Consider the following 62,922-nt stretch of genomic DNA (forward strand, 5'->3'; position numbering starts at 1 on the left):
ATAGAACTGCTCAGTTTCCCTGGGCTCAGATTTCAGAACATACTTCTGAGTTTCAAGCCACTCCCTGAGGTCTCAGGCCACCTCCTCTAGGCCCTCCCATAGAAGAAAGTTACTGTTGCTAGTTAGACCTATTCTTGGCAGCGACACAGGGAAAATGAGACCACAAGGGGCTGACTTATGCAAATCTAGTGGCTGGGCATGCTCACTAGAAAGGAGTTATGTAACCCTAACAGCCAGGAATGCTCAGTAAAGTGGCGCTTATCCTCTGAATGGCCTTTCTCTAGAGGTGCTAGAGAGCACAGAATATTCTTGAATATGCCTGGTGCCTGTGATAGTATTTGACCAATGTACATGCTCCAAAAGGAGACCAACTGAGCCTGTGCAAGACTATGTTGCATAACGGGGAACCACGTCCTTAACTGACCATGCATTAGACAGCAAAACTATAAAAGCCAAATCCCAGCAGAAGGCAGGGCTGTTGTTAACTCTCACTGGAACCAGTCTGCACTGTGCCTGTGGAGTGTGTATTTCTTTCTTTTTGTATCAAGCTTACTTTCAGCAAGCAGCAGCTCACACTCTTGAGCCAACCTGCACTCTGTACTGAACTTTAAGTATGCATTTCTTACTTTTTTATTAAACTTGATGTGGGCCCTGATTAGTCTCTTGAGCTATGCCACACTCTGTGAAGTTTGTATCTCTTATTCATTATATTAAACCTGTGCTCATTTACTACTGTGACTTTGCTCTTGAATTCTTTCCTGTGTTGGAGCCAAGAACCTGGTAAGAGGACAGGGTGGGTTGAGGCTGACTACAGGCCCCCCCCCCAGACCCTTTCTTCAACATCACATAGCAGATGTTCATAAATGCTGATTGCAAATTTTGCTAAAGCTTTCTATTGAGAATCTGCACATTTTCTGACTTTTTGAAAGAGAGAGATGGAGAGAAGATGATAGTTGGGGAAGAGACTGATTTTGGAAAAGTAGTTCTTTTTTCAAAACCTCAAATCTGTTGTATTAGCTCTCTCTTTTAGCAACAGTCATCAGCTTTAGCAGTCTTAGTTTTCTATGAACTGACCTTACCTCAGTCTTCTAAGGGATCTGCCTTCTCTCCCTGTTGGTAAAAAATTCTGAAATGGTTGTGAGAGAGTGGATGAAATGTGTAGCCCACTCTACTAAAAAAAAGTATTACCTGACAAACAGTGTAGGACTGTTGTTTCAGAAAGCTGGTCTGGGAATTTCCAGGTTGAGAGATCTCTGAAATTCTTTGAGTAGTTCTAGTTAGAGTACCCATTTCAGAAATCCTCTGTATTACAGCCCTAATATTTACTGGGAGCTTTAACTACCTGAACTGAAGTGCACTATTCTAAGCACTTTACATGTGATAACCAATTTAATCCTCACAAAATCTGATGTGGTAAGTGTTGCTACTATTCTTATTTTTACAGATGAAGATGCTATGGCACAGAGAGGTCAGATAACTCTCCTGAGGTTGTACAGCTAGTAAATAGGGGGGCCAGTAGTCAAATCTAGGCAATCTACTGCCAACATTCATGCTCTTACCACTCTTTATAAGCTCTGACACCAAAAACGAAGTGAAATAAGTGGTTTGAATCATGTATAGATCTGAAGTGATTTAGTGAGATTAAATACAATTTTATTTATTTATTTATTTGTTTGTTTGTTTGTTTGTTTATTTATTTATTTTTAATTAGTTGTCCCAAACCAACAAAACTTGTCAGCCTGCCTGTTTAGGTTTAAGTTGTGGAGTATATTTACATTTATAAAGCAAATATATTTCACAGAGTCTAGTTCCCTGTAGTTTCAGGTTTAGCCTAACTTCTTAAAAGTACATATAAATGTTAACCTTGCAAAAGACAGGAAATTTTCCCCAGGCTAAAAGTTTCTGTTGTAAGATAAAGAATCGTAACACAGCAAGGTTGCTGGCTCAAGGACAGACAACTTACTGATTGATATGTAAAGATACTGGGAAATTGCTGTAGGGAAATAAAATGTTTACTAAGATCAAGCTTTTGTTGGTGGATTGACTTAACCTTCTGCAAATCGCATTTTGGAATGTCACTTTGCTTGTTACCAGCCTCTATTGTTAAACTATTACCCCACCTATGTTCTTTTTCTGTAACTTCCTGGTCTGGAAAATAAATGTGGGGAGAGAACCCCAGTTCATGGTGAATTTCCCAAAGAAGGAATATCTCGCTCTTGCGGGTTCTGGGAGATTAACTCCTTCGGGGTCTCTCACTGCTCAGAAGAGATGGGCTTTGCGTAATCCTTTTGTGGCCCTATCACCAGAGGAAGGGAGGTGATAAATCCATGTGAGGCAAAGCAACATTAAGTCACTTTATAATTATCACGATAATTTTAAAGGACAATAATAAAAACAAACAGACATTAAATGATTCACTCCAGTTTAAGCACAATTATCTAGATTACTTTATTTCTGGAGTGATTGAAATGTCTTTTGACTTTGACCAAGTCCAGAAATTTTTCATATTATATTTATTTTATGTAATAAGATGATCAAAGGTGATGTATAAAAAACAGATTAGAAACTTCAGTAACTGGGTAGAGCTCACATTTAGGTAAAAGTTGGCATAAGATGGTATGAAAAACAGTGGAGGTATGTATGACTCTGGGTTAATTTTAGTCCTTTAGATGTCTGTCTGTGCCAGTCCTGATCCATCTATTGTCAGTATCAGAGGAGGTAAAGTCCAATTATTCTAAGGACAAACCCAGGAGTTTGGGCCCATGGATGAGTTTGGTGTGGGCCCCCCAAGTCCAAAGAAACTGAATATAAATTCAAACAACCTTTGTAGAGCTCCTTGCAAGTTACCATGTGCTATAGTCTAAATGTTCTTATCCCCCCAAAATTCATATGTTGAAAACCTAACCCCCAAGTTGATGGTATTAGGAGGTAAGGCCTTTGGAGGTGATTAGGTCATGGAGGTGAAGCCCTCATGAATAGGATTAGCCATTATAGAAGAGACTTGAAAGAAACCTCTCAGTCTTTCTACCATATGAAGACACAGCAGAAAGCACCTTTCATGAGCCACCAGACATGGACTTTCCAGCTTCTAGAATAGTGAGAAATTTCTGTTGTTTATAAGCTACCCAGTTTATAATATTTTGCTCTAGCGGCCCAAACAAACTAAGACACCATGGGAGGAGCTAGGAAGGATGGTAAATAATTTCTTGTCTTCCATGGCCAACTTCATTTTTTGTACGTGGATATCCAATTTTCCCAGCGCCATTTATTGAAAAGATTGTCTTTTCCCCATTGAATGGTCTTGGAACCCTTGACAAAAACCATTTGACCATATAGATGAGGGCTTATTTTTGGACTCTTTTTTCTATTCCATTGGTCTATATGTCTGTCTTTATGCCAGTACTACATTGTTTTCATCACTGTAGTTTTGTAGTAAGTTTTCAAACAAGAAAGTATAAATTCTTCAGCTTTGTTCTTTTTTCAGGATTGTTCGGTAGTCTTTTGAGATTCAATATGAATTTTAGGGTGAATTTTTCTATTTCTGCAAAGAATACCCTTGGGACTTTTATAGGGACTATAATAAATTTGTTCACTGCTTTGGATAGTATCGATATCTTAACAATATAAACCTTCTGACCCATAAATAAGGGATATCTTTCCAAATGTCTTCTTTAATTACAATGTTTTATAAATTCCATTGTGTATATCTTTCACCTTCTTGGTTAAGTGAATTCCTAAATATTTTATTCTTTATGATGCTGTTGGGAAAATAGAATAATTTAATCACGCACCCTCTCCTTGGGGCCAGTTGGGGGTGGTGCTACACATTCTTTGTAAGCAAGTTGTATGTGGGTGGAGTTAGTGCACATGAGCAGTGCCGCCAACTTAGCCGACATCTACTGCCTCGGGCATCTGCCCCGTGCAGCCATGGCTCTCAAACGTATGGCTCCAAGGATCTTTTGGCCAGTTAACTAGTTCAGAGGCCTGCATGTGAGGGGTCTGGTGACCCAGCCTAGCATGTGAAACGTTTGTGACTCAGTCTGGACAACAGGCTTGAAGGGTCTGTGAGCTCCAGACCCAGCCCTAGCTCAACACATGCTATTGAGTTTTTTCATTTGTTTGTTTGTTTTTAGTTGTTGGCCAGAATGGGGATCCAAACCCTTGACTTTGGTATTATCAACACTATGCTCTAACCAACTGAGCTAACTGACTGGCCCTCTCTTTTTGATGCTATTGTAAATGGAATTATTTTCTTAATTTCCTTTTCAGATTATTTGTTGTTAGAGTATAGTAACACAACTAATTTTTGGATGTTGATTTTCTATCCTGCAATTTTACTGAATGAATCTGTTTATTAGTCCTTAATAGTCTGTATGTGTGTGTGTGTGTGTGTGTGTAATATATAGGGTTTTCCACATATAAGATCATGCCATCTGTAAAACAGAGAAAATTTTACTTCTTCCTTTCCAATTTGGATACCTTTTATTTCAGTTTCTTGAGTAATTGTGCTGGCTAGGCCTTCCAGTACTATGTTGAATAGAGAGGCAAAAGTGAGCATCCTTGCCTTGTTCCTGATCTTAGAGAAAAAGCTTTCAGTCTTTCACCACTGAGTATAATATTAGTTTGGGGTTTTTTACTTATCACTTTTATTATATTGAGGTAGATTCCTTCTATGCCTAGTTTGTTGAGTGCTTTTACCATGAAATGATATTGAATTTTGTCAAATGTTTTTTCTGCATCAAGTGAGAAAATCATATTTTTTCCCCCTTCATTCTGTTAATTCAATGTATTACAATTGATTGACTTTTGTATGTTGATCCATCTTTGCATTCCGGGAATAACTCTCACTTATTCTTGGAGTATAACCCTTTTAACATGCTGCTAAATTTGATTGGCTAGTATTTTGTTGAGGATTTTTGCATCAATGTTTATAAGGGATATTGGTCTGTAGTTTTCTGGGTGTGTGTGTGTGTGTGTGTGTGTTTTTCTAGCTTTGGTACCAGGGTAAAGTTGGCCTCATAGAATGAGTTAGGAATTGTTTTTTCCTCTTCAGTTTTTTGGAATAGTTTGAGAAAAATTGCTGTTAGTTTTTCCTTAAATATTTGACAAAATTCAACAGAGAGCCATCAGTTCAAGGGTATTTCTTTGTCAGGAGATCTTAGTTTACTGATTTCACTTCCTTATGAGTTATAGGTCTATTTATATTTTCTATTTCTTTGTGAAATCAAAGGTTTTGTGTTTCTAGGAATTTGTTCATTTCATCTAGGTTGTCTAATTTGTTGGCGTATGATTGCTCATAGTAGTCACGCCCGACACAATGATGTTTCAGTCAACAACAGACCACATATATAGTGGTGATCCCAGAAGATTATAATGGCTGTATGCCATAGAGTCCAGCTGTGTAGCAGGGTACACTATTTAGGTTTGTTTAAATACACTCTACGATGCTTGCACAATGACAAAAGCACCTAATGATGCATTTCTCAGAACGTATCTCTGTTGTTAAATCACACATGAGTATACTGTTATAATTCTTTTTGTTTCTGTAGAACTGGTAGTCATGTCTCCGCTTTTACATCTGATTTTAGTAATTTCAGTCTTCCCTCTTTTTTCATTGTCCATCCAGGTAAAGGTTCATCAATTTTGTTGATCTTTTCGACAATCCAACTTTTGGTTTCATTGATATCCACTATTACTTTTCTATTCTGTATTTCATTTATTTCTGCATTAATCTTTATGATTTTCTTTCTTCTGCTAGAGTTGGGTTTAGTTTGATCTCTTTTTAGCTTCTTAACTCGTAAGTTTTGATTCTCGATTTGAGATCTTTCTTGTTTTTAAATGTAAGCATTTATAGCTGTAATTTCCCCCTGCTAATTATTTATAGTGTAATTTAGCACTGCTTTCACTGTGTTCCACAAGTTTTTGCATGTTGTGTTTTCATTCTCATTAACCTCTAAGTATTTTCTTTCTCTTGTGATTTCTTGGTTGTATAAGAGTGTGTTGTTTAATTTGAACAATTTGGTTTTTTTAAATATTTATTTATTTATTTATTTATTATTTATATTTTAACTTCTCAATATACATTGCAGTTGATTTTCATGTCTCATTACCCATTCCTCTCCCCCCTCTATCCCCTCCCCCCAATCATATCTGTTCACTTGTCTTAACAAGTTCAAGGAATTGCTGTGATTGTTGTGTCTTCTTACCCCCCCCCACCCTTTATTTGTGTATTTATTTATTTTTAGCTCCTACATATGAGTGAGAATATGTGGTATTTCTCTCTCTGTGCCTGACTTGTTTCACTTAATATAATTTTCTCTAAGTCCATCCATGTTGTTGCAAATGGTAGTATTTCATTCTTTTTTATAGCAGAGTAGTTCTCCATTGTGTAGATATACCACTGTTTCCTTATCCACTCATCTGATGATGGACATTTGGGCTGGTTCCAACTCTTGGCTATTGTAAATAGTGCTGCAATAAACATTGGAGTACAGGTATCCCTTTGGCATGATGATCTCTGGGTATATTCCCAACAGTGGAACAGCTGGGTCATATGGCAGATCTATCTGTAGTTGTTTGAGGAACATCCATACCATTTTCCATAAAGGCTGCACCATTTACAGTCCTACCAACAGTGTATGAGAGTTCCTTTTTCTCTGCAACCTCTCCAGCACTTATCGTTCTCAGTCTTTTGGATATTAGCCATCCTGACTGGAGTGAGATGATTTCTCAAAGTGGTCTTGATTTGCATTTTCCAGATGCTGAGTGATATTGAGCATTTTTTCATGTGTCTGTTGGCCATTTGTATGTCTTCCTTTGCAAAATGCCTATTCAGCTCCTTTGCCCATTTTTTAATTGGGTTACTTGATTTTTTGCTGTAAAGTTGTTTGAGTTCCTTGTATATTCTGGATATTAATCCTTTGTCAGATGTATATTTTGCAAATATTTTCTTGCACCCTATTGGTTGTCTTTTCACTCTGTTGATTGTTTCTTTTGCTGTGCAGAAGCTTTTTAGTTTGATATAATCCCATTTGTTTATTTTTCCTTTAGTTGCCTCTGCTTTTGGGGTCACATTCATGAAGTCTGTACCCACTCCTACTTTCTAGAGTGTTTCCCCTATGTTTTCTTTAAGGAGTTTTATTGTTTCAGGAGGTATATTAATTCTTTAATCCATTTTGAGTTGATTTTGGTATATGGTGAGAACTGTGGGTCTAGTTTCATTCTCCTACATATGTATATCCAGTTTTCCCAGCACCATTTGTTGAAGAGGCAGTCTCTTCCCCAGTGTATAGACTTGCTGCCTTTGTCAAAGATCAGGTGGCTGTAGGTGTATGGGTTGTTTTCTGGGTTCTCTATTCCATTCCATTGATCTGTGTGTCTTTTTAATGCCAGCACCATGCTGTTTTGGTTATTATAGCTTTGTAATATAGTTTAAAGTCAGGTAATGTTATGCTTCCAGCTTTATTTTTTTTTCAGGATTGCTTTGGCTATGTGTGGTCTTTGTTATTCCATATAAATGTCTGGATAATTTTTTCCATTTCTGAGAAAAATGTCATTGGAATTTTGATGGGGATTGCATTGAATGTGTAGATCACTTTGGGTAATATGGACATTTTCACAATGTTAATTCTTCCAATCCAAGAGCATGGGATATCTTTCCATCTTCTCATCTCCTCTTTAATTTCTCTCAACAGTGGTTTGTAGTTCTCTTCACAGAGATTTTTCACATCCTTTGTTAGCTTTATTCCTAGTGTTTTATTTTTATGGTGGCTATTGTAAATGGGCTAGCTTTCTTGATTTCTTTTTCTGCATGTTCACTGTTGGAGTATACAAATACTACTGATTTTTGTGTGTTGATTTTGTATTCTGCAAATTGGCTGAAATCATTTATCAACTCTAGGAGTTTTTTAATAGAGGCTTTAGTGTTGCTTTGCCTCCCACGAATTTGTCACCCCTCTTCCCCTGGATGATGGAGCTGCAAAGGATTTCTCAAAGCCCATCTCTTCTGAGCAGTGAGAACCCCCGAAGTGGTTAATCTCCCAGAACCCTCAAGAGAGAGGCATTCCTTTCATTTGGGAAATTAACCATGAATTGGGGTTCTCTTCCTGCATTTATTCTCCAGACCAGGAAGTTACAGGAAGAGAACATAGATGGGGTTATAGTTTAACAATATAGGCTGGTAACTTTCAGTGAAACAAGTCAGATGACATTCCCCAAGGCAATTTAAGTGATCCACCAGCAAAAGCTTGATCTTAGCAAACATTCCTTCTCTGTACACAGCATCCCAGTATCTTTACATATCAATCAGTAACTTGTCTGTGTTTGAACCAGCACCCTTGCTGTGTTATAATTCTTTATCTTACAACAGAGACTATATAGCCTGGGGAAATTTTTCTGTTTTTTGCAAGGCCCACATTTTATATGTACTTTTAAGAAGTTAGACTAAACCTGAAAGTACAAGAAACTAGGCCCTGTGAAATATATTTGCTTTATAGTATACTCCACACTTTAGGCTGTTTAATATATAGGATCATATCATCCACGAACAGGGACAGTTTGACTTCATCTTTTCCAATCTGGATGCCCTTTATTTCCTTCTCTTCTCTGATTGCTCTGGCTAGTACTTCCAATACTATGTTGAGTAGGAGTGGTGACAGTGGGCATCCTTGTCTAGTTCCTGTTCTTAAGGGAAAAGGATAATATTGGCAATGGGCTTATCGTATATGGCTTTAATGTGCTGAGATACTTTCCATCTATACCTAACTTGTAGAGAGTCTTTACCATGAAAAGATGTTGAATTTTGTCAGATGCTTTTTCAGAATCTATAGTGATGATCATATGGTTTTGTCTTTGTTTTTATTGATGTGTTGTATTTGTGAATTTTTGTTTTCTTTCTATTATTGATTATCTGACCACATGATCCTCTTGTGGTCAGAGAAGATACTTTGTATCTTTCATATCTAATAAGATTTGATTTGTGGCTTAACATATGTTCTATCCTGGCTAAGGGGCCATATGTACTTGAGAAGAAAGTGTATCTTCTTGCTGTTTGGTACAGTGTTCTTGCATATGTCTGTTAGACTTAGTTCATTCACTGTGTTGGTCAAGTCTTCTGTTTCCTTACTTATCCTCTATCTGGCTGTTATCCATTATTGAGAGGGGCATTGAAGTTTCCAACTATTATTGTAAAACTGTTCTTTCTCCCTTCAATTCTGTTAATTTTTGTTTCATGTATTTTGGTGATCTGTTATTCATTATGTAAATGTTTATAATTGTTATATCTTCTTGCTGTATTGAACTTTTATTAATTATGTCCTTTGTATCTTTAAACTTTTCTTGATTTAAAGTCTATTTTGTCTAATATTAGTATAAGCACCCCCACTCTCTTTTGGTTACTATTTGCATGGATTATCCTTTTTATCCTTTTACTTTCAACCTATTTTTGTCTTTGGATCTAAAGTGAGACTCCTGTAGACAGCACATAGTTGGATCTTTTTTTTTTTTTTATCCATTCTGCCAATCTCTGTCTTTTGATTGGAGACTTTAATCCATTTATGTTTAAAGTAATTACTGATAATGAGGAATTACATCTTTCATTTTGCTATTTGTGTTTTATATGCCTTGTAACTTTCTTGTCCCTCATTTCCTACGTTACTGTCTTCTCTTGTGTTTAGTTGTTTTTGGTAGTGAAATGTTTAAATTCTTCTTTCATTTCTTTTTGTATTTTCTTTAGCTATTTTCTTTCTCGTTTTTATGGAGATTACATTTAACATCCTAAATTTATAACACTCAAATTTGAATTTCTACCAGCTTAACTTCAATGACATACCAAAACCCTGCTCTTTCAACAGCTCTATTCCCACCCCTTTCAGTTGTTGATGTCACAAAATTACAACTTTATAAACTGTGTTTAAAAATGTAAGCTAATAATTTTTTAACACAACAGTCTCTTAAATCACCTAGAAAACAAAAAGTGGAGTTACACACTATTGTCACAATAATACTAGCTTTTATAATTGCCTATATATTTATCTTTACTAAGATCTTTATTTCTCTATATGACTTCTGGCCACTGTCTAGTGTCCTTTCATTTCAACCTTCAGGACTCTCTTTAGCATTTCTTGCAACGAAGGTCTAGTGGTAATGAACTTCCTCAGATTTTGTTTACCTGGGAATGTCTTAATTTCTCCCTTACTTTTGAAAAACTGATTGACTGGATATAGGATTCATAGTTGACAGTTTTTTCTTCTAGCACTTTAGATATATCAGCCCAGTGCCTTCTGGCCTTCAATGTTTGTAATGAAAAATCTGATAATTTTGTTGAAGATTCTTTTTATGTAATGAGTCACTTCTCTCTTGCTGCTTTCAAAATTCTGTCTTTGTCTTTTGACAGTTTGATCATAAAGTATCTTGGTGTGGATCTCTTTGAGTTCATCCTACCTGAAGTTTGTTGAGCTTCTTGGATATTTATATTCATGTCTTTCATAAAATTTGAGAAATTTTGGCTATTTTTTAAAAATTAATCTCTCTGCCCTTTTCTCTCTCTCTCTTCTCCTTCAACGATTTCTACAATGTATATGTTGGTCTGCTTGATAATTTCCTACAGGTACCTTAGGTTCTGCTGACTTTTCCTCAAATTTTTTTCTTTCTGTTCCTTAGAATCAATAATTTCCATTGTGCTATCTTCAAGTTTGCTGATTCTTTCTTTTGCCTGTTCAAGTATACCTTTGATTCCCTCAAGTAAAATTTTTCTTTCAGTTTTTGTACTTTTTGCTTCCAGAAAATTTCTGGAAACCAATTTCTTTTTGGTTTCTTTTTAGGTTTTCTGTATCTTTATTGATATTTCCACTTTGTTCATATGTCATTTTCTTGAACTTTTTCATGTCTTCCTTTAGTTCTTAGAGCATCTTTAAGACACTTGTTTTAGTTTTTGTATAATAGATCATCAGGTCTTTTTCAGGGACAGTTTCTGTTGGTTTATTTTTTCCTTAGAATGGGGGATATTTTCCTGTTTCTTTGTATGCCTTGTGATTTTTTTTTTTTTTTTGCTGGAAACTATAGATTTGAATCTAATAATGTGGTAACTCTGAAATGAGATTCTCCCCCTGAAGGATTTACTGGCTTTTTGTTTGTTTTGCTTTGTTTTATTGTTATAGGCTGTCTCTGTGCTGAGGATTAGCCTGAGGTATAAAATTAACATCTTCTCAGGTCTTTTCTGAGCATGCACCTTCCCCTGAGTATGCACAGTGACTTTCTAATGTTTCCCTTATATTATATAGTTGCTTTAGAATGGTCTAGTCTTCAATGTCTGGCTTCCAGAAAGGAGAAAAACAGAAAAGTGAAGGGGGGTGGGGAAAGGCTCTGGTCCTTTAATCTCGTCCTAAATCTCCTGGAATTCACTTCAGCCAGAGTGGAAGGTACAGTAACAATGACTGCTACCTCTTCCTTTGCACCTTTGTGATCAGAAGCAGCCATCAGTAATCAGGGCACAGATCCCCAGTATTTGGAGGACAAGGTCCTTTTTGTCCACCATGATTCTAGCAAGTTGTGTGCAGACTGCTCCAGGAACACGTGCACAGCTTCCTGCTGTGGGGCTTAGGTGTGAGGGATGGGTAGCTGCTACAGTGCTAAAAGCTGAAATTAGTTTACTGCCCAAGACTTCCCCTGGAATTGCAAGCTTTCAACAGACTCAAAAGTTCTGAAAGAGTTACATCAGACAGATTCTGCCATGGCAATTGTTGTTTTAGTGGGGAGACAGATTGCTGGTGCTTTCTACTCTGCCATCTTCTCAGAATCCTCTCTCTAGTTTTAAAGACATAACAATTTATAATATACCTTTGACTCAAGCAATACTATGTATTACTCAAGTGGTTATAAGAGCACATTAAATATCTACCCAGCCAAACACATTTTGTTCACTGGGACAATAATCCTGTGAAATCCTTGTGGAGGTTATGCTCTTCATCTTGGTTCTCAGGGAAATTCCCTCATCTGCACAGCTGGAGGATTAACAACCTCTACTTACATCAGAAGGAAAAAAGGGCAACATCTTATTCCCTGGAATAAACAGGACAAGAATAACTGAAATGTAGAAAGTGTGTGACCTGTACATGACCTCAAGCTTGTGCTGCTAACAAATATTTTCCAGGCTTATAACAGAGTAAGGAATACAAACAAACCTATAGATAAACCCAGGGAATGTTTCTGAGCCAATATTTCTTGAGTACTTCGTTTGTGCTAGGCACTTAGCTAAATACTTAATATTTGTGTTGTTCGATATTGTCTCCACCAGCCACAGGTGGCTAATGAACACTTGAAATGTGGCTAGTCCAAATTGAGATGTGCTGAAAGTAAAATATACACCCAATTTCAAAGACTTCATTAAAAAAAAAATGCAAAATATCTCATTAATATTTTACATTGATTACATGTTCAAATCTTAATATTTTTGATATATTGGGTTAAATAAGATATATTATTAAATTAATTTTATCTGTTTCTTTTTACTTTTTCAAATGATGACTAGAAAGTTTGCAGTTTCATATGTGGCTCACATTGTGGCCTGCATTATATTTCTACTAGAGAGTGTAGCTTTTGATTGTCTCCATACTGTATCCCATAACAACCTTAGAACATAGACTAGTATTAGGTCTACTTTATTAAAGAAGAAACTGCTGAGGTGTAGACTGCAGGTGACTTTCCCAGCATTATTAAATAGTGGGCTGTGATTCAAACTCAGGTTGGTCTTAGACACTGTATTTTATTGCCTATTTAGATTGGTTTATAAGTCAGCATTTTTCTAAGTTAATCAAGTATGGAGCTCTGAGTTAAGACGTGGTTCCCCCACTAATTGTTTTCATGAGCTTGGGTGATTATCTTAATCTCCTCATGCTATTAGACATAAGCCTAATAAGTCAATAATGCATTATTATTTTATTTGAATCACTTCTTTGGCATCACAACCTATGGAAACAAAGATTCAGTTCAACTTAAATTTTTCTTTAGAGTTATTATGTACAATTGTGAAAAAGCCTGAATAAATACCATCAAATATGTTAAACAATTCCTCAGAGTTAATTGTGTTTAGAGTAACACCAGAATTAATGAACAAAACACATTTTAACATCTCTACTTGTAAAATGAGAATAGCAACACTCACTTAAAGCTTAATGGATAATAGATACAATATAATTTTTAATCAATATTTATTGTATTGGGTGCTCTACATATGATTATGAAGTATTTTTACAAAGGATTTTTACAACCTCTTACACAAAGAATCTTCCAGAATTTGAATGATTTTTGATCAAGAAAAGTATACCAACTCTAGAAATAAAAGCAAAGGAAAGTAAAACCTGATGCCATGGTTAAGTATTTCTTTTCTATTGTTGTCATATTTTAATTTACTTACACTGGTGAGAATTCAAGTTCCCTCTAAGAAACTCCAAATGCTCCTCGTTTTGAAATCTTTTAGTGCACATATTGATCGTAATCTGAGCCCCACTTGAAAAAGCAGTTCACTATTTGAGGCCATAGGTGACCCTTGAAAGCCTGAAGCAGGATTTTTTGGTATCACTTGTTGCAATGGAATAAATGTTTATGTCCCCTCCAAATTCATATGTTGAAATCCTAACCTCTAATGTGATGGTATTAGGAAGAGGGGTCTTTGGCAGGTAATTCAGTCATGAGGGCGGAACCCTCATGAATGATATTAGTGCCTTTATAAAGGGACCTCAGAGAGCTCTCCCCTCTTTTCTGCCATGTTAAGAAGTCAGCAGTCTGCAACCAAGAAGAAGGCCCTCACCAGAACCCAACTATGCTGGCACCCTGATCTCAGACCTTCTGCCTATAGAACTTTGAGAAACGCATTCCTGTTGTTTACAAGCCATTCAGTCTGTGGTATTTTGTTAAGGAAGCCTAGACTGCCAAGACACATATGCAGACATGAGACTCCAAATCATTATCTCTGCTCATGTCTGAGTGCAGCTGACAAGAAAATCACAAGACCTAGAACCCTCTTCAAGGTGGGTTCACATAGAATTGTCATGTAATTTTTACAACATCTCCCACTTTACCCAGTACTTGTCAGTAGCTCTGGATCCTTGCTTCACCATCGTCCTGTGTTTTTGTTCTTATAACTGCAAACTAACTTGGTTTGGTGCAGGTATTGTTTCAACATTCCACAGCCCTCAATGTGTTCTTTGAATCATGTCTCTGTGCCACCTAGGAACTATTCTTCTGGCAACTTTTTTGTTTTTTTCAACTTCAGGTTCAGATCTTTGATTAATCTTATTCTTTGATTCGTGGCACTCCACTACCAATTGGGTATGCAAGCCGCGCTCTCATTAATTAATTAATTAATTAATTACATCCCCATTCTCCCCAGGCAATCATTCTTTTTTTTATATATATATTCAAAATGTTTTAACATTCACTTGTACTTATTTGTAGGATACAATAGACAATCATTCATAAGTGTTTGAAATATATCCTTCTTTGTGTGTGAATTCTTATAAAATGTATATTTTTGTTTAGTATGCATACATTTTTAATTTATGTAAACCATATTGTAGTAAAAATCTCATTTTGTTTCTTTCCTCATTCAGCAATACATTTAAAAAAGTCTAACCATGTTGCTGGGTATATATCTAGATTGTTGCTTCTAATTATCCATCCATTTTATTTACCTGCAGAAATGGGCATGGACATTGCCCTGAACTCATCAATCCTCAGGAGTAATGCTGTTACAACATCCTTGCATATCTTCCCTTATAGGTGAGAATTCCTCCAGATTCCAAACCTAGCAGTGGAAATACTGGGTCATAAGTAATATATGCATCAGTCCAAGTCTAACCAGGAAAACAGAAGCCACTCTAAACCTGAAAACCTGAGAGATTTAATGCAGGGAATAGTTACAGAGGTGATGGAAGAGCTGAGAGCCGAATGGGGGACATGAGGTAACCGAGAGATTGGCAAAAGTAGGCAACCCCTACCACACCTAAACTCGGGAATTACTTGGGACCAGGAGCTTAGGTTATTTGATGGAAGCTGAAATCATAGCGGGTCCTAGTGGGAGCTAAAAGAAGGAAGAAGTATAGGCACTCCCTATAAATAGGACAGGGAGAGAGAAAAAAACTGTGACTTTTCCCTTCCCCCATCCCCAATCTCTTATCAGTGACTTTCTCTAGCTGAACCCAGCCCCAAATGTAGCCTATAGGTGCCAGGGCAGAGCAGGGGCAGGTGAAGATCAAATTGGAGGGCAGATGGTTGTAGGTACACCATATACTTGATTTGACTAAGTCCTGCCAGATTGCTCTCCGTGATAACTGCACTAGCCACACTCCCACCAGCAGTGTGTCCCGTCCCCACATCCTACCCACTCTTCATAGTCCACCATTCTACAAAAAGTAGCGGTAAAGATCTCTGCCATCTTCCTTGCAATGTGTCTATCCTATCGACGATGCCTCAGGCACCTCCTCAAATCTAGCAGCCTGATGCATCTCAGGGGCCCATCGATCCACTGAACCCTAACCTCCTGCGGGCAGGGACCTTGCAGATTTTGTTCGTAATCCCCTACCTGGCATCACGCTCACTGCTACTCACCAAGAGATAAATGTTCTTGTTGATTATTGGTGTCCTGCCTTACCCCCATCATCAAGTTGTTATTTTGGCTTGCAGACTACACTGATGGCAGTTTTCCAGCAGCCATTGTGGCACTGTGGAGGAAATCCTGAGGGTGAGGGAGAGAATTGATAATCAGCTGGTTTATAACCATAATGGTTGTGAAAAGACTGTGTTGGTTGGCAAATAGCCATTGATCTGAGCAATTCTGAGTGACAGCTGTGCCCCGACTGTCCCAGCTGCTCCTCGGACCCACCTTCCCTCCAAGATCAGAAACTAAAGAGGTATTCCTGGCATGGCCAGAGGCCTCCAGGACCAGGCTGCTGCAATCTGGCTGGCCATTTTCCTGATGGGTCAGTGCATATGCTTTACTGGTTGTTAAACATTTTAAATATCCTTCCCCTAGGGAGGTATCACAAGAGAAGTATGGGAGAGAGTATGCAGACTTTTGGGCAGCTCATGGCTCCCAGGACCTTGTTTCTTTGTGTGATGATGGGGGAGAGAATTCTGTAGAAATATTTTTCTAATGAAAAATGCTCTTTTTTTTTTTTTTTTTTGCTTTCCTATTACTGCATAGCTTACACAGTAAAATGCACAAATCTGAAGTGTCATTGAATTTTTACATATGTACACTCACGTATCCACCACCCAGATCAGGATATTGTACAGAACACTTCCATCTTCTTAGCAAGTTCCCTCAAGCCTTCTCTCTGTCAATTACCCCCAAGTAACCACAATTCTGACATCACTATAAATTAATTTTGCCAGTTTTAAAACTTCATGTAAATAGAAACACAGATTATACTCTTAAGCCTGGCTTCATGTAAATAGAAACACATATTATACTCTTAACATTAAAAATATCCTTTTTGGGAGATTTGACTGTTTTTCCAATTTGTTAAGTTGGATTCTTAGCTCATTAGTTTTCAACCTTTCTCCTTTCTCTTTCTACAACTTTAAAAAACTGTCAAAATATATTTCACATAAAATTTGCAATTTTAGCCATTTTTAAATAGTCATATAACTCAATGGCATTAATTACATTTACAATGTTGTGCCATCATCACCACTATTTACACTTTTTTCATCACCCAAATGGAAACTGACTCCTCATTTCCCAGTCCCTAGTAATCTCTAATTTACTTCTTCTCAATAAGTTGATCTAGTCTAGATATTTCATATAAGTGGAGTCATACAATATTTGTCTTTTTCCATCTGACTCTTTTCACTTAACATTATGTTTCAAGATTCATCCATGTTGTAACATGTACCAGAATTTCATTTCTTTTCTGGCTGAATAATATTCCATTGTATGTATAGAACACATTTTGTTTATCCATTCATCTGTTGGCTATTGTGAATAATGCTGCTGTGAACGTTGGTGTTCAAGTACCTGAGACCCTGTTTTCAATTCTTTTAGATATATATTTAAAAGTGCAGTTACTGGGTCATATAGTAAACCTATGTTTAGCTTTTTGAGGATTGCCAAACTTTTTTCCACAACAACTACACCATTTTACATTCCCACCAGCAATGCATGAGGATTCTAATTTCCCCACATCCTCACCAACACATTATTTTCTGTTTGCTTTTATTATTATAGCCATCCTAGTTGGTGTGAACTAGTATCTCACTGTGGTTTTCATTTGCATTTTCCTAATGATTAATGACATTGAACATCTTTTAATGTGCTCACTGGCCTTTGGAAACCTGCTTTAGAGAACTGTCTGTTCAAGTCTTTTACAAGTCATTTTAAATTGAGTTGTCTTTTTGTTGTTGAGTAGTAGGAGGGTTTTTTTTTATGTTCTATATATTAAACTCTTGTCAGATATGTGACTTGCAAACAGTTCCTCCCATACTGTGCTGTCTTTTCAGTCTCCCGATAGTGTCTTTTGATACACAAAAGTTTTTAATTTTGATAAAGTCCAGGTTATCTATTTTTTCTTTTGTTGCCCCTGCTTTTGATGTTATATCTAAGAAAACATTGCCAAATTCAAGATTATTCAGATTCACCCCTATGTTTCTTCTAAGAGTTTGATAGCGTTAGCGCTTAAATTTAGGTCTTTAATCTGTTTTGAGTTGATTTTTGTATATGGTATAAGGTGAGGGAGGGATCAACTTTGTTCTTTTGCATGTGGCTATTCAGTTTTCCCAGCACCATTTATCGTGACTGTTCTTTTCTCATTGAATGGCTTTGGCACACTTGTGGAAGGAAATTCAATTGATCATAGACATGACGGTTGGCTTCTGGGCTCTCAATTCTATTCCGTTGGTTGATATAGAATGTTTTGATCATTGTAGCCTTGCAGTAAGTTTTGAAATAAGGAAGTGTGAGTCCTCCAACTTTGTTCTCATTTTTCAAGATTGTTTTGGCTGTTGTTGGTCCTTTGAGATTCCATTAGAATTTTAAGATGGGTTCTTCCATTTCTGTAAAAAACATCATTAGGATTTTGATAGAAATTGCATTGAATCAGTGCATTGCTTTGGGCAGTACTGTCATCATAATAATATTAACTCTTCCAATCCATGAGCATAGGATGTCTTTCCATTTGTTTTGGTCTTAATCTTTCTTCTTTTTTAGTTTCATAATTTAAGATGATTTCATTCTAAGTATCATTTTAGCTGCATCCCACAATTTTTATATTTTTAAGTTTATTTTTAATTTTTCACTTTGATATCTTCATCGACCCATGAATTATTTGCTTTGTTTTATTTTCAAATAAATGCTTTGAAATACGATATAATTGATATTTAACTTAATTGCATTGTCATCAGAGAATATGGGTTAAATGATACCAACTCAGAGAGGTGTTGAAGCTTGCTTTATGAACTTGCAAATATAATGTTGTACAGCCATGCATTCCTTAATGATGGGATACATTCTGAGAAATGCATTGTTAGGTGATTTTTGTCATGTGAACATCATAGAACGTACTTATACAAACCTAAATGGTATAGCCTGCTACACACCTAGTCCATTGCTCTGACCACTGTTGTATATGTGGTCCTTCATTTTACAGCACATGACTGTATATATTCTTGAGAAGAATGTGTTTTCTGTGATTGTTGGACGCAAGACTCTATGTACATACATTAAATCAAGCTTTAAATTCTTCGTCTTCACTGATGTTTTTTGTCTCTCTGATTTATGCTAAAATCAGTAATAAATCAGATTTTATTAAAATCTTCCCTCTAGATTAGTGTATTTGTTACTATCTCTTTGTATGTCTATAAATTTTTCTTTTCATGTGCTGGCAGCACAAGGATCCAAACCCTTGCTTGACCTTGGTGTTATCAGCACCACGCTCTAACCAGGTAAGGTAACCAGCCTGCCCATCTTCTCATGTTTTTAACCTATATTATTAGGGGCATACACGTTTAGAATTGTGTATCTCTATCTGGTGTGTGTGTGAATTGAACCTTTTATCTTTATGCACCATGATATCTCTAATCTTTTTTTTTTTATTGGTTGTTGGCCGGTGCAGTAACATATTAATAATCTTAATATCTCTTTAATTATCTTTTTTGCCTTCAGGTCTACTGTCTGATATTAATATAGATTTCTTTTGGTTAATATCTGTCTGGTATATTTTTCTTTATACTTCTTTAATCAATATATTTGTCCTCTCCTCAATTAAAGAATTCAATATTTCACATAAATCCTTTTTGTTAACTTCCACTAATTAGGCTTCATTATTATTATTATTACTATTTTATACAATCCATTTAAAAATAACAACTACATATTTATTATCTTCTTTGTTCAACATTCTATTTTACTTCTTAATATTCATTTTGGGATCATTTCCCTTTTATCTGAAGTACAACCTTTTAGAATTTTCTTTAGTCATAGTCTGTGGTGATAAATTATGCCAGTTTTTGTTTGTTCGAAAATGTTTTCAAGCCCTATTATTGATAGTTTTGCTGAGTATAGTTCTAAACTGGTAGTTGTTTTCACTCATACCTTGATTACTTTATTGTGTTTGGCTTCTATTATTACTTTAGAAGTTAGCTGGTAGCCCAATTTTTGTTCCTTTGTAAGTAATCTATTTTTTTTTTTTTTTGTCTGTGTACTTTTAATCTCAGCTATTCGTCTTTTGTATTCATACTGAAATGGTAAGTGAGATTTTATTCTTATTTTTCTTATTTGGGATCCACTGTATGTACTTCCTGAAACTGAGGATTTGTATGTTTCACCAAATCTGGAAAATCCTCAGCCATTATGTTTTTTAACATTGCCTCTTTCCCATTCTCTCTGTCATCTTCTTGTGGAAATCTGATTAGAAGTATGTTGGACCTCACTCTTTCTTCCATATCTTTACGTCTCTTCTCTTCCATATTTCCCGTTTCTTAACCATTTTATGCTGTAATACAGGATTTTGTTCAGAGCTATCTCTGGTTTACTAATTCTCTTTTGAACTAGGTCTAATCTATTGTTTAACCGGCACACAGGGTTTTTAATTGCAATGATTATATTTTTCATTTGTATAAGTTCTATTTGGTTCCTTTTCAGATCTATCTCGAGAAAATAGTTTCAGGTACTTTGCTCATATTTCCAATTCCCTCTCTGTTTCTTAAACATTAAATGTGCTTACTTTATGTATGTAAACATATATTTTTATATATAACTATTCATATTTATATTCTGTATCCGAACATACCAGTATATAAAGTCTCTGTAAATCTGATTCTGGATTTTGTTATTTTTACTGGTGAGCTCACGTCTACTGTGAATTTATGTATAGAAATTCTGTGAAAAGTAGGCTAAGTGTGTAGTTGTCTAGGCTCAATGTAGTCCTACAGGAATGATTTGTAACACTTTGTACAGACACCTAGGGTGTCTACCAATCTGGGACTGCTTTCTAATTTCTCAGTTTAAGTTGTTTTTTTTTTTTTTTTGTTGTTGTTCAAATGCTTTTTTTCTGGAAAGTATCATGAACTAAGTATTGCTGAGTAAATGCTAGTAGTAAAATGCTACAGTGATAGTAATTAGTCCTTGAGTGAGAAAGATGCAGTCGTAGTGTTTGGAAACCCTATTATATATTTGAATAATCCTTTTTGGAAATGAAATGTCAACCCTACCTGGAAAAAAGGCTAGAAAAAACCCCACATAGACACCTAGACACCTAGAACATCACTAGCCTCATTCTTAAATAACATATACTCATTAGATTACTATACATAACACATTTTACCTTTGGGTTGAGAGAAAGAGAGAGAGACTGAGAGATTCCCTAAGTAATGATTATAATTATGGTATGGAATGTTTTGGGGGAAAAAAAAGAGAATGGTAATTTTCTCCTATCAGATATGGAGTCAAGATTACTATATGGAGCAAATATCAATATGTGAGGATGCAGAAATCATGAAAATAGGTGGTTTCTCATTTATTTATTAGAAACTAAGTGCCAGGTGACAAAGACCAAGTCTGTTTTATTCTCCATTGCATCCTCAATGCCTAGCATGATTCATAATAGACAGTATTTGTTGAATGGGTACCTACTGTGTGCCAGGCACAGTACTAGGAGCAAGAGTGACATGATCCCTCCCCTCAGTCTTATGGAGAAATCCTACCTCTTCAAAGTAAGAAAAGCTTGAATCTGCAATCACACTAATATCAAAGATAATAAAAATAACAAATTGGGGCTAGTTGTAATGATTACGTACATAGCTTTCTCCATGAACTGACTCATCACAACTCTGTGAAGTAGGCAGGACAAACACTACTACCCCCATTTCACAGCTGGAATAATAATAACACTCAGTTCTTGAGGGATTCTTAGTTACTGCCACTGTGTTAAGTTCTGTACATTCATTACCTCATTGAATCCTCCCAGAAACCCTACAGTTAGATACTATTATTTCCCCCATTTTCAAAATAGGTAACATATGAAGTTCAAGTTTAAGTAACCTGCCCTGCAGTGCATAATTATAAAGTGGCAGAACCAAGATGCGGCTCAGGCAGTGGGATTCCAGGGCTCTCTACTGTGCACAGAAAAGGCAGCTGAATGCACACAGCAAATAAAGAGGGAGGAAATAGTTCTGGCCAGGGGACCTTTGACAATATCCAGATATTTAATAGATTCCCAAAGGTGAAGTTAATTTATTCTCAGAGAGTTTGAAGGTAAGAAGATTCTAGCTAAATGACTACAAATATAATCCCACCACAAAAGACACAATTTAATTACTGTAATAATTTTGGTACAGAAGAATGCTTTCCTGTTAATTTCCTCTAGAAGCGATGCTTTAAACCAGGAACATTTAAATCAGGAACACTCAGAAATAGCAAGAGAACTTAGCAAAACCAAAGCACACCCTCACGCAATCCGTATTTCCGTGGGGACCTGCCTACCAGGGCTAGCTAGATAGTAACTTCACTGTTGGACCTGGGTTGCAGCAAAGAATCAAATAACACCAGAGCTGGAAGGGACCCTGGAAACCAGCTGGTGACTAGTGCACAGCCCTCGATTTAGAGGCCGTGAGACCAAGGGAAATCAAGACCTCTAGGAAAACATCTCAGGGCTAAAAAAAGATTTTCCCACTGTTCGAAATCCATCTATTCCTTTCCCTTCCTTTCCACTCTCTCTTGCTATCTTCCTCTATCTCGCCTGCTGCCTTCCTTTCTTTCCTTCAGTAAATATTTTTTGAAAAGGTGATGTGTAAAAACGGGCCTGGTCCTGCCTACAGTAAATTTCAGGGGGAAGAAGATGAACGCGTCCTTCCAACAGATTAAAACATGATTACACCAAGGACCGGATCCAGCCCCCAGGCGTCGCAGCAGCCGAAAGCACCGCCGGGCTTGCGCTGCACAGGGGGGCGCGGGAGGTGTCCCGGGTAATCGGGCAAGTCCGGGCAGCGCAGGGCTGAGCGGTCACCTAGCGACGGACGCTAGCGGCCGGCCGGGGACACGCACCACCGAAGGCCCAGCAGTGGCCGGGGAGCCGGGGACACCATGGCGGGCCACAAGCGGCTGTTCCAGCCGGGGATGCTGGCCCCTGTGCCGCAGGGCACGAACTGCGGGCCCTGGTAAGCGCGCCGTGCCGGCCGGGCGGGGGCGCCTGGGTCCGGGGCTGGCTGGGGTTGGGGGATGGTGTTGTGAGGCCCCCTCCCACAAGAAATGCACTTACACGCCACTCGTGCAGAAAAGGGCAGTTTATTCACTCCAGCTGACCAGTGTCTGTCTCCCAAGGAGCCACCAAGGAAGAGCGGCCTCGGGCCTTGGTCTTGTGGGGGGTTTAAAGGCAAAACCTCCATCCCGTTGGCACACGGGTTTGTCCAGGTGCACAAAGCAAGCTAGGGAGCTAGGTTATAGAGGCCAGGAATGAGCCATTAGAGTAATCAAGCATGCAACTTTTCATTGTGTGTGTTCCCATATAATAGTTCACTGTGTCTGGCTCCTGTTTCTCTGCAACAGCTTTTGTTTTTATGAGAAGGTCAACGGTTTCTCATGGGGTGGGGGCGGGTAGTCTGCAGGTCAGCCAGGGGGTAGAATGGAGTTACTTAGGTTAAGCAAGCAATTCTACAGAAGCAGATAGTGTACATTTTGAGGGTGTAGGGAGCTCTATTTCAATGGCCCGTTAGCAGCGGAGGGTTGAGTGCCTGTGTCATTAAAATAAAAAGTAACCAGCGCTTGATGCTCCTCATTTCCTTCTGTTATCCTCACAAACCCCTAGGGGATGTAGATGAATATCCCCATTCCAATGGGAAACGGATGGCCACAGAGTCAGCTGTGGAGGCTGGTTTAGGCTAGGACTTGGAGCTCTCCTGCCTCTGACCCACCTTTCTGGGCTTTGCCAACTGGCTCACCAGATGCCCTGCTGCACCTGGAGCCTTTGGTCATCCAGCTGGTGACTGTGGCCAGGCAGAGCCCATGGTACTGGGGAGGTCTGCTGCCATGTTGAACGGCTGCTGTGACAGCCACAGGGCAGGAACATGAGACATTTTGCCTTTGCTAATTCTTTGAGAATTCAGCTCTTTTGGAGGTAGCTCGATATGGTGAAGATTCCAAAGTCTAGAATCAGAAAGGCTTGAGTTGAAGACCAATTCTTCTCTCGTGTGCCTAGTGATCTTAGGCAACTTAGTTGCTCCTTCTGAGCTCACTTTTTTAAACTATAAAGTAGAGATAATAAAAGGAATCAGCGTCACTGTGTGAATTAATTGAGATAGGACATGTAAACTTATCACTACCATATAGTGTGCATATAGTAGCATATATTATGCAATGTGTATGTGTTAGCAGTTAAAAACTCTTTGAGAATCTTTTTCTCCCATTTGAAAACCTGTTGTTTTGAGAAGTTGCAAAAATAGTACAGAGGTCCTAGGTGCATTTTTCCCAGCTGCTTCCAGTTGTACATAACAATAGTACATTACCAAACCAGGAGATCTACATGGGTGTTACCAAAACCCCAAAAGTCCATTTGCTCGCTGCTCAGTAGACAATAATTGAGAGACAAATGTTGGTGTAAGGAAAGGTAGTGTTTAATCAGGAAGACGACAGGCTGGGGAAATGGTGGACTTATGTCTCAAATACCGTCTCCACCTTTTTCCAGATTTACCAAAGGGTTTTATAGGGACAGGTGGTAGGAGGCTGATTCATGGTGACCTGAGCAGGGACGTGCAGGCATAATCATAAAATTGCAGATAAACATCAAAGAACTTCTCAGGTGGGAGCTGATTGTTGGTGAAGTCAAGTCACAGATTCTGTTTCTGTTAACCTCAAAAAGATCTAGTTAGTAAGCTAATGAAGAATGGCCATCTGGGTTAATAATTTCTTCTATAATTATTCTGTGTACAGTGTGAACAATAGTCATTATGTTCTAGCAATCATGTGAACAAAAATCATTGTGTTCTAATGTCCAGCTGCAAGCTACGCTGTTCGGGTTACAAGAGTAAGGAAAAATAAAAACTTTTAAACTTAGAAGCTTAACAAAATGGAGTCACTTCTGTTCAGGCTGTTATATTCGCACAGTATATTAATTAGACTATAGACCTTACTTGAGTTTCATCAATTCTTATTTGCACTCTTGTGTGTGTGTGTGTATATAGTTCTGTAAAATTTTGTCATCTACATACATCAAGACACAAAACTATTTCACCACTACAAAGGACTTTGTGCTACTCCTTTACCATCACTCTTGTTCCCACTCTCTAACCCTTAGCTATCATTAATTTGTTCTCCATTTCTATAATTTTGTTCTTTTGAGAATGTTAGGTAAATAGAATAATAGAGTATATAACCTTTTGAGATTGGCTCTTTTCCCCGCACCATAAAGCTCTTGACATCCATCCACGTTGTGTGTATCAGTAGTTTGTTCATTTTTATTGCTGAGTAGTGTTCCGGTGTATGGATGCATCACAGTTCATCAATTCACCTGTTGAAGGACATTCAGGTTGTTTCCAGTTTGGGGCTATTATATATAAAGCTGCTATAAACATTTGAGTACAGGTTTTTGTGAGAACATAAGTTTTCATTTCTTTATGATAAATGTCTGGTACTCCTTTGCAATTCTTAAAGAGGGAAATATCTGTATATCATATACTAGTGTCTGTGAAAATAGTAAACATTTAGAGAAAATGCTTTCAGTTTTATTTTATGAATTAAGTGAGATTTTTCATGAACTTAACAAAATGCGGAGAGGTGAGCTTATTAGCTCTAAGCTGCAATGTGGGGTAGGAGAGAGCCCTCCCTCTGGACTGGCTGCCTCCCTGTCCTCTCGGAACTCAGTTTCCTCACTGCAAGTGAGGAAGGCAGACTAGATTCCTTTCAGGGTTTCTGCCACTTCTGACATTCTATGAGGCTTGAGCTAGCTGCCACACGTTCCCCATTTTGAGTTGTATGGCTGTGCTTAAACAAAAAGATTGATTATCAGATTCGATTCTTTGAAGTGCTTAGATGTTTGAGTTAGTTGTAAACATGTGGAAAATAAACTGTGTGAAGATATTTAATAATATAGAGGTTTCTTACTAATAGATCATGCTGCATGGATCATCAATCTCAAGATTAGATGTAATTTCAACACTTCTGCCATTTACTTATTTAAGAACGATTTATTAAATGCAAAGAGCAACTTTCTATAAATTCATCTTTTTGGGACCTTTTATCTAAATGTTCACAGTAGAGCTAAGTTAAGCCCTTAAAACACGCACATATACGTACACACAGCAAGCAAGACGTTTCTAGGACTCACTAGAAAATAATAGGGATCAGGCTGGAATCTCTTAAAAATACTTTGTGGCTATGGCTGCATCAGGATTAGAATTGATGTAAAGAGCTATTAGAGATGAAACGTAGAAGAGGCTTCAGGGAAAGACACCAGGATTCTAGAAACATCTGAGGATGGCACTGTGATATGTTAGGATAATGAGATGCTCAGGTTCCCAGCCCTGGCTTTGGCATTGGCTGATTGTATCAGGTCATTCAGGAGCTGGTTTCATTTTTCTTCCTGTTTATCCATCTTTCTCTTCCATTTCATCATTGTACCCTAACTGCTCAATGCAAACAGGGGCCTGGTGAGTGAGGCAGGCTGCATAGAAGGTGGTAAGGAGAGGTGGAGGCTGAATGAGAGAGCATTTGATTTGTCTAAAGTGGATGGCCATTACACCAAGTGTGGTTTCGTGGGAAGGTGGACTCAGTGTTCCCAGATCTTGAAAAATCTGATTTTACAAGAGGAGCTGATATTCCAGATTATTTATGTGAACTTTTTTATATATCAGAAGCTGTAGTGTAGAGGTTAAGCACCTTTCTCTAGAGCACACTGCCTGGGTTAAAATCCCAGTTCTACCGATTATTAGCTGTGTGACCTTTGACAGGAGTTTGTTCTGTTCTTTAACATCTTTGTGCCATAGTTTTCTTATCTGTATATGGGAATAATACTAGTACCTACCTTATAGGGTTGTTATGAGATTTAGATACGCTAATATGTGTAAAGCACTTAGCATAGTGCCTGTTATGCACTTAGAATAGTTCAATTTATGAGAACTTACGATTAGCCAGTATGATTCTTATTAAAACACAAAGAGGACCAAATGACAGGTTTGTGGGCCTGATGTAGCCCATGGACTGCCATTTTGCAGCCCTTTGATCCCCTGAGGTTAGGGGGAAAACCAAGGCCCACAGAGGTTTTATGAAGAGGTTATATTCAGCTAGTTAGAGGCTGAGTTGTCACTGGGATCCAGGTTCTTCCCACTCCACTGCACTGCGTCCCTTTTAGTGAAAAGAGAGGGTCCCCAGCAGGGGCAGCAACTTGAGTTGAGAATGGATGGATGAACTGTGGTGGCAGCAGTTGGAATAAGGGATTAGATTTACACATCGTGGCATGGATGGGTCTTTAAAGTATTGTGCTTGGTAAACGTGTAAGAAATGGAATTTTCCATTTACATAAAGTAAGAATACATGCACACAAAAGGACAATTCAGATGTTTCGAGGAATCTGCAAAGAAAGGATACATTTCAAATCCATCAGAGTGGTTTTGCCTATGCAAGAAAGAGGAAGGAGAGTGGATGTGGCGATGAAATCGAATAAAGAAAAGAGAAGTGGGGCCTGGCACAGACCAGTGATGTGCTATGAACTAGGAATGGGATTAACTCAACCTCCACCTGAATCCCTCTTCCCCCACTTTTCTCCCCCCAAAAGGCAGAACAGCCTCCTTCCCACCTCTTTCTCCCACTCCAGTCCTGTGGTCCATATGACCGGGCATGTTGTCTCCTAGGTACAAAGAGAATCTGCCGTCCAAGTGTTTGACCAAGCACAAGGACTGGCTGAAGTCCCCCACCTCCCTGAACGGCCGGCGCTGGGTATTTGTGAGAAAGGGGCTGGACGACTTCAGGAAAGGCTGCCCCCCGCCCTGCAAAGGTCTCATCACTCGGGGCCCTGAGGAAGGCTTTCTGCCCCGGATTTATCACAGAGCCCCACGACCTGCCCCAAAGAAGAGGCAGAACAAGTTGCCCAAGGAAGCATCCCTGTCGTCCAAGCTCTCTCCAGCCCAGCGGGCCCAGGAGGCGTTCCTCGAGGAGGTGGCAGCCCGCCTGACCCCGCACCCCTTGGCTCTCTACCCGAATCTGCAAGAAGCTATGCCTGAAGAGGTGATCTGTCCTCGGGCTTGTGGGAGGGCCTTCACTGGGGCCCTGAAATACTTCTCTCTAGATGCCTATGGAGTCCCCTTGAGGGGGTGACATGCTTATAAGGAGGAGAGAAGCTTGTCTTCCCCAGGGTGAGGATCTCATGGGTCTTAGAGCAGCCTTCCCCTCTCTGCCCCCAGGAGACATGAAGGGCAGCAACATACAAGCTGCTCCTTCTGCCTCCCAGGAAGCTATTCATTGTGTGAAGGTACCGCAGACCAGAACCATGTGACTTCTCTCCCCTCGAGTTCTACCACTCCACTCTGCGTTGTGACTTTTTTGGGGGGAGAAAACAGTGAGAGGTAATTGTTTGGTCTTATACTTCTGTCTGTTTGGCCTGGCGTTAGGAGGTGTCCTGGAATACTTACTAACACATGGCGAGAATGAGTGTGGGGACTGGAAAGGTGGGGACAATCCACCACATCGTCCAGGCTAGGCTTGGGCAGCGGCTCTGTAATGGCACCAATGGCCCAGGCTGCTTCTGACTTTCAGCTGCATAATCCTAAGCATATGTCTCTTGTCCTTGGATCTCAAAATATCTCCACACCTCCAGGCATCGAGTGTGTCTTTCAGCCAAGAAAGGGGGAGGCAAAAGTGAAGGAGTCCTTGGCAGCTGACTCTGTCTTTTGATTAGGCTTTCCCAGTAAACATCTCATTCGTCTGCCCACACCTAGCTGCTGGGGAGTTTAGAAAATTGTTTCTTAGTTGGGCATTACAGCCTTGAACAAAAGCCAGGTTCTGTTAGATTTAAGAGGAAAGGGCAAAATGGATATTGGGCAGGAAACTAGGAGTGCCTGCCGCTCCACCCCCACCCCTGCAGCCCGTTCCCTACACAGTGAGCCAGACGGTGGTTCAGAAAGGTAGATTGATTATGTCACTCCTCTGCCGAAAGCCCTCCACTGGCCCCTTTTCATGCAGATAAAGCCAAAGTCCTTGTCGAGATCTGAGAGGCCCTGCACGTTCTGCTCCACACCCACCCCAGCAAGAATGTTACAAATATGTCCAGTTCCAGTCTCTGTGCTTGTGCCTGGAACACTTGCCCCCAGGTGTCTGCTTGGTTTCCTCCTTCACTTCCTGCAGACCTTTGCTCAAATGTCCCCTTATTGGAGAAGCCTGTATAAAGTAGCCCTTCCCTTCACCCTCATTCTCTGTCCCTCACCGTGCTCTGCTTTTCATCTCAGTGCTTGTCACCACTGGGCTCCTCACTAGAATAAAAGCTCTACACGGGCAAGGACTTTATCTCTGTCTTTCTCCATGTATCATCAATACCTGGCAGATGGTAGACACGCAACAAATATTTTTGAATGAATGAATAAGGGATCAGTGGCAGAGAAGTCTGTAGAAAGGACAGCTGGAATTGCTGATTAGTTATTTTCTCCCCGGGGCTTTGCTTCACTGCCTCCTGCAGGCCAGAACTTCTGAGTCCATGACAAAGAGATTGTTTGCAGACACCTCAAGTGGACATTGACATGGCTTGGGATTGTGGCTCTTACTTCCTTTTCCTGTCTGACCTCCCCAGGTAGTGCGTACTGTTGGCTTCTTTCTGAGGCAAGATCACTTATTGGGCTGAGATGGCCACCAGCAGCTCCAGATTTAAATTCTATGCACTTAGCAACCCGGCAGAAAAAGAACACCAATTTTTTGCATGATCCCAGCAAAATTCCACTGCCTAATTCCCATGGGTCTGATTTGGGTCATGTGCCTATTCCTAAGCCTGTCACTGTGGTTCTGATTGGCCTGGCCAGCCTGTGGCATGAGGATGGGGTCGGGCCAGTTTAGACCATGTGGGTTGACAGTGGAGGGAGAAGTGACTCTCCAAAGGGAAGTCTAGTTTCTTTTATTTGTGGGAGGAAGGACGGATGCCGGACAGTCAAAACCCACAGAAATCCTTTAGAGGCACTTTACTCAGTGGGGCATTTAGGGACTGGGGCAGGCCCAAAGCCGTGTTCCATCCAGAGGAGGTGGGACTTGAGCACAAAGGCTGTATCCCTAATATCTAGGTGATGGGGGGTTCATCCACGGCACCCGGCACAGTACTTGGCACAGAAATTGGTGAACAGCATTGATCGACTGAAAGGGAAAAGCAAAAGGACAAGTTGGTGGGTTATGTTTTAGAATAGGGGCCCCCTTTTTCAGCACATTTTTCTCCCCCTCTCAGGCTATTTTCTGTTTGTAGCTCCTATTAAAGGTGCTGGAAGTACTTGATCCTGGCAGGAAGCTGGAGGACATGTGGGCTTATTGTCAGGACACCAGGAAAAGAATGAAGGAGCAAAAAAAGCTTTTAAAGAAACGTTCTACCCAAGTCTACTTGGGACCGTGAGTATTGTTCTCAGCCCCTCACTCAGGGCTGTCAGCTGATGAAACACCCTAAGAATGACCTTCTCAAAGATTTTCATCTTTTTTTTTTTTAAAAAAGCAAAAGTAACTCATTTCCCAAGGAGGAAGAAAAGAAGTCCTGGGTCCCATTCTGAATATCTGAATACTGCTTATTTCTTAATTGGATGCAATTTATCCAGCAATGGCGGTAACACAGGTGTCTTCATGACTCTTCTGGACAGGAGGAAAACTGCCAAAAACATGGTTAATTGGCCTGTAGTGGCTCTTTGAATTATCTATGGCAGAAGCCCTTTTATTCAACATGATTGAGGCCAGTTGTTGGTTGAATAACCAAAAAGAAAACAAACAAACAAACAAACAAACAAAAAAGGGTATTGGGGATTGTAAAAAATGATATTAAAGTACTTGAAACATTTTATTTTATCCTAAAGCATAATTGTACATTCATTTGTTAGTCTTTTAATGCAGAGCCTTTTTTGGGTATGACTCTCCTGCTTGTATAAACCACACCAATAACACCACCTTCACGGAGCCTTTCCGAAGCAGTAAGCTTAATAGAAACATCTGGGCTGGCCGCTTAGCTCAGTTGGTTAGAGCATGGGGCTGATGACACCAAAGTGCAGGGTTCAATCCCTGTACTGGCTCAGCAGCCAAAAGAAAAAAAGAAACATCTCTCTTTTGTATCATGTTCTTGTTTCCCCAATTTATATATCATATAATTAAATAATGTAAATGCAATGATTAGTACACCTAACATAAACACATTTGACTTCTGAAACGTAGTGACGTCACAGGTGGGTGCTGAAGGCTGGGGTGAGCTGCAGCAGCCCATTCACGGCCCACGGGGACATTGACAGGGGTGTGGACGGGCCAGTGTGATTGGTAGGGCATGTGCAGAGCTTTGCTGGTCAACGAGTTACCTACGTGGAGCTGGATGAAGAGGGAATCCGTGGTGTGAAATTATATGTGTTTCTTAGGTGAGACCAAGGGGAGGGAACTACACTATTGTGACATTTCTGGCCCCTCAGTCTACCCCTGGTAAATTTGGGGAGAGCAACTGGGCATGCTCATCTCAGCCCTGCCCTCCGTTCAGCTGGGAGCAAGATGGCCCGTGGGAAGCACAAGTTCTCCTTGTTCCTCCATTCTAGAGGGGAGGCGCACTCCAGCCTTGGTCCAGCCCTGCTGGGGACTGGGTGGGAGAGGCTGCCAGTTGCTGGATTTCAGTGAGCAAGTCCTCTTGGTCCTGAAGCCATGTTCTCCATCATTGCTGCTATTAGTCCTAAAGGTGATATTTTGGATGTCGTCTTTGTTCTTTGTATTATTTTTGAACTTGCTCAGAAAGTGGGTAGGGAAAAGAGATGAGAAATATATATATGTCTTCCCACCCCCATCCACCACACCCAGTATAGTTACTTCAATGAGCTTGGGCTTCTGTACAATACAGGATCTACCTTTCACTTTTGGCAGTTTCCTTGGTCAACGCTGCAGAAATCTCCAAGGCCAGGATTACAAATGAATGCGTAATCCATTTGAAAGAGGAAGAGGTAAAAGTACAGAGGGAATGAACAATATTGACATCTTAATTATCATTTCATCTCACAGAATAAATGTATAATTATATAATGATGAGTTTTTCTGTCAATATACGTATTAGTTTCTTGTGGTTGCTGTAACAATTTAACACAAATTTGGTGGATTAAAACAACAGAAATTTATTATTTCACAAGTTCTGGAGGCCAGAAGTCTGAAATCAGTACCACTGTGCTGAAATCAAAGAGTCAGCAAGATCCCGTTCCTCCCAGAGGCTCCAGGGGAGAATCCAGTCCTGCCTCTTCCAGTTTCTGGTGGCTGCTGGCATTTCTTGGCTTGTGGCCATATCACTCTGTCTTCAAGGTTACAAATCTCTCTCTGCTCTGTCTTCACATCACCTTTTCCTCTGTGTGTGTGTGTGTGTGTGTGTGTGTGATCTCCCTCTGCCTCTCTCTTATAAAAATACTTGTGTGGCATTTAAGTCTCACCCAGATAATCCAGGATAATCTCCCCATCTCAGATTTCTTAACTTAATCATATCTGCCAAGACTCTTTCCAAATAAAGCAACACTCACAGATTCCAGGTATTAGCGCCTGATCTCTCTGGGGGCCATTGTCAACCTACCACTGCATGAGGTATTATCTCCCGTCTTTAAAACAACTCCCCTTGACCAGATTGTCTCTCCTTTCCTTTAGTACAAAACTCCTTCAAAAAGGCACTCCTACTCACTTTGTCTTCTTTTTTTCTCTCTTGAACTCATAGCAATCAGGCCATCTCCAGCTTTTCACTGAACCTGCCCTTAGTCAAAGTCACCATTGACCTCCATGTTACTAAGTCAGTTCTCAGTGATTACCGTACTCGATATATCAGTAGCAATTGACACAAGTAATAATGTCCTTTTTTTCATAACACTTTCTTCATTTGGCTTCTGGAACGTTCCTCTTTCTTGGACCCCCTCCTCCTTCATGGGCTTCTCCTTAGTCTTCTTTTACTGGTCCCTGTTCACCTTCCTTTTAACCTTGAAGCGCATCAGTTTCTGACATCTTTTTTGTACATTTACTCACATGAAGTGACCTAATTCAGTCAATCCATATATGGATAATTTAATATCTCCCCTTGGATGTATAATTGGCATCTCAGACTGGACAAGTCCAAAACTACACTCTTGATTTCTCCCCTAAATCTGTTTCTCCTCTGTCTTTCCCAGCTTAGGAAATAACAATCCCTTTCTTCCAGTTGCTTCTGGAAGAATAGTTGCAATCTTCCAACAAATCTTAATGACTTTACCTTGGAAATATATCCAGAATCTCACCTTCTAATATTCTACCAGTCTTTCTATATATATTCTTAATATCGTATCAGTCTATTCCAAGTTACCATCACCTCTTGCCTGGATTATTGCAACAGCTTCTTAACTGGTCTCATGGCCTCCATTCGTGTTCCCTTCTCTCAAGTCTGTTTGTCACACAATAGCTAAAATTATTCTTTTAAAAACTTAACTCAGGCAGTGTCATTCGTGTGCTCAAAATTCTTCAATTACTTACTTTTCAGAGTAAAATCCAAAGTCCTTACATTTGTCTCTAAGGTCCCATATGCTCAGGTCCTTGTTACCTCCCAGGTGTCACCCTATACTTCATACTGTTTAGTCAGTCCTCTCCAGTCACACTGGCCTCTTTGCTGTTCCTTGAACATGCTCAGCACAGTCCCCATGCCAGGGCCTCTGCACATGCTATCCTTTTCTGCATGATATCTGCATGGTTTGATATTCGCACGGTTTGATCCCTTTCTTCTTTTGAGTCTGTGCTCAAATATCACTTTAGTAGAGAGATCTTCTCTATAAATAAAATGCCCCCTGCTGTCACTCTCCATCCTTCCTGCCATATTTTTTCTTTATCTCCCTTTAATTACCTGCATATTTTTGTTTACCTCTTTTCTGTCTGTCTCTCTTACTAAATTGTAGGACAGCTCTATGAGGAAAGGGACTTAACTTTATATACAGCTGAATCCTAATACCTAATGCCTGGCACATGGTTGGTACTCAAGAAATATTTGTTGAGTGAATGAGTGGATAAATTAATACATGAGTGCTATAAATTAAAGGTACAGGATGATATGAATAAAAGGTGGGTGTAGGGGAAAGCCTGTGGGAATAGCTCCCTGAGGAAGGGACGTGTATGTTGAGACACGAAGGGGCCTGAGGAAGTGCAAGCACTGCAGTCAGGTAGAACAGCATGTGCAAAGGCCCTGTGGCTGGAAGGAGCATGAGGAATTCATGGGACCAAGAGAAGGCCACTATGGCTGGAGCACAGAGAGTGAGGGATGGTGGTAGTTCCAAAACTTGGAGACACAGGCAGGGGTCAAGCCATGAAGAGCCTTGAAGGCTGTATTAAGATTTAAGCCTTTATTGGAGGAATAGCAAGAAGCTATTGAACACAAGATGTGTACATGAATGCCCATAGCAGCATAATCGCTCATAGCCAAAATATTGCAGCAGCCTAAATGTCCATCAGCTGGTGAATGGATGAACAAAATGTGGTATATCCATACAATGGAATATAATTTAGCCATAAAAAGGAATAAACTACTGATACATGCTACAACATGAAAGCATTATGCCAAGTGAGATAAGCCAGACACAAAAGACCATATATATATATGGTTCCATTCAGATGAAATGTCCAAAAATAGTCAAATCCATAGAGACAGAAAGTAGATTAGTAGTTGCCGGGAGAGGGGAAAGGAGGGATATGGAGAGTGACTGTTAGTGGTTATGAGGTTCCTTTTGGGGTAATGGAAATGTTCCAGAACTAGATACTGGTGATGGTCCCACAACTTTGTAAACAGGATGTGAAAAAGCAAATAAATTATACACTTTTGAAACGGTAAATTTTAATGGTATGTGGATTATATCTCAATTTTTAAAAAGAAGCTAATGAGAAGGCTTAATCAATTGAGGATGGAAAGGTAGCTGCATTTGATATGCCCAGATTTACATTTTGAACTGAGCACTTTGACCACAGTGTAGAGAATGGATTAGGAGTTGAGGTGCCATAATTGAAGACGCAGAGACATTAGCGAGGAACCTTTTGCAACAGAAGGAGAGTAGGAGACATCTACCAGACTTATTAATGGGATGAATTTTAGGGATAAAAGAGAAAAATAAAGGATGTTTCCTACTTGTGGATTATCCAAAGCTTTGGTAGATTTCAAGCACACTCATTTGGGCTTTTACCTGGTACATGTCTTAATAAATGGTACTCATAATTTTAAAAGTCAACTTATAATGATAAAGTGTAATACAGGTTTTAATTGTTATAACTAATCATGATATACTTGTCTTTATGATATTGATAATGGGAATGCAGTCTTGGAAAAATTGAAATATAATTTATATGAGTTTGCAAGAGAGTGTTAGAAATATATCTATCGATATCTGTGGGGGATCCTGGATCTCCTGCTGATGCTAAAATCCACAGATGCACAAGTTGCTGATATAAAATGGTGTAGTATTCGCATATAACCTAGGCACAGCCTCCTGTACACTTTAAATCATCTATAAATTACTTATAATACTTAATACAATGTAAATGCTATGTAAATAGTTGTTCTAGTATATTGTTTAGGGACTAATGACAAGGAAAATAGTCAGTACATGTTGATTATAGACACAACTTTTTCCTCCCAAACATGTTCAATCTGCAGTTGGTTGAATCCACGGATGCAGAACCCATGGATACAGAGGGCCAACTGTACTTACTTTATGGTCTCCTTTCCCCCACGATACTGTTTGAAATCCACTTTGATTCATTGTGCCTCATATTGTAATTCTTTGATAATCTCATTATCGTTAGTCCCAAGAAGACTCCTGTGTCACATTCAGGCCAATGGCTTTATGAAGAGCTGCCAATTAAAATGGATTTGCTCCATGAAGAGTGTCCTCTTCTTCATGAAAATGTACGCAAAGGAGTTAGTGACTTCTGCAACTGGGTTACTTCTGTGGTAAGTTAGTAGTAATAATTAAACCTACTTTTAAAAGTCAAACTCAAAGTTGCCTTTATTAAAAAACAGTGTTTGGATAAAATCTAAGTCAAATCATCAAAGTCATAAAGGAATCATTCTCTCCCACCATTTGTAATAGAAATGTTTCTGGTAGATGAAATTTCTGGAAAGTTTGCAAGCTTGCAGCTAATTTGAATGTGTATGTTTATATCTTACATCATGGCTGTTATTTTTCATTTCAGTGTCAGAACCTTCTTTCCTCTGTGTCCTTCACTCCTTCAACTCATTTTTTTTCAGTTATACTTTACTTAAGTGTAATGTGTAGCTATGCGTAACTATAATCTTCACCAAAAGCTTTTCTGATATAAAGAGAATTTTGACTCAGTGCCAAGATCTTTCCTTGCCTTCCTTTCAAGAGCCTACTTAGTTACCTATTCCTGTTCCTGAATCTCTGTAGAAGTCCAGATTCCTGATGCTTTTTTTGGATTTAAGACCTCAAGTATTCTCATTCCCTCCACCCCAGTTTTTTTTTTTTTTTTATCATATTAGTCAGTTTTAGTCAGTCTATTTAGTACTATTTCATTTGCAAGTGGCTGAAATATAATTCAGACTGATTTAAGGGAGAAAAGAGAATCATCGAGAAGTATTAGGAGTTCAGGCATAGCTGGATCCAGGTGCTGAAATGTTTTTAGTTTCCCTATCTCTTGCCTGTGCTCCTCTATCTGACTTCATTTTCAAGCAGTCTTTCCCCAAGAGATGCCAAAATAGCCACTAAAATTTCCAAGATTACATCCTACCAGCAAGCAACCTAAGTGGGAAGAGAGCAACCCTTTTTCAACAGGGAGAAGGCCAGGACTTACTTTTGCTGGACTAACTTGAGGAGGAGATGGAATATGCTCATTGGCTAGGCCAGGTCACATGTCTAACCCTGAAGCCATGAGGTGGGGAGTGTCCAGCCCAGCTGCAACTAATGACTGAGGTGGGAGAGGGAGGGTCCCCAGAGGGTGATCGGAGTAGGGATGGTAGATAAGGCAGATGATGTCCACTCCACCTGGTGCCTGAACCACTGCTTGTCCACGATCTGGCTGGACTGGATAGCCTGATTCCCCGTCCTTCCACTTCTGCCATTCCTACTGCTGGAGACTATTCCTCTACCTAGACAGGACATTCAAGGAACCTAAGGAGAGTAGTTTAGCTGCTCTGGGAACTGGCCTCATTTTTAGTCCCTCATCACCTTGGTCCTATCTTTACCTAAATTCTGCATCCCAGGTCCCTGTTGCATCACCCTGTGGTATTTTCTTCACAGTACTAGCTTGTACTTTTCCTTCCATGCTGTTTATTTTTCTCCTCATGGATGCTGCGTGCTCCATTTCTGCTTCGTTATTATTTCAGCCTGGTTTTGACTCTACTCATTCCCTCATCCCCTAGCTCTACTTCATGGCGCCTCTCTTTCAGTTCCACTCCACCTTCAGCTCCAGCTTCTCATAGCCTCATTCTCTCTGTTTCCCAATTTCTATTTTCCAAAGTGGGATTCCACGGAGTCTAATTTATCTTTTAGCATTGAGCCATTTCTTTGGTCAGTGGTCAGCCTGTGCATTAATTACTCTCAGTGCACCCATCTCTGCTACAACCAGCCGTGGCTGGGAGGAGGAAATGGAGAGGGTTGGTTTGTGTGCAAAATATGGTGACAAAACCTGCCTCCTTCAGCAGGAGCTGTGAACAGGACAGCTTCCCTTGTAAGGGGCTGTGGGCAGAACACACAGTGATACGTCTAGACAGGTATGGAAAATGCCTGGGGATGTCACTGCTATAAAGTACTAGAGGAATTTGCTTTTGATCAAACAGATTGAATTTCCCTCGACCCTGTTATTTTCCGCAGGGACTTCCTGCTCCTTGCATGTCCTAAGCTGTCTCTTAATGTACTGGTGACGCCCTCCAGACCTCAAATCCTTCTTGTCTCCAGTGAATGTTGACTGAACATTTTCTTCCTTTCCTCCAAACTACGTCTTCCCTTACAATGGTCAAATTCCTCCCTTGGGTTAAAGAAGAAAGCAAGGGGCTGTTCACAGTTTGTCCTCGGTTGATGCAGTGTGATACTCTTCCAGGGAAGCTCGAACATTGATGAAGACTTCATCCTGAAGCAGTTTGACATTGACTATCAGAGCAAACCAAGGCATGACGTGCTCCACACCATGAGGCTAAACCAGGTTCCTCTGGAGCTAAAGTGTGGCAGGGGCCTACATAAACCGCAGGAGCCAGAATTCTTCCAGAAACTGGACTACAAGAGGAAACTCCAGAAACCACAGGTAACCGTAGAAGGGGAGAAGACTGAAAATCATAAAAAATTAAGTTCTGTTCAAGTCACAAATGTTCTTGAATTCTGGTACTTCAGGGAGCATTTGCCTTTTTTTTTTTTTTTTTTTTAAATTTTATTTTGTCGATATACATTGTAGCTGATTATTGCTCCCCATCACCAACACCTCCCTCCCTTCTCCCTTCCCCCCTCCCCCCCAACAATGTCCTTTCTGTTTGCTTGTTGTATCAACTTCAAATAATTGTGGTTGTTATATCTTCTTCCCCACCCCCCCCCCCGGTTTGTGTGTGTGTGTGTGTATGTGTGTGTGTGAATTTATATTTTAATTTTTAGCTCCCTCCAATAAGTGAGAACATGTGGTATTTCTCTTTCTGTGCCTGACTTGTTTCACTTAATATAATTCTCTCAAGGTCCATCCATGTTGTTGCAAATGGCATTATTTCATTCGTTTTTATAGCTGAGTAGTATTCCATTGTGTAGATGTACCACATTTTCCGTATCCACTCATCTGATGATGGGCATTTGGGCTGGTTCCAACTCTTGGCTATTGTAAAGAGTGCTGCGATGAACATTGGGGAACAGGTATACCTTCGACTTGATGATTTCCATTCCTCTGGGTATATTCCCAACAGTGGGATGGCTGGGTCGTATGGTAGATCTATTTGCAATTGTTTAAGGAACCTCCATACCATTTTCCATAGAGCCTGCACCATTTTGCAGTCCCACCAACAATATATGAGAGTTCCTTTTTCTCCGCAGCCTCGCCAGCATTTATCGTTCATAGTCTTTTGGATTTTAGCCATCCTAACTGGGGTTAGATGGTATCTCAATGTGGTTTTGATTTGCATTTCCCAGATGCTGAGTGATGTTGAGCATTTTTTCATATGTCTGTTGGCCATTTGGATATCTTCCTTAGAGAAATGCCTACTTAGCTCTTTTGCCCATTTTTTAATTGGGTTGCTTGTTTTCTTCTTGTAAAGTTGTTTGAGTTCCTTATATATTCTGGATATTAATCCTTTGTCAGATGTATATTTTGCAAATATTTTCTCCCACTCTGTTGGTTGTCTTTTAACTCTTTTAATTGTTTCTTTTGCTGTGCAGAAGCTTTTTAGTTTGATATAATCCCATTTGTTTATTTTTCCTTTGGTTGCCCGTGCTTTTGGGGTCGTCTTCATGAAGTCTGTGCCCAGTCCTATTTCCTGAAGTGTTTCTCCTATGTTTTCTTTAAGAAGTTTTATTGTCTCAGGGTGTATATTTAAATCCTTAATCCATTTTGAGTTGATTTTAGTATACGGTGAGAGGTATGGATCTAGTTTCATTCTCCTGCATATGGATATCCAGTTATCCCAGCACCACTTGCTGAAGAGGCAGTCCCTTCCCCAGTGAATAGGCTTGGTGCCTTTGTCAAAGATCAGATGGCAGTCAGTGTGTGGGTTGATTTCTGGATTCTCTATTCTATTCCATTGGTCAGTGTGTCTGTTTTTATGCCAGTACCATACTGTTTTGGTTATTATAGCTTTGTAGTATAGCTTAAAGTCAGGTAGTGTTATGCCTCCAGCTTTATTTTTTTTGCTGAGCATTGCTTTGGCTATTCGTGGTCTTTTATTGTTCCATATAAATGTCTGAATAGTTTTTTCCATTTCTGAGAAAAATGTCTTTGGAATTTTGATGGGGATTGCATTGAACTTGTATATCACTTTGGGTAGTATGGACATTTTCACTATGTTGATTCTTCCAATCCAAGAGCATGGAATATCTTTCCATCTTCTTGTATCCTCTCTAATTTCTCTCAGCAGTGGTTTGTAGTTCTCATTATAGAGATTTTTCACCTCCTTGGTTAACTCAATTCCTAAGTATTTTATTTTTTTGGTGGCTATTGTAAATGGGCAGGCTTTCTTGATTTCTCGTTCTGCATGTTCACTATTGGAGAAAAGAAATGCTACTGATTTTTGTGTGTTGATTTTGTAGCATTTGCCTTTTTAAGTGAAACTCTTGAAGTTTTTTCATGTTTAATAAATTTTTGTTGAATTAATGAATATTTAATACATATAACAAAGTCAGTTATTCAAACAAGACGTCATTCAGAATTATTGTTATTCAAACAAGACATGTCATTCAGAATATCTGAATAGTCATTTTCAGAGACCACCTTTCCATGTGTTTTATATGTTGAAAGTCTACAGTCAGTGGAAATATACGTGAATGTTTATTATTGCAAGAGTAAAGTGCTGCAATTAATGACTGTGAACACTGTTACTTTTATGTCCAAATAATTCTTGAATTTTTACTGGAACCTTATTGACCACAAACCATCATTCTTGACCGCATGCTTGCCTAAGCATTGACAAATTGCTTAGTTTCCTTAGCTCCAAGTTGCTGCGAAATGGAAGAACAAGGTAACAGAAAGGATAAGTAACATGCTATGTTCCAAAGGGAAATACTGTGGGCCTCTAGCTTACTTTTGTGCTTTTCTACACAATGTGTCACTGAAAATAGGTATACATAATAAGGCAAATCATGCCAGTCAACAACAGACTTAAGTGCCTAAATTGAGGGGGTGAGGGGTTCCTTTCCTTGAAAATGAAAACAGTACGTTATTTCTAATTACCCTCTGCCTTTTACATCTAATCTTTGATATTGTAGTTCCAATATTTTGGACAAATTAATTTTGTCCTTTACAATTGAACACAATTGACCAACCTATTTTGACATGTATCATGTTTCTACCCGTGACTCCATTGCATAAGGATTATGAGAACTATGCATTACATCAGTAATATTAATTCTTCCATTTTTCTCTCATCTTTCTAAAAAGTAAAATGCAAAATGATGCTAGATAGGTAATTATGCTAATTACACCTGAGGCCCAGACCACTGCTTCTCCTGAATCTGCGCTAAATCAAATCTCTCAGTTTCCTGTACTTACAAATAATTGTGCAAACACTACTTCGTAAACCGTGGTGGGTATTGCCAAAAGTGAACTTTTGACTGGCAGATGGAGGATCACTATGCAAAAGTTCAAAATATATTTCCACGTGGTATCATTTTTCTTCTGCCTGGAAGACTTCCTTTAATTTTTCTTCCATGTGAATCTGCTGATTATGATTCTTTCAGCTTTTGTATGTCTGAAAATACCCTTAATCTGCCTTCATTTTAAAAAGGTGCTTTGTGGGCATAGCATGCTAGGTTCACAGTTTTTAAATTTTATGATTATTTTTATTTTAGTACTTTAAAGATGTTGCTCCACTGTCTTCTTGGTTGTATCGTTTCTGATGAGAAACCTTACGTCATCCTTACCTTTGTTTTTCTGGATGTTCTTTTTTTCTTAGCTGTTTTTAAGATATTCTCCTTGTCACTGGTTTTGAGCAGTTGACTGTTATACACCCGGGTGTATATTTCTTCCTGTTTTTTGTGCTTAGGATTTGTTGAGCCTCTTTGATCTGTGGGCTCATAGTTTTTATCCAATATGGAGAAATTTTCACCACTATTTCTTCAAATTGTTTTTTTGTCTTTCAGCTCGTCAGGACTATAATTACTCGTAATTAGGCTCCTTGAAGTGGTCTCAGCTCACTGCTGCTCTGTTCAGTTCTTAAATTCTGTTTGCTTTCTGTGCTTTTATGGCTGTGTCTTTAAGTTCTCTAATCTTTTTCTCTGCAATGCCTAGTCTGCTGTTAATCCTATCCAGTATATATGTTTTTTATCTCATACATTATAATTTTCATATCTAGAAGTGTGACTGGGGCCTTTTTTCAAATATCTGTGTCTCTATTTACTCTTTCAAATATATGGAATATAGTTATACTAACTGCTTTCATGTCTTTACTGCTAATTCTAACATCTGTGTCAGTTCTGTGTCAGTTTCCATTAATTGATTTATCTCCTCCCCTTGGGTCGTGTTTTCTTGCATCTCTGCATAGCTGGTGATCTTTGATAGATGCTAGGCGTTGTGAATTCTACCTTACTTGGTGTTGGATATTTTTGTATTCCTGTAAATATTTTTGAACTTTGTTCTGGGATGCAATCAAGTTACTTGGACAAGTTTGATCTTTTGGGGTCTTGCTTTTAAGATTTGCTGGAAAAGACCAAAGGTAATGTTCTGTCTAGAGCTAATTATTCCCTGCTATTGCAGCCAGCCCCTTCTGTGTATTCTACCCAGTGTCCTGTGGATCTTTAGGTTTTCCAGAAGGATGATGGCATTGTGCCTGGCCCTCTTTGAGTGCCAAGCACTTTACCCTCTAATCCTTTTGGTTGGTTCTTTCCCTGACCTCAAGTTTCCTCCCACACCTGCACAGAGGGGGACCTGCTGCAAACCTTTGGAGTTCTCTCTCTGTGCAGCTCTCTCCTTTCTGTTACTCTGGGCTGCAAACTTCAGCTGCTTGGTCTCTGATAGAGTTTGGATGTGTTGTCCCTGCCAAAACTCATCTGGAAATCTGTTTCCCAATGTGACAATGTTGGAAGCTGTTTTAGTCATGGGGGTGGATCCCTCATGAATGGATTAATGCTCTCCTGGGGGGTGAGGATCCTGAGTGAGATCTCACTCTATTAGTTCCCGTGACAGCTGGTTGTTTAAAAGACCCTGGCACCTCTTTCTCTCCCTCTCTCTTGCTTCCTCTCGCCAGGTGATCTGCTTGTACCCACCGGCTCCTTGCTGCTTTCCACCATGAGTAGAGACAGCCTGAGGCCCGTGCCAGATGCAGCTGTCCCAGAATCGTAAGCCAAATAAACCTCTGTTCTTTATAAATTACCCAGTCTCGGGTATTCTGTTATAGCAACACAAATGGACTAATACAGTCTCCCTGGACTCTCAGTTCTGTCTCCTCTACTCAGAGTCCTCTGGTCTTCTCCTCCCTGTGCATGGCCTGCAGTGAGCAGGGGCAATCTTGATGGTGGCTTGTCATTCAGGGATGACTGTCCTTTGTTACCTGATGTCCAATGTCTTGCAAACTGTTAGTTTATGTTTTTTTTTTTTTTCTTCTTCTTTCTGTTCTTTAGTTGTTGTCAGTGGAACGACAAATCTGGTCCCTATTCTGGAAGTGGAAGTCTTTATCTGTATTTTTTTACTCCACATACTCTCAGACCTGTTATACTCTGTTCTTTGGTATTTTTCTGTGAAACTCATGACCTTAGCTTTGCTTACAATAGTCTCTCTGCCTGGGGTGCACCTCTTCCCCATGTCCGCATGCTCTATCTTTCTTTAGACACAGGCATATGCCAATTTATCCATAGAGTTTTTCCAGGTCCCTTGCCTGATATTAGTTTATTCTAATCTCTCACAGCATTGTGTGCCTCTATTTTAGCATATCTTTCTTTGCCCTGTATATTAACTCATCCAGTTGTTTATGCATTACTTCAACAATCATGTCTGAATAGCTACTACTATGTGTCCAAAAGTGCTCAGAGCAAAAATGGAGTACTGCTTCCAGCACTTAAGGAGCCTACAGTCTAGTGGGGTCAACAGGTAAATGATTAACTATAACAAAGTAATGTCATGGTGTGAACAGGGCAGAGGAAGAAGTAATCAATTCCACCAAGCACAAGGTGAGGCAGGGTCAGTAAAGATTTCACAGAAGAAATTATATTTGTGCAAGTCCTGAAAATCACCAGTCACCCAGCAACATAGTATATTCTCCTTCCTCTCCCTCACCCCCTCTTCCCCTCTCTTTCCTTCCCTCCTCCTTTTAATTCAGTGGTTCTCAATTGAGAGTGATTTTGCCCCCCAGGGTTATTTGGCAATGTCTAGAGATGACAATTTTGGTTGTCACAACATGGGGGGTGCTTCTGCTTTCATAAGCTAAACCTTAGATTTATTGAAATGACAAACCAAAAAAACTAATGACATTGGGAATTATGTCACTTACTATAGAATCCTCATAAACCAAAGTGGGTGAAGATGCGGTATGGAGCATGGTATCTGAACACCAGGTTGTGGAAAAAGCAAAGAGCAGATGAACCTTTGGTTGACCCCAAGGTCTCACATAAAGCTCAAGATGAGAATTTTAAGAAGGATCTGCAGGAACAGGTATGTATATATGCTGAGATTTGATCATGTGAGCTAAAGGTGATCACAGTGCCTCTCCCACCCTCTTACTGAAGCCAGAGTCTCTGGAGTAACACAGAGGCTGCCGGAAGCCTTACAGCAATGTGTTAATACGTGAGACTTGAAATCTCCTGGCTTCATGGTAGCCACAGTGTCTCTAAACATGAGATGACCACTCACGGTACTCCTACCATTCTTGGGACAATTGATTCGATGGATATTGTTCAAACGGTGGTGTGGCCACCTCAGAGCTCAGAATGGATATGCTTTCATGGGTTCTCTTTGGGTAAGTAAATGTGAAGCTTATTACTTATCAGCAATGGATGAATGTCAGAAAATTCAAAATTGCAACCAGCAAATTTCTTTTGTGCAGTCCAGCTGAGTTGCAGAATCTGTCTGAGAGGAAAGGGACAAAGGTTAAGAACTGTTTGATGTTGCAAAGCAATGAACATGCACAACAAGGATGTGCTCTAATTTTACTACAAGTAAACTCTGTGCTTGCTCATCTCTTGTGTTCTAGTGTCTAATGGGAAGAAGATTCTCACTGTAGTCCTGAAATTTGGAAGTATTGACACAACACTTGCACAGGACTCTGATGAGAATGTTTATGAATTCCTTTTTCTCAACAGAACCAAAACTTCTCCCAAATAACAAGTGTGAAAATGCTTTGAAAAAATAAAATACTATACAAATTTGGCTTATCATTTGTCAGTTATCATTCATAAATTGCCTTCTTTAGATTGGAAAGCTAAGACAGTAAGGATGGTCATTTTTATCTTTTCCAGTTCTTGGTATAAATTCTTATTTTCAGGTGTGAGGTCTGACACAAATTTATGAGTAAAACATGCTTATAAACACCTCAAAATAATATAAACAATGTTTAGCAGAGTTTCTTGGCATATAGGTTTTTGGAGCTGCTTGTCTAAGTTTATGTGAATTTAATACACAACATAAAAGTGTCACAGTTGCACTTTTGAAAAAGTAACAAAATTTTCTCAATGTATTAAATATTTAAAACAAAAATAGCTACAAACTTTTACTTCAAGGTATCTAGAAGTTCTCTTTTTAAAAAATACATATGTTTTTTGGCAGTTGGCCAGTGTGGGTATCCAAACCCTTGACCTTGGTGTTATAAAAATATATTCTTAAAGACTTAAAGAATTTTACAAAACATATTTCGTTTTGATGGCAAAATCTAATAAAGATGTTTGCCAAAATGGTTACAGTAAGCTAATGAAAAAGTAGTGTCACTTAGATTTTGGAAATATGGTTAATATAGCTATTATAGTAAAAGATTGCTTATCTTGCTGGGAACTCATGAGTTTTGACTATTCGTGAAATGGTCTTAAAGTACTGAATTGCAGTTAGGTAAACTTATACATTCAATTTTTAAATTCAGTCAAATAAAAAGAAAAATCAAAAGGATGGATGAATATTGAGAAGATGTGGGACTGGATGAAGTCTTTTTTGATTGTCATGCACTTTGGAGTTATGGTCCATAAACTGTGGACATACTGTTAATCTCACATTGGTTAGGTTCCAGGCGCCCTAGGTCCACACTTGTCTGCTTGCTAAAATGTGTTGCTTATCCTTAATACAAAGGTAAGAAAAAGGGTAGGGAGAGGAGAGAAAGATGGACGTCTTTGAAAGCCCTCGTATTCGTCAGCTTGTGAACATATTTACACATATATTCAAATATGAGAGAGAGGTGGTTTAAAATGAGGCTCTTTATACAGAGCTAAATGCTTTTGATTAGGACTGGTATGAAACCAGGCTTCTGTCGGCTGACCAGTTTCTCTGTGGACATTCTTTTAGGAGGAGTTACTTGCAGACCTTCATGGGACAGTTGCCTTTAAGGATTTCATTGTAAGCAGGGGCTACAGGATGCCAAGTGTGAGTAAAGGGTCATTTCAGAAAGCTCTGCTGAGGGGCTTTGAGGCTCACAGGCATTGATGGGAAAGGGTCAGTACCCTGACAAAATCGGAATACTCTGATAGGCAGACACCAACACTCAGGCCCCTGGGAGAAAGAGCATGCTTTTCCCCAGACAGGGAACCAGAGATGGGACATGGCATTTTGTGATTTTTAGTCTGCCTATTTGGTTTCTGCTCCTGTCAGAGACAGTATCCCTGTACCCTGCTGATTCTTGCCTCTGCTTCCTTGGGTTTAGCCAAAATGAAAGGGGTCTGTGTGCAGAGTGTATGCCTTGCAAATTCTGCCTGTAACTAAAACACTCTGGATTTTCTAGGAAGTCTTCAAGTCTCCTTTACTTCCACGTCTAAGGACAAAGAGCTGTGGCTTGGCTCAGGACAAGATAGAGTTAGGATGTGCAGTTTTATCATTGTACTTGAGTTCTGCCTCAAGTGGAAACAGACTAGGGCAAAAGTTGACTTCCGGGGGGGGGGGTGGCTGCCAGTGTCTTCTGTGTTTTTCCTCTTTCTTCTCTGCCTTCTGATTTCCACTCCTTTAGCTTGTAAAGCTGGCCCCAGCCGCTTCCCACACAGAGTGACTGCCCCCTTGGAAGGTCATGGGCAACAGGGTGGGATGGGAGGTTGGCAGAGTGGACCCTTTAGCAGGAGGTCCCGCAGCTTGGAGTTGAGTGCTTAGATCAGCCCTGCCACTGCAGCAGGAAACCAGATAGGCATTTGGGCCAGTCATGGCTAATAATACATCATACACATGTCCACTGTCCACGGGGTGCACATCCCTCAGGGTCTTTAGGGGGCAGTGTAGCCAAGATGGTCAGAAGTTCCTGGAAGTTTTTCAAGAGTGGTAGAACTAACAGTAGCTTATACTTACTGACAAATAAATGTGTTGACCAAGCTCAGAGCCAGACAGGTTTCAAAGTGAAATCAGGCAAGTCTAGAGCATGAAGTAGAGATATGGGATTAGAAGACTCCATTACAGAACTGGGATGGAGTCTCTCATTTAGCTTTGAGCATCAATAATAGGCCTGTTAGATATATTTAATATACAAATTTATACACTTATAATAACTGCCTGATCTGTATATAAGGTTCACATAAATATATTTATGCTCATACATATTTATGTATAATATATAAAATATGTTTATATAATATATTTTAATATTATAACATAATTACAGGTATGATTATGTATTTATAATCATAAATGTAAATACATAATTATGTGATATATGTATATATATATAAATTCTTATTTGTTTTTGATGTTATTGTGACTCATTTTTCTACTTTAACATTTTTAGTGGCAAAACACACTTCTTTTCCATTTTGATTTGTCCCTGTGGTTTAATCTGTTCTGTTGATGAACATTTAGTTCAATTTTGGGTGAAAAGAAACGTGCCTAACACAGTGACTATACTCTTTTCAGTCACATTAGCTAAAGAGAGGTGATGTCCCTGGCTACAGCTGAGTTCTCTGAGAACACCTGTCACTCAAACCCTGCAGTATTTTGTCCCTTGATTCTTATATCCCATATTCTCTATTTTGTCAATAAAATTTCAATTAAAAAGAGCAGGGAATCTATTATAGTATATGAGATACAATGCACACACACAGAGTATATATACACTGTCATAACTTAAATTTATATGTGAACATTCATTCTCCATTTTACTCCCATAATGTATGTGCACAGTGTGTATATATACATTCATATATGCTACATGAGCAAATATACTTATATACACATTCCAGTATCTGCCGCTGGATTAGCTACTTTATGCATGACCCACGGCTTGCCCTGTGCTGCACAGATGGATCCCAGGTCTTTCACGGGAGGGATGGGCAGCACAAGGCTATGCTTGGCTGGACTGGGCTGGGCAGGGCTGGGTTTGGGCACAGAACAAGGGTGAATATGATCTGAGTGCTTCTGATGCTATGCAGCTACCTTCCAAAGACTGACATCTACCATGGGCGAATGATCAACATGTGACTTTGTGTAGTGTAAGGGCATATGTCAGAGTGTGAGATTTTGAATTTGGGGATGGTAGTGGTTGTGGGGAGGATTGTACAATCAATTTTTGTTTGTCAGTCTAATGAAGGTTTTTTTTTTTTCTCTCTCTCTTTTTTCAGTTCCTCGAGAAGATGTATATTGGGAAGGAATATAAAAAGACTCCTATAAAACTAACTCAAGCATAGAAGAATCTTGGGAAAATGATTGGGTAAATTTTAATGGCCACTTACTTGGCTACTTCTCTCTCTCATGTTAAACATTAAACAGAATTTATAATGTTTATAATTTATAATCCCACTGTTGATGTACAACTTCAATTTGGGAACATCCGTAAATGTCATACCTAATACTTATAAACATTTTTAATGGCCTTCTGCTTCATTTAATCAATATTTTATGTATTACCACTATGAGATGAATATTCATATATAGTCTCACATTTCTGTAGTATTGTTAATATTACATTGGTATATCAGTTATTTGTAAAAAGGAATAAAACCGTAAGTAAAAGCAGAATTACTCTATTGCATTTCTGGTTTTGAGTAAATACTGCCTTTCCTCTTTCTTTACAATATTATTTACTTTCATTTTGAATTAAGCTTACTGAGATTTTCCCCCTTTTTAGTCATGTTAGTCTTGATAATAAATGTGTACCTATAACAAACGGTTATAGATGAGAAAATTTAATGAAAACTAAAATGACATATATATTTTAGTTACTTTTTTAAAATAATTTTTTATTTAAAATGTTAGTGCTCATGTTAGGAAAATCAGAAAATATGGACTAACAAAAAGAACATAGAAAATACCAATAATTCCTATAGAGTCAGTAATAACCACTTTTCACTCACTGGAATGTATCCTTCTAGATCTTTCTATGAAACCCATTCTGGATAATTTATAAATTACCCAGAAAATTTATAATAAATCTCTTATTTATAAATTAAATGCCTAATTTATAAATTAACCTTATCTGGATATAAATTAGGCATAGTAAGAGATTAACAGCAATAATTAATAGTAAAATAGAAGAATTATAACAACATACTGTAACAAAAGTATGTGAATGTTTATTTCTGGAATTTTCCATTTGATATTTTTGGACTGTGGTTGACTGCAGGTAACTGAAACCGCAGAAAGTAAAACCGCAGATGGCGGGGGGTGGCTACTGTATGTGGCATTTTCAGCTTCTACAGTGAAAGGGGACTCTACCTCGGAGGTTAGGGAGTTCCGATGCCTCTTAGGATATGGAGTTCACATGACTAGCCCAATGTCAATATAGACAAACAAAAAATCATCCTCTAATTAATGCAACCACCCTTTCTATAGGTGATCTTCTCAAAAGGGATCAATTCAAAGTTCTATCACTCACTGCATCTGCCTTCAAATACAAAATCTCTGGGAGATGGCTTTTCATCCCCTGGGTCTGTCCTGATCCTATCCCAATCTGTGTGCTGAACTGACTACATGGTAAATTTGATTACCAGTAGCACACCCTTACTAGGGAAAGACAAGGAAAGAAGAGGAAACTTTTTTCCTCTTGACATGGCAAGAAAGAAAATGCAGATAGATGCAACAATATCCATTTCTACAACTGGTCAGGAGGCCAGTGTTGCTATACTTGTATAATCCCCTGTCCACTTCCCATTCCACATTCTTTTTGCTTTAGCCAGTCTCTTAGCTGGTAGGAATTATTCACTCAATAGAGTGACCTAAATCTTTATTCTCAAAGGGTCTGAGCCTTGGCGGTCCTGACATGGCAACACTAGAAATGGCAACACTAGGTGGGACTCCAGGGGTTCCCCTGGTTTCCAGAATACTTCTCAATCACTGTACCGTAACTCAGTTTTTGCATGTTCATGATGATTCATTACTCCCCAACACCATACAGTTCTCTTTCTAGTTCTTCAAGGAGCATGAGGAGTCGAAAATGAGCATGTGGCAGTCTCGGCTTTCCGTTCAATGGCACTGTCATTGCTACAGCTGGAAGTCTTCTCCCAAGCTTTAAAATCGCCAGAGCCCAGTCATGGGGCTAAGAAGTAACCATTTTGCAAGTGGTTCTGAAGGAGGCGCTCTTCCTGACACTCGCTACCTCTTGGTTCTCAGACCTACATTGCTATGGCTAAGGGAGAAAGAGCATATGTTGGTTGCTGGTTCAGAGTAAATACTGCATCTTGAGCAGTATTGTCTCCCAGTTGGTGCTGTAAACGAGTCTCTACTATACCTCCATGAGGCCAGACACTTGGGTGATGGAGGACATAATAGAAGGAGTAAGCCCCATAGTGTCAGCCCATTGCTTTATCACTGCTGCTAAAAAATTAGTTTCTAGTAAGAACTAATGTAGAGTGGAATACCACGGTGAATAAGCGTTCAGTAAGTCTGTGAATATTGGCATGGGCAGAAGTTTGTTAAACAGGGTCAGCAAATCCAAATCCAGAATAAGTTGCTATTTCAGTAAAGATAAATTAGTACTTCATGATGACAGAAGAGATCTGTGGCATTCTAAGAACTAACTCACTCAACAACCATTATGACCTCCTATAAGCTTGTCTTCCTACTGTAGAGGCTGGAAAACTAAAGGCGATTTCCCAGATGTTTGATGTCTTGATGTTTCAGCTCATCAGAAAGCCGACATGGTTGGAAGCACAAGGGAGCACCAAAGGGAGAGATGACACCCTGCAAGCCAGTGGAGGAGGCACCCAGCTGTACTGGCCACTGGGACAGGCTTCTGGCAGTCAGGTGTTGAGCAGCAGGTGGTGTTGGCAGTGGTGGTCTGGACAGACTCCATTTCTTCCCCTGGTTGCATTGTTCCTGGCTTTATTACATTCAAGCCCAGTTCATATCAGGGTCTCAAGTTTGGTTTTGATTGCTGGACAACTAAATATTCAATGGAAGCAGTAGCCAGATCAGCTTTGGTGAGGGGAAATCCAAGTTGCTGAACCCATGCACAGCGTGCATTTCTGCCACTGTGCCCACCTTGTTCATGAGATCATTGGACAACACTGCAGTGCCTGGAGAAACAAGTGGGCTGACACGCAGAGAATAGCTCAGCCTTTTCACCTGGTTATTGAGCATTTCCTCTACAGTGGAGGCCTCTTGGTGAGCATTCACAACCAAATATCCTCATACTCTGGATCCATTCTGAGAGATCTCCTGTAACCCTCTTTCTCCAAACATCCTTGTCACCAGCCCTGCAGTCTTGATCCTTCCAAGTCTCTGGCTGCTGAGCTAAACCATCAGCCACTCACTGTCAGTTGGTGATATCTGCACCTCAGGTCATTTCTCCTTTCAGACAAAGTGGTCAACAGGATGAAATGCCTAAAGTTTTGCCTACTGGAAAATTCCTCTTCCCTGCTGGTCTTTGGGGGACACTTGAGTTGGGCTGTAAAGTTGTGGCAGTCCACTTGTGGCTGGTGCTATCACATTGTGCTCATTGTTTGTTCAGTTACCTGGACTTAGAGGACATCCCATGAGGTCAGAGGTGTAGGCTGAGGAAGAAATGGTGGTTTGGTAGGAGTGGGCATGCCATGAAATGTCTTGTCTTCAATGTCTGCTCTAGCCCATTCCTATATGGAAAACTTCCACTTGATCATGAGAAGCAACACAGTTTGGTAACTAAACATGCTTGCTGTGGAGCCAGGAGGCCTGCGTTCCAGCCAAGTTCTGCCACTTACTAGCTGTATGACTATGGGCAGATTACCTCTCTCCCCTTGCTTCAGTTTTCTCATCTAAAATAAGGATGATCACAATAATAACAGTGCTATCTCCCGGGAATGTGGTGAGGATTAAAGGAAATGTTAAAGAGCTTAGAGAAGAGCCTGGCACCTCATGCACACACTAAATGTTAGCTGACTTCATGGCTTGGTGGATCAGATTACTCCTGGTTTAGGATAGACATCAGTCACATAGCTACCTAATATCTCATGACCCAGCTGCTGTATTTACTAGTGCCCAGCAACAGCCATGATTTGTTTCTCAAAAGGAGGACAGTTATATGCCACAGAGTTCATGGCTTGACTGCAAAATCCTGAGGGCCTGTGCCGTGATTCCTTTTTCTAGATGTGCCAGAGCTCCATTCAGCAGCCATATCTGCCACCAGTGCTTCAAGCACGTTGGATCCACTGGATCAGAGCTTCCTGGACCAGCTAGAAAGCCTTCTCTTGCTGCAGGCCACATTCAAAGCTGGCAACATCTCAGGTTACTAAAGAAATGAACTGAAACAGCATGTCTAAATCTGGCCTCCAAAATCCAAAGAGAAGTGTAAGTAGCATACCACTATATAGTATTTCCAACAGCCAGATATAACAGATGTAAATAACCCGAGAGCATAGATAATAATAAAAAGTCATTAAATAGCTAGGAAGTGGTGAGTTTTTGAGTTTTTATTACCTTTGTTTTTTATATCATTTTTAACTGTAAGTATGTATATTTAAGTTTTAATAATGGTTGTGTTTACCAATAAGCTTACCAAATTCCTGAACATTTGTCAAGTGGTTTTCGTGAGCTGGTACCACCTGCCTCTAACACATTATCAATTGTAGGATCCAAGGCAATGAGGGGTTTTAAGTGAAGAGTGAAGAGAACTGATTTTCCTAACCTCCTGCAAGGTTATTTCCATAAAGAAGGTCACTACAGCGTCTTCATGAGAGAGAGGGAAGGTCCTGTCACACAGGAGTAGGGAGGATTCCTCTGGTGAGGAAGGCTCCATTATCTCAGGTGTGCCAAGAAGCAGACAGCAAGATGGGATTAGATGTTCATGGGCTTTACTAGGGGAAGGAACAGGGAAAGATAAGGAGGCCTGGAGACTGTGATGCACGTCTGATCTCTGTGGAAGGGAAAAGGGAAGGAAAGCGGATGGGGGTGAGAAGAATCTTGAACTGCAGCACAATTCAAATAAAGGTTCTGCCACCCAATGGGAAGTCCTCAAGTTGCAGTTGCCCATGGGCCCAGTCTCACATCTTGCCGGAATGGCTGTGCCTCGGTCCTCCTGCCATGCTCGGTCACTGGCTGGGAGTAGCCCATGGGAAGCACGGCCTCAGCTAAGCCGCTCCTGAATTCCTGACGCACAAAAACTACTATGAGGTTTGTTGTTTTAAGCCATTAAGTTTAGGGATTATTTGTTATGCAGTAATTGATAACTAATATAGATTTTGGTACCTGGAAATGGGGTGCTGCTATAATGTAAGCCTAAAATGTGGGAGGGAGCAGGACAGCTGAGTAGTAGGTAGAAACTGAAAAAACTTTGAGGACCATGTCAGTGAAAGCTTGAGGAGCCTTGAAGAAACTGATAGTAGAAGCCTCATGGCTTTTGAGGAGGCTGCGGGTGACGGCTTGCAGGAAAACAAGGTAAATATTATGGGGAATCAAGAGAAATGGTCTCCTTGTTATGTAGTAGCAGGTTTAGCCACACGGTCACCTAAAGGAGCATGGAAAGTGGAAAAGGCACCCAATAAACTGGGTGCTGTAACTAAGGAGATTTTCATACAGAATGGTAAAGGTACTGTCTGGTTTCTTCTCGCTGCTTTTAGTAAAATGCAAGAAGAGATAGATAAGCTAAAAGAAGGACAGTTAAACAAAGAGGAACCAGGACTCAATGGTTTTGAAAATTCCTAGCCCCTCAGATGGCAAATAATGTTTAAATTAAGAAATTGTTTGCAGCAAAGATCAAACCCAGGACACTTGCAAGAAAAAATAGTCTAAAGATGAATCCAAGGATGTGATTGTTACATCCTTTGTGAAGGTCTCATCACAGATGGTGCCTCAGAGCACCATTCAGTCAGACAAAGGCCCACTAAAAATTTTCAGTGTGCTGCACAGATTCTCTTAGTCAAACAATAGAGCTTTTAAGAAGCTGAAGAATGTTCTTCAGCAGAAGCCCAAGGTAGAGAAGGGCTTATCTTGAAGAGATTTGTTGTGGGTTTGGCTTTTGAATAATGGTGTGGATCCAATAAGACTCACAGGAGAACTGAAAAGTTTTCCAAAGAATTATATTGACATAAACACTGCCGACTTGGACTAAAAGGAGCAGAGACGGTATAAAACAGAGAGAAGCCTCTGAATCCCCTAAATTCTACTGGCAGAAAGAAGACTGAGAAAACTCAGCTACAAATATGTGCTTCCATTATAGAAAAGATGACTGAGAGGACCAAACCACGAGGCTAGTGAAAACAGTCAAAGGCCATGAAGAACCATTCCCAGGCAGTAGCTGGACAGAGTCCTAATCCAGGAACTTCCAGCATTTCCTTCGCTGGTTTTCAGAATTGCTATGGAACACTGACTCCTCTATGCCTCCAATTTTTCCCCTTTCCAAACATGAGTCTCCGAGGTGATTATACTATGCCTTTCCTGCCATTGTGTCTTGGGTGTGTGTGAGTGTGTGGGGGGAAATAACTTGTCTCTTTAGTTTACAGGTTTTCATGTTGAAATGAAATGTACTAGAATAACTGTACTTAAGGAATTACACCTGAGTAGTATCATCTGTACATGGGCCTGCTTTAGATTCTAACATTCTGGATTCCAAGCTGATGCTGTAAAGGAATGAGACTTTGGGGGAATTTTGTAAGGGAGGTAAGTGTAGTTTGCATGTAAGAGGAATGTAAATAATTTGTGGCTACAGGACAGATTGTGCTGATCTTAAAATAGGTTCACAGATTCTTTGATACTCTTTCCTTCAATAGGTGGGGCTTAATTCTCATCCTGAGTGTGGGCTGTACTTAGTTGTTTACTTCTAATGAGTAAAATGTGGCAGAAGTGGCCATGCGTGATGTCCAAGACTAGGTCATAAGGGGCTTGTGCTTCCGCTTTGATTTCTCTTTGATCACATGCTCCAGCAAAGAGTTTCTCAGCCTAGGCACTATTGCCATTTTGTGCAGGATTATTCTTATTATTCTTTGCCGTGAGGGGCTGTCCTGTGCATTGCAGGATGTTTAGCAGCATCCCTTGACCTCTACTCCTTCAAAATATTCAGAAGTTGAATTGCTGTGTCAAAGGGTATTGACTTACTCCATTTATGCTGTTATAACAAAATACCTGAGACTGGGTAATTTATAAGGAACAGAAATTTATTTGCCCACAGTTCTGGATGTTGGGAAGTCCAAGATCAAGGCACCAGCAGGTTTGGTGTCTGGTGAGGGTGGGGTCTCTTATTCCAAGATGGCACATTGTTGTAGGGTCCTCCAGAGGTGACAAACCGTGTATCCTCACAGAAGGACAAAAATGGGCCAAGCTAGTTCCCTCCAACCCTTCTATAAGATCACTAAACCCATTCATGAGGACTCTGCCCTCATGACTTAATCACCTCTTACAGGTCCCTTCTCTTAATACTATCACACCAGGGTTTAAATTCCAACATATGAATTTGGGGGGACATATTCAGACCATAACAGGTACAGTCCCCCCTTATTCTCCAGAGATATGTTCCAAGACCCTCGGAGGGGGGGGGGGCCTGAAACCAGGGGTAGTACCGAACTTTATATATGCTATGTTTTTTCCTAAATGTACACACCTATGATAAAGTTTAATTTATAAATTAGGCACAGTAAAGAGATTACCAACAATAATTTATAGTAAAATAGAACAATTATAACAAGATACTGTAATAAAAGTAAAACAAGGGTTACTTGAACACAAGCACTGTGATCCCACGACACTTGATCTGATAACCGAGCTGGCTACTAAGTGACTACCAGGTGGGCAGCGTCTACAGCGAGGATCTGCTGGACAAAAGGGTGATTCATATCCTGGCTGGACCAAGCGGGGTGGTGTGAGATTTCATCATGCTACTCAGAACAGCACGCAATATAAAACTTATGAATTGTTCATTTCTGGAATTTTCCATTTAATATTTTCAGACCACAGTTGACCTGGGTAAAGGAAACTGTGGAAAGCAAAACTGCAAATAAGGGGACACTACTGCATGTGTATACACACACATGCGCAGGCACACACACACGCACACATACACGCATGCACGCATACGCAACGCACACACGCACGCTCCCACACAGCTCTTTACTTATTGTTTTTTTAAGGTTTGAATATGTGATGCTAAATTGCTTCCAAAAAGTTTGTATCTTTTCTCTCTTTCACAAACTGAATATGAGTGCCCTTCTCTTAGCATCTTTGTCAACACCGAGTATTTTCTTTAAAAAATCTTTGCCTATTTGATAGACAAAAATTAGTATCTTGTTTTAATTTGTGTTTCTTTTATTATTGGTGACCTTGAACATTTAAAAATTGATTTTGGTCTGTTGTATTTCTTTGTGCTTAGCCCACTTTTCTCCTGGGGCAGGAGCACCACTCACAGGGCCTGCTTTGCACATTGTGGTGGGAGGAGTGTGGAGCCTGCCTCCTTCACCCTCCTGGCAGGTGCCCGGGGAGTGAGACGCTGCCATTAGAAATGCATTCTTTTAGTTTGTTCTCCATCTAGCTTTACTTTAAAATATCAGACAAATTCACTCTAAGGTACTGGTGACAGACACATCAACTTTGTTTTTAACAAGTATTAGCAGGTAACAATACTTACAGTGCCATGGTTGGGTGGGTGGGTGGGATCAGGAAGCAATTAAAGAATAGTACTGAAAAAAGGAATAAGAAAAGAAACAGAAGGTAAAGGACACGCCAAACTTTGCCCTCATTATGATTTTGCTGAGATCTCTCTCTGTCTAATCTACCTTATTATATCAATTCTTAAAAAAAAAAAAAAGGCTCTATGGATATTTACCCCCTATATTTTGGTAATACATTCTAGTACTTCACTATTTCTAATATTCATTCATTCATTCATTTGTTCATTCATTCATTCAATAAATACATATTTTGAGCCCCTATTATGTAGGACTGTAGACACCCTATAGGACACTAGGAAAAAAACCTATAATCCCTGCCCTTGTGAGGTTGTACTCTAGTGAGGGAAACACCATTAGTCAAAGAAGATAATATGAGTCATCAAAGAAGATAATATGGAGGGTGGTATAGGCAATAAACAGGGCACAGGGACGGAGAATAACAGATGGCAGGTCCTGGGGACGGTGGTGAGAGTACACTCTGGTTGGGGAAGTCCTCTCTGGGGAGAATTCTGGCCGACTGATTCTCTCCAGTAACAGTCTGTGCCTGATGGGACTGGGGAGTTTTTCACTCTTTATTACAATGACTTGAATTGTGTCCACTTGAGTGGAGAGTTGGCACGCATGGCCTGGCCTGGCATGGCTGACTCGAAGGAGCAGAGAGCCGACAGTGCCCTCTGGCCCTCCCTCTGTGTGTGCTGGGCCTGCTGCCCCTACTCTGGGTGTTCCCGACACCACCCTTACATGGTTTCCTGTGTTTCCCTTCCTTCCCCTGTCCTCTTTCCCTCCTTTCTTCCTCCCCTCCTCTTTAACCGTGCAAGGTGTGAGTTAACCTTACTCCTTAGTCTCCTTGCTAAGGTCCATACACCAACAGCATCAGTATCAACTTGCAGCTTGTTAGAAAAGCAGAATTCCGGGCCCCACCCCAGACTTATTTATTAATTCCTCCTTATTCATTCATTCATTCCCCTTTTATCCCAACTCCTATTCCTGTCCTTTTGCCCACCAAAGACACTCCCTTTAAGGTATTGTTAAGAATTGTCCTTAAATATGCATATATCTTCAAAGCCTCAGGATTGTTATTTTGAGTGTGTACGTAGGTTTCCAATTTGCATAAATGTTATTGTACTATAAATTTTGTTGTTTCTTACCTTTTTAGTCACGATTATGTATTTAAGGTTTAATTATGTTGCTGTGCGTAGATGTATTTCATTGTCTTAACACTGCATAGTATTTCACAGGCAGCCATCACATTTTCCTTAGCTATTTTCCCACCGTGGACAGTTAGGTGGCCTCCAGCTTGCCATTGGCCCAAATAACGCTGCGTGTCCCTTACAGCCTTGTGCAGATTTCTCTCCAGGCTATACATGTTGAGAAATGGGATTGCTGGGTGATAGGTATATGCACACATAATTTCATGACATTTTTCCAGATTGTTTGTGCCTCTTTACTCTCCCAACAGTGGTGCCACACCTTCTTTCTAATATTTGCCTCTCTGATGGATGTAAAATGAGTAATATCATTTTACTTTCTTTGTGTGTGTGGAATGTCTTTTTCCACTTTTTATTTATGTATTTGTTTGGCAATCATTGTTTTAATTTGCATTTATTTATCTGATTACCAGTGAATGTGAACATTTCTGTATCTATTAATTTTATTTAGCCAAAAATTACTGTGAGTGCCTCTTATGTTCCAGACATCGTTCTAGGCACAGAGGAAAGGGTATTCCTTGTCCGTTTTTATACTGGATCTCATGTCTTTTCTTGTCAGTTTGTAAGAGTTCATTGTATCTAGATATTACTCCCTTGTCAGTTCCAAACAACACAGGTGTCTTCCCCCAGTCTGGGTCTGTCTGGTAACTTTGTCTATGGCATTCTTCACTGGGTGCCTTCATTTCAAAATAGACTTATTTTGATGAAGTCAAAAAAGTTTTTTTTGCCTCCTATGTTAGGCAATGTCGTTGTGATACTTTCTTGAATTTTGTTTTGTTAGCTTTGTAGTTTTACCATTTACATCTAGGACTTTATTCCATCTGGAGTCCACTGTTCTATGTAGTACAAAGTAGTAATCCAGCTTTATTTTTTTTTCTACATAGTGAGCTAGTTTTTCCAACACAGATTTCCCTTTTCCAAAGGTTTCATCATTTAGCATAACAGATCTCAGCCTTTGAGTCTATTCTGGAACTAAGATGAGTCAGAGGTTTACAAACAGCTGCAGTTAGAAAATGTCTCTGTGAAACCTGAGGCCGGGCAGCTCCAGGCTGACTGCGTTGCAGAGAAGTTGTACTTGTGGCTAACGTTATGTGGGGCGCAAGAGCCAGAGGTTTGACAGTAGTGGACAGGTGCTGGCGGTGATCAGTACATTTTCCTAATGAAGAAAGGGCTTGGAGAGAGATTACAAATCGAGAACAAGTGGAAATTCACCATAAATGTTGGAATACTCCCAGAAGGGTTCCTGCTTTCACACGTCCAAATTTACACACTCACTTCTAAAATTTATGCTTTGAAATTTGGACAAGTCCAAAAGTTTGGTTATAATTCAGTGTAGCTGGAGTTTCAGAGCATGGATCCTAGGGGTCAGAACACCCCATTCAAATCCCAGCTTGATCACTCATCAACTGCATGACCTTGGACAGATTACTGTCTCCGGGCATTACATGAGATAATCCTTATAAGGCACTCAGCCTTGTGCCAGCCCATATTAGGTATTCAGTAAACAAAAGCAATAAAAAGTCCTATTAGATGATAGATTTGGCATTCCAAGGAATAAAAGGTTACTTCAAAAAGTATCTGAATGAGGGTGAGGGCACTGGGAATGACAGGGAAGGGGCAGCCATGTACTGTCCTCTATCAAGACTTCACTCTGTCACCAAAATGTATGTGTGAGGGAGGGTGCAGTTTCTGCGCCCTCTCTGGGGTGCCACACTCCCAAGCACCCCGATGTGTTCACCAACTGAAGCTTATCAAATCTCATTGTTCAAGAGTTTTTATAGAGTTTAATCTCCAGCCACCCACCCTCTTTCCTGGAGGGCAGCGGTGGGGCTGAAAGTTCCAACCTTCTAATCCTTGTCTTTCTGGTGACCAGCCCCACCCTAGGCTGTCTAGCGGTGCCACCCCGAGTCACCTCATAAACTCAGGTGTGATAGAAAGGGGCTTATTAGGAATAACAAAAGACACTCCTGTCACTCAGGAAATTCCAAGGGTTTTAGGAACTCTGTGCCAGGAACAAGGGGACAAAGACCAAGTATATGTCTTACTATTCCACACTCATGGTTGAAGAATCAACAGGACTCGAAGAAGAAGAGGTCTCCCTATGGGCAATATCTTCTCCCAGTGGCTTTTTTCTCTGCTTTCCTTAAAACCTCAGCGGATTTCCTTTCTCCCACTCAGCTGATAACCTCATTCCCTAACTGGAATTCCTTCCTCTCGGCTGATAACCTCTCTCCCTACTTCCTCTGTACTGCAGAATGTTTCTCATTTTCATTTTCTTCTTTCATCCAAGGCAACTCTTCCACTGGTGTTCATGACCCAGCTCTTCCTCCTGTCTTTTGGGATTCCCATGAAATGTCACCTCTCCTCACATCTTCGATGGAGGCCTCCACCAGCTCTTTCCTGCTTCCAAACATGCTCAGGTCTCTCTCGGTGTCCCTTGTTCTAGTATTAACTGACCCTTCCATTTCCCCACATTCCTCAAGAAGGGGCTAACTCTATGCTGGACTTCTCGGCCTCACAACATTTAACCTCAGCCTTCCAAAATATAACTCCCACCCCAAACACTGCAGAGGCACCTTTTCTATGCCAAATCTACCATTTTCCTCCTCAGTCTTCATCCACTTAAGCTCTGCTGAGTGACACCTCCATTGCCCCCTCCCCACCACCTTCTTGAGCCAATTTCCTCACCTCGCTGTGGGTCTTTCTCTTCCCTGGCTCTTCCTTCCCACCCTCTTTCACCTCCCCAGTCTGCAAACAAAGCTGCTTTCATTGTTTCATCTCATTCCTCTACGCCGGGAATGAGCAATCTTTTCTTGCATAAGGTGAAAGAAAAAAGTCTACATATATATGAAGCATTTTAAAAGATCTGTCTGTATCTATTTATATTCCATTTAATAGAATAATATCAATTAGAAAATGCACACTACATTATGGCCCCTAAAATATAACATCAATGAAACAGAGGAAGGCTAGTCCTGTGAACCAAACTGACTCCATTTTCCCTGCAGAGGACACTTTGTTACTTTTCCAATTCTCAGTCATGAGACCCCTCAGGGCAAATGATTACCCTATGGACTGCCCTGACAAAATAGACTGAGATAAGAGAGGAAACATATTTACTGAGTTGCAAAACCCCTCCCCAAGGCTTGTTTACTATAATTGTAAAAGTTACAGACTAACCTTAAGACCCCTTTAGGAATTCCCACCTGTGCACAAAGCATCAACAATGACGCTTCTGGGGTGACAACGATGAACACCACTGCCTACTGAGCATGCGCCCATGACACAACCAGGAAGAACAGAACGGACCACCTCCAGTGACGCCGGCCTGCCACCCTGCCACGCCTTAACCCCTTTGCCTATAAAAGACCCTGAACAGCTCCCCTCGGAGGGCTAGCTTTACTGTCCCTAACCCCCTTATTCATGTCTATCTCCTCTTTTAATAAAGCCGTTGCTTGCTTTACTGTTGGGTACATTGTTCATTTCTATGACTTTGGAATCCAAGAGCCTAATTTAATCACTGGCATAAATTGGAAAGCTTTGGGCACCGGAGAGGACTCCAGCTGCAAGAGGCAAGTGGCCACTGGGACTATTTTGCTCCCATGTCTCTGCTGCTGGTAGATCCTTCCTGGAGTCCCCAGCCTAAATTCAGACAAGGTAATGCTTTATTCTCTTTACTTTTCTCTGATTTTCTGAGCCCTCTTCTGTATAGCTGCACCCTGGAGGGCTCCTGGCTATGCTTTGTTTTTCTGATTTAAATCTAGTTGATACTTTTCTTTATGCTGAAAACAGTGGGGAGAACTGCTTTTATCAATCACTGTTAATGGAATAGGTTGGCCCCACTGATTAGGACTAGGCTAAACTGTACGCCACTGCTCCTCTTTTCTCTTTGTTTGTTTGCTTGGTTAGACATTTAGTTGAGCACCGGTAATCTGAATAAACCTTCCAATCCTTGCATCAACTTTTGGACTTTCAGGTCATTTGTTAAAGGCGAGAGGGCAAGCCGAGCCTGACCTGTCGGTAACATCAAGTCATCATTGCAACCTAAGTAGCAACATGGAGGCAGCTTTTCAATCTTTATTCTTGAACTTATGCCAAGGGTCACCCTTCATTTCCATTTGTAACATCAATCTTTACCATAGATTTAATCGCCTCTTCTCTGTGAGGAATTTCCAACATCTCCAGCTCTGACCCTCTTCTGAAACTACAGAAACTCAATTCCATCTTCCTGCTCATGCCTGCAATTTAGTACCTCCCAGCAGAACTCATCTTCCTCCCAGTCCCTACCAAGTCTGCTTGCCTTTTATGTTCCCCGACAAAACTATCTTCCTGGGCACTCTGTGGCTTCTATATAGAGGCAAAGAACTTTATTTTACAACATGTAAGAATGGTAGTGCGTGGAGTATTAAGAAAAAAATAAAGCAGGAACACAGAAAACAACAAGTCAACCTTTAGGTTTAGAAAAGACAAAAGGAAAGCCAAATAATTTTTTTTTCTTAAATGTTGCATGATGACTTGGACCGCTAGGTCAGTTGGTTAGAGCAGTGCTGTAACACCAAGGTCAAGGGTTTGGATCCCTGTACTGGCCAGCCCCCTCCAAAAAAAGTTTCATGACAAATTTGATACAATGTAAAAAGGGTTCTGATAGGTTGGGAAGAATGTTACTTTTTGGTAATATTTTTAATAAGTAAAATAGCGGCTGACTGCTAATAATAAGCCCTTATTAAGAGCCCTCTAGGTATCAGAAATGAATAGTGGAGTTTACATTCTGGGATTTTACAGATTATCTGGGATTTCCTCTATTAGCACATTGATAAAAAACTTTGGACAACGAGGCAGCAACTAAAGTTGTCAGTGAGGAAATAAAAAGAAAATGTTCAAGGATTTTAATGTTATCTATATAATCACTTTGTTGGCTTTACAATTAGTAAAATTCAAGGACACCCCATGACATCAAGTTTTACTTTGACAAAAGGAGATAGAATAATTCTAAGTTTTTCTATTAAATCCTATTTAAAAATTACATCTATAATAGTCTCAAATTTTAAGAACCAGTTAAAAAGACAGTCTATAAATGGAGTGTTATTTTATATAGTAATGTTCATTTTCTTGAAAATTAAGCTTTCCTACCACTTTTAATTATTTTCAAAGTCTTCTCAAGATTCACCTTAAGACTGCCTGAATTGGTTGTCCGTGGTTTTAAACTTTAGAGGTCTTTAAAAAGTCTACCGTTAAATCATTTATTAGT

The 62,922-nt window shown here is 39.8% G+C and overlaps 1 protein-coding gene across 1 annotated transcript; it reads left to right on the top strand.

The window, feature by feature from the left end:
• Positions 1-22,573: 22,573 nt before the first annotated feature.
• On the top strand, positions 22,574-48,084 carry FAM47E (family with sequence similarity 47 member E). Its single transcript, XM_063107457.1, has 8 exons — positions 22,574-22,647; positions 27,331-27,703; positions 29,916-30,055; positions 35,459-35,561; positions 37,712-37,912; positions 43,784-43,939; positions 45,773-45,850; positions 48,019-48,084. Exons 1-8 carry the CDS (start codon positions 22,574-22,576, stop codon positions 48,082-48,084), a joined length of 1,191 nt encoding a protein of 396 aa, XP_062963527.1.
• The last annotated feature ends 14,838 nt before the right edge of the window (positions 48,085-62,922 follow it).

This window comes from Cynocephalus volans, chromosome 9 (genome assembly GCF_027409185.1).
Source record: "Cynocephalus volans isolate mCynVol1 chromosome 9, mCynVol1.pri, whole genome shotgun sequence".
Lineage (NCBI taxonomy): Eukaryota > Metazoa > Chordata > Mammalia > Dermoptera > Cynocephalidae > Cynocephalus > Cynocephalus volans.

Excerpts from the sequence above, each read along its gene's own strand:
- FAM47E (XM_063107457.1), top strand. The coding sequence starts at position 22,574 with ATGGCGGGCCACAAGCGGCTGTTCCAGCCGGGGATGCTGGCCCCTGTG. Across the intron at positions 27,704-29,915 it reads AAGAAGCTATGCCTGAAGAG|CTCCTATTAAAGGTGCTGGA; the intron begins GTGATCTGTCCT and ends TTCTGTTTGTAG. Across the intron at positions 43,940-45,772 it reads AGAAGGATCTGCAGGAACAG|GAGGAGTTACTTGCAGACCT; the intron begins GTATGTATATAT and ends ACATTCTTTTAG.